The sequence below is a fragment of the Ambystoma mexicanum genome, chromosome 5q (genome assembly GCF_040938575.1).
Source record: "Ambystoma mexicanum isolate Mex_15411 chromosome 5q, UKY_AmexF1_1, whole genome shotgun sequence".
Taxonomy (NCBI): Eukaryota; Metazoa; Chordata; class Amphibia; order Caudata; family Ambystomatidae; genus Ambystoma; species Ambystoma mexicanum.
Window position 1 is genome coordinate 538,146,346 of NC_090933.1, and position 72,089 is coordinate 538,218,434.

Sequence of the window (72,089 nt, forward strand, 5' to 3'; positions counted from 1 at the left end):
GGCCTTTTAATCTGGAGGTACTTATACTAACCTTCTTGTGTTTTCTTTGGGTCAACTCCTTCTTTTAAACTAAACAGCCTGATTAACTATGGTTATATTCTTAGCTTGCTCAGACACAACTGTCAGACAAAAAGGAGAAACTGCACCCATCTCACCATTAATACAGTCAACTGTACCCACAGGTGTCACACTGGAAAAACAGTCTGTTACAGTTACTTCCCTCATAATGGATTCTGTTGCATTAATCTGGGCATATATTTCCTCCACTGCCTCCATCAATGACAACAAAGGGTACCCATGCAAGGCAATTTTGCATTAGCTGCCTTACCCTGTGAAGAACTAACTGCTTTATGTTTAGATATAGTGTATATTTCCATAAAAGGAACCCCTATGGCAGAGTCCTATAATACACCAAGCAATAGATCCATAGACCAATAATGCGTAAAAATGCATCCAAAACATGATAGAAAATTAAAGGCCCCTAGAAATGACAAATGTAGCATAGAGGAGATTTTCAAATCTCAAATTTCCATGCAAAATCCAGGAAAAAATGCTTTATAGGACTTGAAAGGTCCATATGCTATGTGTGCTAGGTCCACATTCTAGTCACATAAGAGAAGCCTACTAGCTCAATATATGGATATAGGCGACACCTGTCCCCCTTTATAAATGAGCTTTCGTAGCTAGTACACAACAAATCCATTCACTAAAATAGAAATCCAATATTCAACTACGCCTCAGTCAACACAGGACAAGGTCCCATAAGCAGTCTGTCTACCATACTGGCATGGATATGAAGGTAACCAGTGTACCAATTCCTCACTCAGTGTTCAATTAGTATACACACTGCCCATTGCAGTTCAACCTTCAAATTATACAGAATAATGTTTTAAGGGCGGCCTTGAGCATTGCAAAAAAAGAACAAATCTCTTTAGCCAGAAGAAATTCACACTGGTTGCCAATCCGAGAGTGCACTCAATTCAAAACGCTGCCGCCAAGAATTGGAATTCCCCACCACCATCCTTGAGAATGGAACACTCCTATTGGGCTTTCCGCAAGCAGCTCAAAACATTGCATTTCTCCCAAGTGTCCTAGAGATGATTGATGCACCCTCCCCTCTTATCCTGGTAAATGCCCTGCAGGACTGTGGCCCAATGCTCCTTATCTCCAACCTCTCCCCGCTTTCCTGTATCTTTCAAGTTTGTTAATGTCTGTAACCAGTACCTTGATGCTAAGGGCTTAACACGCTTTATAAATGTTCAAATAAATACATAAAATAAATAAATTGAGGGTGCCACCAAGATTCCAGTCACTGGTAGCTAGTTCCAGCTTCCTTCACTCTTAGGTGGCATACAGGGCAGGACAGGACTATCCGACCCACTTGTACTCACTTTAACTGCCACTGCAGGCTGCCAATCAAGGATGCAAAAAGGGGGCCATATTGAGTGCCTAATTACTGGAAAGAGGATACTCAGAAACTGCTCCTGAGGGAAAAGTCCTGTGGGGCAGGAAATAAAGTTTGTGTAAAGTCCAAAGAGGCTTGATAAAAAAGTGGTCATAAACCTGTAGTAAATAAATAGATAGAAAATGAGTTCAGACTCAGGGTGTTGGAACCAGTTGTAAGCACTAGATCCACTGGAACACTAACGCTTGACAAATTTCTTAAGGAATTTGGAACCGGTGACTGTGTGAAAGCACCTGAGACAGCACAGCATTGCTTTAACAGCAGCTCCATGTTGACAAATGAAGTCCTTGCATCCAGGGCCACACTGGGCGGCACTGTAAATATCAAAATGGGACACTGCAAGGTGACATTAGCCATGTGTGTGTGTGCTAGACTGAGGTGATAGCTACAAAGTCAGCTACACCATCCAGCCAGCCCAAACTTCTAAGATGACGTTCTGCTGCTGACGCGCTGTGGCTTGGCTTTATTAGATAAAGTGCTGTGCTTCCTGCTTCCTAGATGGAATCCTTCACTCCCAGGGTACTAGTATGCCACCGTTTCACTGCAAAAACTGCCAATCAGCTACTGCCACAAGCCTCACCACGGGGGCCTCACAGTCCTAATGTGGGTCCTACTCTGGAAGTCTGCCTTAATCCGGGTCAGTGCATCTGCATTGGTGTTCTGGTTTAGTCAATAGAGTGTGACTATTTGATTGTCAGTGCCCAGTGGGTAGGTCTGACAGGAGTTATTGGTGGCCTCATCATCACATATCTCCTCTGCCTTTGCCATGGCAGTGTCCATGGCGGCTAATGCACTGTATGCCTCTGCTGGTCGATGAACAGTATCAGGTTGTCGAAGTGGTAGTACAAATCTGCTATGGCTGCATGTTGCTTCAAAGTCCGTTTGGAGATGGCGTGGGCATTAAATACCAGTTTGGAGCTAACTGAATGCACCTCTCATTTAATTGTCATCACCTGGATGCATTTACCTACACATTAGTGGTGGAAGTAATTGCACTTTCTGTTAGGAAATATTACTTGGTCGCTGACATTTTTGGTGATATTTAACCTTGTAACACCGTGGATTTAAAGTTTTCATGTTGGTGCTAATTACTCCAGAGTAATCAGCAGTGTAGGAATTAACAACTGTTGGAGCTAATTATTCTTGAGCGAAATACCGAATTCTTTTGGCACTAACTCCACAGAGTAATTAACAAAAAATGACATTACTGCCTAACTTGTAATGGGATGCCTTGTGTGGGTTTTCTTTTGTCCCAAAATGCTGTTTTACAAATAGCACACACTGGGCCTCATTACAAGGTCAGTGGTAACCCGCCGTGCTACAAGCGGGTTGCCGCCAACCTGGCAACATCGCTCCGCCGCCTGAGATCCCAGTGCCACCGGGACAATACAAGTCCTGGCGGGCCGGGATGTCATACAGCAGAAACTGTAAGTCCCCATTCCCGTGGAGTCCCATGCGGACACGGAAGGACACGAAAGCACCAGCACCATTGCTAACGTTGACGATGCTTCCGTGATAAAAATGCCGGCAGGTGGCAGTGCAGAAGGGTGCAGGTAGGTTGCTACTGGCACCCTTATTTCTAGACCACCAAACTTGTAATGAGTACCATTGTGTGCATGAAAAGTCGCAGTGACTTGGCATCTGGTGTCTGGTGTTACTGACAGACATGGATTCAGTAAATGTATCCAGGCACTTATATCATAGGTTCTTGGCAATGTTACATTTCACCACAAACAGAAAATGCCCTATTATGGGTGACTAAACATGCTACTTTTGTTAACTAAGTCACCTGACATGATCTTTGGAGTTGAATGTGCACCTAGATTTGGAAATGATAGAACAGAAATAAAACACCAACTTCTTACAAACACAAATAGCTTTTGAAATCCCAAATGAAAGTCACAACACAGTTTGCTACCACGAAGTAATTACCTTTCAAACACACATAGGGACTGATTCCGAGTATGGCGGTAAGGAATAGCGGCCACCGGTAACGAGACCGGTGGCGGTGATCCCTTACCGCCATACTCCGAGTTCCCTTTGCGCCCTCGCCCTTAACGCCTGCTTTGAGCAGGTGTTAAAGTTGAGGGCGCAAAGGGGCCTCCAAGCCAATAACGGTGACCGTAATGAACGGTCACCGTTATTTGCATCTTCCCCATTCCCATTGAGCCCTATGGGGGCTCATTTGGGAATGGGGAAGAGCCTTGGTGAATGGGGAATTACCGCCCCGCCAACCTTGGAATGGGGCGGTAATTCCGCCATCCACCAAGGCGCTGCCGGTCCGGGTACGGCGTCAACCAAGGCGTTAATAGCGCCATTGGTTAGCGCCGTACTCGGAATGAGGCCCATACTTTCTAATGCAGAAAGACCTTTCAAGTCAACCATCATGTTTACAACAGTTGTGATTTTGTTAACCGGAGAAACGAATGCGGCATCACCATTAAAAAAAGATCATCTGTAAGTCATAAGGTAGCACATAAACAAAACACAAACATCCACACCATCACAGGAATTAAAACACAACATCAAATCACAATACATTAATTCCAAGTTAAAGGAAGGAACATTTAGTAGTCCAATTTGTGTCTGACAAAACAATGGCAGTGAGTCACTGCATCACCTGCTATTTGTTGTTCATTTTGTTTAGTGTTATATACTTATAACAATAGCTTTTCACACAAAAAAAGAGATGAAGAATAAGAAAATATATAAATAAAAATATAAATATACGTTATCTAGTACAATTAATCAACACACATAATACCAACTATATAAAACGATGAACAGTATATCTTATTCATTGCAAATAAATACAAAAACAGGTCTTAAACAAACATAATTGAAGTTGTCAACACAAAGTACACCACTCTATTATCCATAAATTAACCACAGAATGAGATGATTATTTGAGGGCCAGTCTGGCTTCAACCGCCTTCCATACTCTGAGCATTGCTAATACCATTGCAGGGCTGCAGCCCAATAATCTCCTTAACCAGAAGTTCTCACTCCTAATTTCCTGTACGTTTTCTACATGATTTCGAAAATAGCATGTATAAATGCTACACATAACCGGGCATTGTTTAATCACATGTCTAATTGTCTCATTTTGATTTGTTTCCCTGCATAGCCTACTCGTACGTGTACACTGTGCAAGCCTCATCCATGCCCTCATGTAGCATAAACGTTCTTCTCAGGGTGGGCGACGAAAACTGATATACGGATCTTTGTGGCTTGTTGTAGGGAAAATACATTCTAACAAATGCAGTGAGAGATTCCCATATGGCCACATGATCATGATTACCTGTCCAAGCCCATGTTTCAGCATGTGAGTTAAATGTTTTAAGCACACCACTTATACCATAATCCAAGTTTGGTGTCCAAGCAATGAGTTGAAAGAAGGGCTCATTTATCCCTTTGAATTCGAACAGAATGTTGCAAGTCTTACCAACGATCACAGTTTTCAGAATCCTTAGGTCCCTCCACTGCGCACATCATTTTAATACAGAGGTTGCTTCTGTTGATCTTTATCAAGGTGCACAGGGAAGTTAAGCCAAATAAGTGAAGCCAAGTTCCATTCTAATAGCTTCTATAGGAGTATCATTGGGTAGTCCCAAAATGTTCCTCCACTAGTCCTTCTACTTTCGTCACCCAAGAATCCATATCCATGTAGGAGGTCCCTAGGGCATACAGAATCTAGACTACAAGTTTCAGTCTATGCACACAGATAAATCCAATGAGACTGTATCCGGCAGAGCATTGTACACATTTCTTGATTGCCAGCATAATTGTTTGGGCCTTTGTTTTTGTTTTTGTTTTTTTGGTGTTAGTGCATCCTCACCTCTTGTTGTCTCCAACTTGTAGCCCAGATAATAATCCTGCACTTTCTCAATTGTTACCTCCTTACACAGGATACATTTCCTACAGTAAGTTATTGGGCATCCCCAATTTTTTAAATTTCAGCCACAGTTTAGATCTATATTTTGTATTGAATGTGGCTTAAGAGTCAACAAAATACACGTATGGTGGGGTGCCTCCTTTTCTCTTGCTTGCTTGATTAACAAATAGATATTTGGATATTGATGGAAGCATATAGCCCTTTTCTAAAGCCAGTTTGGAGATAGCTAATGATCTGATTGTTTGACACCCGACTATTTATCTCATGCAGTAGGCAAGCAGAGAAGATTTTACTAGCTCCATCTAATAAAGACAGAAGCCTATAATTCTCTGGAATATCTCTTCTGCCTTTTTTATAAACAGGAAAAATATGTGCAACTCGGCAGGAGTCAGGGACCTCGCCCCTGTTTAAAATATTCTCAAACAATGTAATACAAATTTCAGACCAACAGATGGGAATCGCCTTCAATACCGCATCTGATGCCCCGTCAGGTCCTGGTGTGTGGGACTGTTTAAGGCGAAGTATAATTTTTCTTATCTCTTCCTTCTCAAATTTCAACTTGATATCTGATTTTGCTATTTTAAATTCTTCTTTGGCATGAAATGTGTCTCTTAGGAAACTGAGCTACTCCTTGTTGGATCACAGAATCAACTAAAAAAAATAGATGACCAATTCAAATCCTTTAACATTGGCAAAATAACCATCACGGTTTCGAAAAAAGTTAAAACACTAGGCATATACCTGGACTCAGCCCTCACTCTAACTAAACAAGCAAATGCAACTGCCTCAGCGGCCACCTAAACATCAAGACTTATAAATGCCTGCAGACCCTTCCTTTTATCAGACAACTGCATTACCTTGGCTAGGGCCCTCATAGTATCCAGACTTGATTATTGTAACACACTGTACGTGGGGACTAATAGCCGTAACATCAAAAAACTACAAGTTCCACAGAATAATGCGCTAAGAGTGGCCCTCAACATCCCTAAAACTAACCATGTCTCAGTGGCCAGACGCAATGCCCACTGGCTCCAGGTTCAGGACAGGATTGTATTGAAAACACTATCACTAACCCTCACGTGCCTATCCAATGTAGCGCCAAAATATCTAACCAACACATTTTCAAAGCATACTAGCCTAAGTCCTACCCGTTCTACCCATGCTCACCTCCTAAACATACCCAGATTCAACCTAAAAAATCAGGAGGCAACAGCTTCCCAGTCCCACAAATCTCTGGAACGTCATGCCCTTGGCGTTAAGAACAGAACCTTCCTACTGGACTTTCAGGAAGAAACTAAAAACTTGGCTCTTCATGCAGAAGTGCTAAGTCTTCTAAGGTCCTCGCTCACATTAAGATCTGTACTGCTATGTAGCACCTATCACTTTATGCAACTCTGTATTGAACATGTATTGTAGCTCTGTAACTTTTTACACCTTTGTTATGGAATGACTCAATCAATCTAAATGCACCTATAACGTATTGTAAATTCTCATAGCAATGTAACTGATGATATGAAGAATGTGCCCAGATACCCTTGGGTTAGTGCGCAATATAAATAACTAAATAAATACATACATATCTATTAGTAATGTTATTTTTCTGCAGGCACTAATTTGCATATATGTTTGGTATTACTGTCAATGTGAGGGTTCTGCAAACTTTGGGTTTCCAGGTGCTTGGACTTCAACTCCTAGCAGCCCAAGTCATCAAAGGCAATGGTGAAGGATCATTGGAGTTGCAGTGCTAAAGGTCAGGAGAGCAACAGGTTGAAGCCCTCTGCTATTTGCTGCATTCTTTCCTACAAATGTAAAATGCAGTTGACAGCCACAAACACCAAACCAATTGGCTTTGCCAAGGCTTGTTTTAACATGTAGTAACTTAAACTCTTTTTTCCAATTGTTTAATAATATGCTAACACACACTCACATACACATACTTCACAACACTCATTTTGATTATATTACTGATGTAAGATACCACCTACCTAAAGTGGGTATTGTGAAGTAGTTGTGTAAGGTGAAGGGAACGTTTAGAGTGATAATTTGTAGACGACTTATCACTGGAATTCTCCACATTTGTAGACTTAGCATTTTATTGTGTTGGAGTGATCTTAACTTTGGCACTCTCAGGTTTGTAAACAATATGGTTTGTGTGTGACATGATTTGTTTGCATAGTATGGGTGCATGGGCATTGCAATGGTGTATATGCAGTGTGCCGGGTGAATAGGGATGGAGTGGGGATGTGTGAACAAGGTGTGGTTGTATGAACAGGGTTGAAAAATACGTGTAGTGTTTGCATATATGCAGTCTGAATTATATTTGTGCAGGCATATTGTTTTGATATATGCATAGCGTTTTTGTTGTTTTGTGTTAAGTGTGAGTGTGTATGTATAGTATGGGTTTGTGTTTGTGTAAGCAGTGTATAAGTGCAACGTGTAAATGTGTGGCTTCTGTAAAGGTGCACATTTTGTGTGGGTTCTTGAGCAGATTATGGGTGTGAGTGCTCACACCCTTATATATGGGGGCGGGATTAATGTGTGAGTATATGTGAAGTGCCCAGTGGGTACTGAGATTTATAACCAGTGGTCAAAGTGGGCGGGAGCGGTTGAGAGTGGTGCTCCTATACTTTTTTTAATTAAGTTTTACTGTTCCTGTACTTTTATTTTTAAAATAAATGGTTCCGGAATGGTTTCGTTTGAAAATGAAAGAGTGGGAAGCAGTTGACATGTGCCCGTGCAGTGCACTGCACTGAACGTTTCCTTAAACAGCAGGTACGTGTGTTTGGGGGTTTGTATTGTGCGTGGGAGGGGGCTTGGTGATGGGGTATGTGGGGAGCATGGCAGGCCACTAGGGACCATAATTTCACTACTTCTTTTCCTACACTTCGACCACTGTTTATAACAGTTAATGTTTACATTCCAAAAGGCAAAGTCTTCAAGACAAGTCAGCATTCTTGATATGGATGACAGGATGTTATGTGCCTGGCTTTCTAGTATTACATCATTGTTACATGCTCTCCTCCGTTCCCTTGGCTCAGAGACAGCTATCTTCCAGGCTGGTTTGAACTGGACACTGCAAGAAATAATTGGCCCGTCCATGCATAGTGGGCGGGGCAGACACTCACATGCCTGCACCCTTCTCGCGTTTCTCAAGCAGCAATTGGACGCCTGAGAGAGTGCTATAAAAGTGTGATCACAGACCGCAGACGGCAACGCAACTACAGTATAGTTTGCTTTGATAAGGTAGGCGCCGCTGCGGCCTTTGCACGGAACCCGGTCTGTTTATGGTGCAGCTTGACAGTGCCAGGCGGTGAGAGAGAAAGAGAGGCGTGGCGGCAAGCGTTCCGCCGATAATTTGCAGGTACTGGCAGAAACAATTTCTTCTTTTTGATGGTTCTCGGTTATGTCGTGGGTATTTTGTCGAAATTGGAGTACCGTTCTTCGTATTCTTTTATTTTCTGCTTTCGCTTATTTTAGCATATAACACAGCGATATCGTTCTCTACTTGTTGAGAAAGGAGACGCCTGTGCATATTACATTGCAAAAGACTGATTTCATTTGTTAAACCCACGTTACGATGTGTGCAGCCTCACCCGCAGTTCACAAGTTGAACTCTTGCTACTTGTGCTCCTTTCTCCCAGAAATCTTCACGTTTCTCGTGGGCGTGAACACGAGAACTATTCCTTAATAACTGCGGCTGATCGTTCCACGTCCTTCTGTACTTTACAGATCGTACATGTTACTAAATGTTTGCCGTTTCACAATTCCATTTTGCTGTTGACAGAGGATCGCTTCATTGCAACTGCACCCTTCTGGAGCAAGGCAATACTACCCCACCCACTAAACTGACTGCACGGACAATAATCCCTGTAGGAAACGGGCCACTGGGTCCATGTGACCAATTTATGCATTGTGGGAGTTGTAGTCTGTGATCTTCGTTTGGTAAATGTTTTTTTAGCTTCGCCCAGACCTGGGGGCCAGATTTCAGAAACTGTAATTTGTCATAACACTATGGGAATAAATACCCCAGTGCAAAGCCCTCTTCGTGCAATGCATTTTTGCTGCAGGGCAAAGTGTGCCCTAGGGCTACTACTCGATGGTATTGGCCTTAGAATTAGGGCTTTCACTTTTGTAAAAAATGTGGGGACATTGTTGCTTCGGTGCTAATACAATGCAAAACTTCACTTTCATAAGAGCAAAGTTTCCAGGTTTGGAAAAAGAAAAAACAATTGTTGGAAGCTTATTTCAGTTGGGCGTGAAGTAATGTTTCTTATTTTGTGCTGTCTACGAAAACATGTTTACCAATGTTCGAGTTTGTCTGCTTTGTCCTCACCAGGCAGCGTCTTGCCGTGTTGCCATATTGTGATAGCGTTGAAAATTCCCATTGGCTGGACCATGGCTTCTGTGCCATCAACTATCTGCCTCACGGCCAAGAATCAGTTCCATAGAAGTAAGTTGATTTGCGAAAATGTTGGTAGCCAATTCTGAAGCTGTCTTAAATGAGTAGCTCATCCAGTTCAACTTTCACTATGAATTGTGGTACTTGAAGTCCTTCATTTATGGGGGGGGATACTAACTGGAAAGTTAGGGACACATAACATAGTTGATCAGCTCACGCATGACATGGCGCAGTGAAGGTGAGATGGATGTTGCTGCCTATGGTTGACTGGATCTTTGTGGTTGAATTTACTGTGTGTGTGTGTGTGTGTGTGGGGCACACTGCTGTGTCCATGAAAATATTATACCTACCCTTTATATACACATCTTGCAAGTCTGTTAATATCTGATTGGAAGAGATCTGATGCTGCTTGTGCTTGAGAAAAGTCAGCGACACTGGCACATTGCCAGGGGTCTGCAAATATGTTTTAACATCTGTTTCAACAGGGTAATTGAAATAGGGATGGATTAGTGGTATATGGCAGCCGAGACATAGTGTAGGGAATGGGCAAGTGGGAGTGACTGTCTGTGACGCTTCCTAAGGTGATAGAAGGGGTGCAGTGGCATTCTGGGTACGCCACTGACATGAACGGGTCACTATCATGACTTTCTTCCACTGTGTGGTTTTAGTGTAGACAGCAAAACAAGAGGTGATGGCTAGAAGTGTTAGAATTGATCTTCACCTCTGGCGTTGCTCTGGGCAATCTTCCAGCCAAGCCATACCCACTACATAACGGGAAATACGCTATAAGGCTTGGTACCACCCAAAAAGGGGCAGTCCAGCCTGAACTGTTGGTCACCTCGTTGTTATTTATTGTAACGCACAACTCTCCCTCAGGCCTCTGTTCCCACATAAGACAAATAACAAAGGAGAAACTAGAGGCCGGCAAGTTCTTTAACCAGAGATCAAGATGGATTGGAGGTATAACTTTTCATTAGACTTGAAGAGATGGGTCTTTATGCTTTAGCTGCCGATGTTCATATCTGCACCAAAGATCGACTGGAAGATCTGGGGCGCAGTAGTTGAAGCTCCCCCCACCGAAGTTTTTCAATTTAATGCATGCTGTTTTTTGCAGATATGAGCACTTTAGGTGCCACTGCCTCCTGGACTGGAGTAGTGAGGTAACCAGGAGACCTCCCTGAGCGGCATTTGTGTCACTGTTAAGAGCTTGTGAGATCCTGTGTTACACTGGAAGCCGGTGGAGCTCTCTCCTGGCATTGGTAATATGTGCTATCCAAGGACCCTGGACGGCACTGCCTGCTGCATTTTGAATGGGCTGCAGCAAGTTTGTTGCTTTTTGCGGTACCAGGTAGTAGGCTATTCCAGTAGTCAATATTTGTGTTAACAAGAGCACCTGCCAGATAAAATATGCTGGAGACGAACATGATCCCTTTTGAACCCCACATGACACGGGAGACAGGAGCTGCTTTAAAATCCATAGCCACTAAATAGATGTTCTTGGCCCAAGAAAGGAACAGATCCATTACTTTGTTGACTCTGACCAGTTAGCAAGCCCAGTAAGCCTTTTTTCCAGAAGAGCGATCAAATGCTGCGGTCAAGTTATGCAATGCAAATTCCCACCGCTGCAGCTTTCGACAATCTCGGTGAAATTAGCCCTAATCATCAAGGTGGTCTCGGTACCATGAGATTTCCTATAGCCAGACTGACTTTTCCCCAAAGGGCATTGATTTTTCAATCTGTTCCTGGAGCTACAGGCAAGCTGTCATATCCATGATTTTTCAAAGAAAGGGAACATTAGTTATAGAATGGCGTTTTCCCACAACTCCAGGGTCAAGCATTGACTTTTTGAGCAGTGGAGACACCCACACCTCTTTGATGCTCATGGGTGCCCTGCAGGTGGAAAAGGAAGAATTGGCTATGCAAGTTGAGCAAGTCGGCCAATATGTTCCTTAATAATACTAACAGGGCATGCATCACCTTTACAGGTGGTGGACTGGATTTCCTCCTCAAACTGGCGAATGGGTGTTTCTTTCATTAGGGCCATTGATCCTCATACATGCCATGGAAGGTTTGTCTTGGAGCTCAGCCTGTCTCCTTTTTAATATTGTGATGGTTGGATTCGATTTTACTGATAATCCAGTCTGAATTGTTTTGCACCAGTTGTCACTCGTATGATCTTTTTTGCCCAAAGGATTAATAACCTCTAATAATCTAAGAATGGAGAACCAATCCCTGGGTCGTGACTTGGCACTGGCAATTCATCTATTGCAAGTCTTATTAGCCAAAATGATCTTTCTATATGGTGGTTAGTATGCTTAATCTCTGCCCAAGGATCCTTTTGCCATAAATGTTTCTGTGCATTATAATGCTGTTAAACCGGGTTTTGTTCTTCACTTCGGTTTTTACAGTACACAATTTTCAGTGGCAAGAGTGTCCATAATTATGGAAGTAGTCCTCTGGAATTGCATCACAATGGCATCGGAATCCCAAAAAGGTGCTCAGTGGTGTAGCAAGATTAGCAAAACCCTCATATAACCCTCTTCAAGATAGGAGTTCTTTGGGCAATTCTAGTAATTTGTTTAACTCGACATGGACCAGAAGGTAGACAGAGATAAGAAAATGGTCTGTCCAAGGATAGATGGGACGAACCGGGGTAGACCAAGATTGTGACTCTGCAAGCTGTAAGGGATTTCAATCGGGCACACACCCAGGTCTCGCCTAGCATGTAGTGCGCAATGAAACCCTTATTTATTTTTGTCTGAGTTCAATATTATGAATGATATACCACACCCATCTCAAAATGCCGCCCGGGTCACACTGAACCAGGTATCGGGGTAGTTTGTAAAGGTAAATATTTTGTTTATTCAAATCGCACATTAGAAGCAAAGCCGTTTGAAATGGGAGGGGGGAAGACACATGTAAACCTTTGAACTTTGCAAATTCACTGCAAACTTTTACTATGGGATATTGGAGGAAAACGGGTCAAATACAATATTCTGTGATGGTTTTTGGTTGTGGATGTAGCTAAGGGGGTCTTGGGTATCAGTGAGTTGAATTTTAGTTTCTATCTTTAAAACTGAAGAAGTTATGGAGGTTTTAGGGAGAGGCGTTTTTATAAAATGGGTGCGAAAATAGAAAACGGGTTTGATTTTAAAAATGACAGATGGGTTTCTTATAATATGGAAAAGAGGATGCCACGCATTAATCAATTATTCACAGCCGCTCATAACTCCTTATGCGTGACACTCTAGTTTAAGTTCGGTTTGGGAATTACTTTAATTAATCAGAATCACTAAGGAGTTATGGTTTTGCAACACAGAGAAAAATCAGCGCAAGAAGTATTATAATGACACTAGGGTTCTGAATTTAAAGATGGGATGGGTTAAGATTGGGATAATACAATACAGATATACTATGGGTCATTGTTCTTCCTGTTAATACTTACAGTCCTTTGTAATTAAATTGGACCGTCAGCTCTGGTCATTGGGGCGGATCAGGTCTACTGGCAGCCGAGCATCTCTGGACGGATTGGATCAGCGGCGTGGTTCTAGTCAATTTTGGACTGTGCCTCAGACTGGGTTTGGATGGGCCTTTCTGGTCACTGGACACTGCAGATTACAGGATGCAAGTTTCAGCGGGCAAGCCTTAATGGTAGCAAGCCAAGTTGAATCATAATTCTTAAATTTTGGATATTTGAAATTGGGTCCAGCTAGCAAGAGTTCAGCAATGCTAAAGTCTGGATTCTGCAAAGAAATCTGTATCTTGAAAGAATTCTGGAGTCCGCTACAAGAAGAAGAGTTCGGGAACAAGCTGCTGCATGGATATCTGGTTTGTGTTCTGGAAGCAGTGTGTCTTATGTGTTGTGAAGTTCCTATAGTACTGTCAAATGCCATCCCCCAGTTTATGGTGTGGACAGAATTTCAAAAACAAAGCCCCATGGCTGTGAGTGGCTGTGGGCACATGCTTTGTCCTGGTTGGCAGTCTGAACAGAGCTGTCCTCTTTATGATGCGATAGGAACTCCCACCTTGATTTTGACCACAATTTAGCTTTCCCATAAATGCACTTTTTACAATTAAGCCCTCTACTAAAATCACACATGCATTACATTTTTTATGGTTTATCCTGGCATCCATTCTATGGGATTTCATCAATTTTAATCATAACAGTTTGGATTAATAATTTCTAATTCGGTACACCTCTGGGCGCTTATCAGTGGATCATGTACATACAATCTTAGGCTTGCAACCTTAATAGTTCTGCTACCAAGTATTTTTTTCTTAACTTTGGTTCCTTAAGTGGTACAGATTTAATCAATATCTTAAAAGCAAAAGCCTAAATTTTAACATCTACGAATTTTTAGACTTATATTCCTTCAGGTACCAAGAGTTGCAGACTTCACCCCAAATACAGATTTAAACACCAAGAAGTTCAGAGTTTTTTTTTTTTTCTTTTTCTCCTTTCCACAAACAGCTGTCTGATCCCTTTGATCAGGGTGGGGTGTAGAGGGAAGCATCCTGTCCCTCCCCTTCCTGGAGATGGAAGCTCCCCTGTAGAGATCTGTTGGGCAGCTTGCCATTGTTCTCGGCTCAGCCAGAGACGAATGTCTGAGGCTCTTTGTTTTCATCATGCAGGAACCATTAAGCAGCCATTAGCCTTCCTGTAGCAATTGAGTGTCAAGCTGAAATCTTTCACAGGCTGGACTATCAGGTCAGAATTAAATAGTTGATTAGCTCCAGACTGGGTTCCTTTCATTTCACATGTAAAATACAAGCACAGTTTATAAGGGATTTGGACATTTTAAAAGAATTGGCCCTTAACAAACATGCTCTAAATAGGCAGAATTTGCAATTTTAATCAGGAAACAAACCCTTTCAAACTGGGTTGACAGCTAATTTTCTGATGCAGCTGTCAGCCAGTGAGGCTGGGATTCCTCTGACTGCACTGGAGAATCTATGATCTCGGCACTTAATTTCTTCAATAATTCACTGGGAAAATGACTGCATTTAGCGCCAAGCAGCACTTCAAAGGTTGCCATTGATTAGGAAGCTGTAGGCATTTTCGGATTTTTAGCCCACCTTTGTGGCATTGATTCATGTACTGTTACTGCACTCACTGGCCTTCTCCTGAAGGGAATTGGTGACAATCCACTTTGCCTGTGTGTGGCAAAGTGGTGCAGCCTCTTTGTGATTTCTGAACCATGCAGTTTTTGTTGATTTAGCACGCACAATGGGTTAGCGCCTCCATTTTTGGCAGTTTTCTTTCCCCCATTGGCAAAGGGGTGTAGTAGGGTGCATTGGCATGGGTTGAAATAGCTCACAACACAATCCAAGATGTTGCCGTCCATTTGTGGGAACTTTATATGCTGGTTAAGACCCATAGTAGAGAGGACAGACATTAATGTACACACTTCCAGGTCAGTAAAATCACTAAGAAACGTGATATTTGATGGTAGGTCACCAGGAACAGAAAAGTTGTTCTAAAAAACAGTGTTTTTTTCAGTGGTTTATAAAGGGCAAGGAAAGATGGAACACTGAGTTTGAGAAGTAAGCATTCACAGCCATCTAGCTCTACAATATTAGATAAGTGCAATTTCCATGCATCTCTGGCGATCTGGCCGTGCTACAATCAGACCAAGTCCGGAGGAGTGGCCAGGTCAGCTGCATGTGTGGAAGATTGCATTCAGCAAAGTCTTTGTCACAAGCAATCCAGGTTCATGGTGGATATCTGATATTTCGAGAGCATGTCAAACCAAGGATCTAGTATTGATCGAGGAAAATTTCAAAACCGTGGGACCATTTGTACAGAAATTGGACCCAAGGCTTCCCCCACCTTTCCTAATCAAAGGGAGGGCAGTATGCATAATCTGTACTGCCACTGGGGTAGAGTCTTGTGCATCTATTAATGCAGTGTCATTGGAACAGTGTACCCAATTCTTGCATTTTATGACCCCTAATCCAGAACAGTCCCTGAGGATGGGATGGACACATGATATCCAGTGGGTGAACAGAAATCCTTATAGACATGCAATTTTCTAAGAACATTAAACCAGCCTCAGATTGATATGATATAAGACTTTAATAGCGCAGGGGTCACTGGAGCAGTAGCCAGTGCCAGATACTTGGCCAGAATACTGGCAGTGTTTAGAAAGAGCCAGGGCTGAGACAGTGGCATAAGCAACAGCAGGGCGATCTGCAATGATTGCACCTGACGAGGATCCAGAGTGAAGGGATGCATTATAAAAACCTTAGCCCATAAAATGCAAGAAGCTAGCTATGGCGCATAAAGGGGAAACTAACCCACCAGGTTGGGAATCCACAAAACCCAAAAAGTAGAGCTAGTGACGTTTAGCGCATCCGCAGATGCACCATCACTGATGCGCCTGTCAATGAGGTAAGTATACGGATATTGAGGTTGCTGGGATATGTATTAAAACCCAAGCAGCCCAGTGTTTCAAAACACATTTTCCAATGCACGCACACATTTTCGTTTACAAGCCTACTTAACTATTAACTCATCCCTTCTGCACGTGAACAAGTACCCCAAATATGTTTCGGCCTTGTTGGCAGGGATGTTTTTATGGGTGGGCAAAAGGGGCACTTGCTCCGGGCCCCCACCTTGGAGGGAGGCCCACAAGACTGCTTGATCTAAGGAAGTAAGATTCCATTGATCATCAGACTTGACGTCCGTATATTTTATGGCATGCTGCTGAGGCTTTAAACCTATTGCCTGTCTGTTTTGATCACTGCATCGTGGAATGCTTTCTGTGTTCACTGAGTTTGTGTGTTCCTTACAACAACTCCTATAGTATTCTTTACTTCCTGTGGAAATTCTGTTGATCATGTGCAATCGCCAACGTTGATATATTTATTGAGTGCCATAATAGTTCAGAAGATGGCTGTGTGCTAAGCACTCATTGCAGAGGTGTGTTCATATGCAAGATTAGAATAGCACATTCCAGCAAGATTGACTGAACCTTTTCTGAGGTTTATAAACCTGCCTGCATATGTTTTGCAGCACAAGTACTATTCTCAGCAATGTACCTGCACCAGATGGCGGTTCCTGAAACACCATCCGTATGGACTAGAAATTGTTTTTTTTCAGATGCCTAGGCACTCGCCTCTAAATGAGCATAAACTGTGTTCAAGAGGTGAATAAGTATCCAAATTCAAGATTGTGGAACCAGAGTGTTCATGCTTGTATTCTGGCTTTGCCAGCAGGCCATACAATGATCCTGGTCAGATCCTCTAATATCTCTTACCTTACTGCGCTGTCTTCTGTGAAGTTTGCCTTCTTCTGTGCTGGTGGCATCCTTTAGCTCATTACCTGACATGTCTTATCATATAGGCCATTTGAGTGGAAGGGGTGGTAGACAGAAGAGCAGACCAGATGTTGTAGACCTCGGGCAAGCATATTTTAAAGTCTGCTCGTTTGACACATAGGTATTCATTTTTGTAAAATTCAAATGTTTTATTTATGACAACTTTACAAGCCAGTGTTTTGGAAGCATTTAAAGCTTTAAGACAAACCCAGATTAAATCTGTTAAATCGCATCGACGGGTATGCTGGTACTTTAAACACTTGCCTTGATGAGAGAGAGAATGAAGCTGAAACTATTCCCATTTTGCATACAGACTTTTTATATATATATATATATATATATATATATATATATATATATATATATATATATATAAAAAAAATTTGTTTTTTTAATTGTCATGTTCGGTAATGTGACTTGTATACTTAACAAGTCCGTTTTATAAAATTAGGCTATTTTAGTTCACAGGAAAGTATTCAAATGCAGAAATTACACAGTTGGCACACATCTCAGCTTAACATCTGTGATGCTGGCCATCTCATATTTAATCTTGTATTGCCCAACCTCTCAAATGTCAAACCCTATGCCTTTCAAAACAGTCAGCCCTTCAGAGTGATGTCCTTCTCCGAGTATGATCTTCAAAAAAGCTTCACTAATGGTTTCACTGGCTATAGTGTTGATTCCACTATAATAGTGAGTGTTGATATATTGCACACCACAGGCACTTGTTCCTTTTCATCCCTGATGGCAACACTATTTGATAAACCTGTCCCACTTCTAATCTGTCTGGATACAGACACCCTCCTGGTAGCTTCTAATCTGCACCCCTTAACCATGCCTTGCTATTTGTAGCTTTCTCCTGCCTCCCATTTGGTTTCCTTTATCCATGCTTGAGCATGTTTGCATTGTGTGAGGCAGCTAATGTGAATTCTGGCTTACTTTTACGTTTTACATATGGTCCTGCATTAATACTACAGGCTGCATACCGTCCTGAATGCTAAATTATCCAGTTTCTATACTACAACAGACTAATGGTCGCCTTCAAATGCTACCTATTATTCTGATTACAGCAAGAATGAAGAGGGTAAGGGACAAGGCAGCATATTAACCTATGGGTTGTGATCAGGACAAGGGGGGGGGAGTTGGTGGGTGGATTGACCAGATATTCTTCATCACTTATTCTTTTGGTTTGGTGGAGGGGGGGGCAAAGATGTCTGTCCACAGGGCCCCAAAAGTGCTTAGGATGGCCCTGCTCATTGGACCTCATAAGTTAGGAGTTGCTTGTGTCTCTAGGCCCAGCAGGTACGGAACCCATGTCTAGGTATACCCGTTCCACTTGTTGAGGGGGCGGTGGGGTGTGACTACATGTTAAGATGGATTTCTGAACTCTGACCTGGAAGGGCAGAGGTTCAGAAGGCCAACCTAGTTTCTTGGAACAGGGTAACCTCTGGAGAAGCCAGACCAATCAGGGTAGCTATGGCAGACGGTCAAGACTAAGTCTCAAGAGGGGTGAGGGTGACTGAAAGACCTCAATGATCACACAAAGCAAGGACACTTACAAATTACTCCAGACAAGTGTTATATTAAAAATATAGACACATTACAAGGCCTATGTAATATAGACTATAGCAAAGAATCACAATAATACTGAAGTGAACCAACGCATCACAATCAACAGGATATATATACAAGATCAGAGGGGTCTAACGGATTAAAGAAGCACAAAATATGTAGACCACCTAGATGGGGAGGAAAACGGATGGGGAGGAAAACGGGCAGTCAAGTAATCTTTAGACCCAGTTCCACATCAAGACTACACCGAACTAAGGGGCAGTCCAAGCCCTACGAAGAGAGGAGCCTTATGCTCAATAGTACATGCACACGCTTGTGCCACTGGACAAAATAGGGTCTCTTCAAGGGTCACTAGCAGCTCAGGAAGGTGGATAAGGTCGACAAGTCCCCACTATTCAAGCAGAACCTCCACTTGCGGGCAGAGGCAGGTTGAGAGTGCGGGATAGAGTTGCTATTTCGCAACAGTGGGGGAAAAGAAATGGGCTCCTGCACTAGGGGCCACCGGTTGGGGTATGGACTACTCACTGGTCCCCGACGCAGGCAGACCCAGACTTTGCCAGTTCAGTCCACTTTGCTGGCAGGTTCGAATGCAAAAATCGGGACGTCTCGACACAGTGTACTTTCCGCCGTAGCAGGCTTCAGGGTCAAGAGGGTCACAAGTGCAGCGAACCTGCACAGCAGGGCAACACAGTAACTGCGTTTATTCCGGTCCGGGTGCACTCATCTCACTTCAGACCTGGGAATGCCAAGTGTATGAAATTCGGTGTGAGGGTGCCTTGAACACAGAGCAAGCAGTATACCAACTTTTGAGGACTTCCTCGATGACGGAGCAAACGTCCTGCGTAAGCTGGTCAGCCCACTGGTGGCCCAGGGACACTTACTTGCAGGATTTGATGAAGGTGCTGAGAATAGTTGGTCCCACTAATGGGTTGAAGTGCCTTCGCAGACCTTCTAGGACGATCAGATGCCGAGGGGTCTCGCAGGACGACAGCGGGCCCTGGGTGCCAAACCTTCCAGCGGTTCCTCAACTCGGCTTCTTGTTGCAGGATACTTGGCTCCTTATCCTTTGTTTGTGTGAACTCTGAAGATCGACATGGTAGTGGTGTTTTCAGCCTCCTCTTATTCAAAGTTACCTTCACGCCAAAACAGAGAGGGCCCAAGGAGAGATCTGCTCACAATCACTCACTCCATACGTGGACCAATCGCGGACTATGGTGGTCCTCGGCATTCAGGACACTCCAGACTCTCTGGCACCCAGGATGTGTATTGGGAACAGACATCCCAGCCCACATCCTGGAGGCACACACAAGGCATGCAGAAGCCTGCGAAAGCTTTGGGTTTCGCGTGAATAAGGACTGACCTGGGTCGGCTCGACCTGGGGAAGATGAAGGGGCAAGATGGACAAAGAACCTAGTGGCATGGCCATTTTGGAGCCAGGCCACCTTATTTGTGCCAAGCGTGGATAACATGGCAAAAAAGGGTTCAAAACATAAGATAAACGATAGCTGGCACCAGTCCTGCCCGTGACACATCTGCACAGTTCATAAGTCCAGTGAGAGTTTCTAGGGCCTTTGGAATGACTAGAGACCCAAGGGTGCGGTACGTTACATTGCACTCTTGTTACACGTTGCACAAACGCTGTAACATGAGGAAAGGACTAAGAGAAACCAAGTCTCCCAGTACTGACTGTCTTAAGGGCATGTCAGTTTCCCCATAAGAAGTTAGCGAAAGCGCAGAGAGTGCAGCTGAGGGCTGTGCTTCTCTGGCAAAGGTTAGATCAGGGTGTAAAACAGCAGCAAAAATTTTGGGGGGGTTGACACATGGAGGGAAATTACATTCACATATGAAATATTTGCTAACACTACAGCAAAACAAAAGGGGTAGAAGGGTTGTGACCCAGCAGTTCGAGCTAGAGTGCCCTTTGGGTGGGACCCAAGCCTGAGTTGTAGATATCTTTTCCCCCTTCTGTAATGGCTTGGCAGGCTGAAAAACAATGGTCTGGAGTGTTGCCCAGAGCTGTGGCAGTTTGCCTTTTTAAGCAGTAGGGTAGAGCAATGTTTTCAGATATAGGTAACATGAAGTTACTGCAAATGAGAGGGCTGTTTTAGGAAAATGGGTCCATTATGGATACTGAGGTTGCCTTACATCCATCCATGGGGTATTGTTAATTTGCACACATTTGTGTTATTTTGTGTGGGTGTTTGTTACAAGCTCTCGTGTTCTAATGAATTATTTGTGACTGTTGACGTGCACACAACATCCCTGCCTGATGGCATCCCTCTTTACTCTTAGCTCGTCTGATTTCTGAATCCAGTACTAGTTCCAGCTGCTCGTCCAGTTTCTCTGACGCGGGACACCCGGGAGACCAAGAGAAAGCCAATCACGGTATGAACCCCATAGTCCAATGACCACAGCCACAGCCACAGCCAGTGTATGTGCAGTTCATTGTATTGAACTTGGTTTCTGAACTGTTATTGCTCCTTCCAGGCCTGCCTGAAATGTTTGAGAAATGCTGGTGGCTGAAAAACTTCTTTCACTGTGAACAAGTGCCTGCAACCACATCGAGGATAGATCTTTCTGCTGACAGGTGAGGGGGTGTGTATGCGTGTGTTGCTTGAAGCTTTACATGTTGTTGCCACTTTCATACACTGCTACTAGATGGGTTTAAAACCTGATGAAGAATAATTGTGAGAAACGTGGGGTGGGGGTTCGAGGGTATTGGAAACCAGGGACAGACTGTGCAATTGGAGCCTAAACAAAGCATGTATCAATATTTGACACAGTCCCTTAATTGGAATCTCCGTTCTGCTGCTGCTTTGTATGGTTTTATAGGTAAATCCTGCTGCCCGTTTGGATCGCTGATTTGATCCATGTGAGGTGCAATGCGATTCTCCATTGTTTTGCGTAAATGCTTCTCTTTCAGACTCGCGCTCCAAGCTATTGGGATGTCTCTGGTTACTACTGTATCTTGGCTTTCCTATAACATGTCTGGGAGACCCAAATGAAGTGTCTTGACTAGAGAACATATGTTACTCCGCTTCTTGTAATGCACCTTGAGGTGCCTTGCTTTGTTTGGGTTTGTTTTGGCCTGCGAGTTGGGAGTTGCCCAGGTCTCCTGGGTCGCTGTTCTCAATTTGTTTCACACCATGAAGGCTTCTATTCGACTATTTGTCATTTGCAAGTACAATCATAAAATACATGAAAACGCAACAATAGTTTGACAGACGTAGGATGCTTTTAAGAATTGCATATATAATGCAATTATTCGACAATAAAACCACGTACATCTGCATTTACATGTACACTACAAAGAATGGCCCAGAGGCCGAGGTGCAAAATAGGCCAGGATGTAACAGGCAAGGATGTCAAATGTTCAATATGTGCAAACTATACAAAAGCTGCAAATAACGCATATCGTGATTCATTGTGGGACCCCTGTGCACAAACCTCATTGCCCTAGTTCTTTGGAATATAACTAGCTACAGAGTATATCATGTCACTAATCGATTTGCCTTCCTTACCAGGGGTAAGGCTTGATTGCCATAGCATGATGCGCATTAAAAGATGGGTTTAGTGTTCTATAACCCTCACAGAAAATGACATGCTTCTCTTGTTAACCTGCACAGTCCCTTCCATCACCTCTCCAGGCGCAGGTATGACGCGCTGCATTCAGTATCTCATTTTCAAATACAGACCTTGTGCCAGAGGAGGGCATAACATTCAAGATGGGTTATTTGTGTAGGGCACTGCAGGCATCGATGAGTTTGACAGTCTGCCAGTTAATGTCCCATTATGTTAACCACTTCCATGTTTTTTTGTAATCCTGGAGGTATCACTCATAGGTCGCTTTAGGGTAAACTTGTGCAAACCATGGGAGTGACTTTACACCCTCCAGGCATAGGACATGCTCCACTGCATCACAGTAATGTGCAAGTCCTGGAATTGCCCGTACTCTCAACCAATATAGAACTGGGCAGAGGGCCTCATCTCCATCTATGGGCCTCAATCCCAGCTCCAAGAAAAGCGAGGACTGGGTCAAGCGGAGGGCATACGCTTAGGAAAGGCACGTTCTGCCAAGCAGAGGTTTATTTGCATAGCCCCATATTTCTGACCCCCTAGGGCAGCTGACTTTGCTTGTGCTGTGTACATTTTAACAGCAGGGGTTATGGCACCTCTTCCATGGGTATGAAGTATCTCAATATTGCCCCGCTGTATATTTGCTATTGCCCAATTTGTTTAAAGGTAATTGTTTGCATAGTAAATCTGGCCAAGTTCACCATTTTGCTCGACTTCAATGCCGAACATGGGGAGCAGGGGTTGCGGGTGTGCCCTCACCATGTTTGGTAGTGATTGCCTTGGGGGTAGCAGGGCTGACCCCGCTTCCTGAGGACTGGAGACCGGGGATGGGGGGGGTGACACTAGCAGATCCTGCAGCATTGGATCTGATTCCGCAGGGTCAGAAGCAAATATGGGGGGGGGGAGGGGGGATGGGGGAATAGACTTGTCCGGGCAAAGTTGTATTCACGGCAACATTGACCATGGTCCATTCCGTCACGAACAATTCTGCCTTGGTATCGCGTATATCTGTATGACTGGAGCATCTAGGTTGTCCACTGACCATAATCATTCAATCTTAACATTCGTAGTCATAATAGGAGACTTCGTCCTGAGCTAGGCTATTAACATTCAATGTAAACTTTTACTGAATTTAGGTTGAAAGACCAAGTTTTGGTTTTCCCCTGCATTAACTTCAAATTGAAGTTGGGAACATGTATCCATGATAGAAAGTCACTTTGCTACTTGCAAAAAATGCCATGCCATCAGGCCGACAGTTGTTTCAAAACCTTTTTGATGTGGCCAGAAGCATCGGCGAAAAGCAATGCAGGAATCCATTTTCACACCAATGTTGGCAGGTCCAAGCAATTCATCTGTATCTCACTGGTCACTTCATCTATGTATATTAACAGTAGAGGGGTGAAGCACAACCTTCTCACTCCTGTAGTCAAAGGGAAGGGATCAATGAGTTTGCCCCCTACTCCCCCAATGCACAGATGGTTTGTTGTCTGAAGTTTTTACAAAAATGTAGCAGATTTCGATGGGCCCCTCTTCTAGCCAGTACTGACCATAACTGCTTCCGCAGGACCCCATCAAGAGTGGGCCGACTAAAATACATAGCGGGCATGAGTCACAGAACCTTTTCCTATGGGATTGGACAATTTTTAAAACACTTCCGTGAGGCCCAGTTTCATTTTCCTCAGTACAGTATATTTTTGCGCTGTCAGTAAACACAATCCCTGGTCCACAGTACTAATCTTGGGCTGAAAATCCACCTGTAGATGTTCCATTATGCCCTTTTCCACCATCCAAGCCTGGAGATGTTAAATTACCCTGGCGAAACGTTCCCAATGCTATCCAAAAGGGAGATGGGCCCATAATTCCCCAGTTCCCTCCCTACTTTCTTGTAGATGGGACAATAATAGCATTTTGCCACAACTTTATTACACCCAAGACCACATTTTAAAATAACTCCATAGGGTAGGGGTTCATATGATCAATTCATCTTGGTAAAGATGTGGTCCGGGCCGGGATCTCCCCCCCCCCCCCCCCCCCCCCCCATTGCGACTGTATACAGTTCTCAACTTTCAAATAACAAAGTTGGATAGGAATGATGTTCAATTCAGTTGCAGGAAGAATTATTTTGGGGTCCAGAGGAAAAGATGTATTTCTCATACATTTTGAAATAAATGGTTTCTCACACATTTTCCCATCCTATTCCCCCCCCCCTGCATTTCGCTGTCAAGTTCCCAGAATGCCTGTAGATTCTCACACTTAGGCCTAGGGTATTTGTGTGCGTTTTTATTTATTTTTTAATTAAGGATTTGTACTTTGAGACTCTTCGAAGGTTAAGGGCCGGGCTGCCTATTGAGCCTTGCCATTTACATACTTCATACCACTTATCTGTTCTAATAGCACGCTTTATGAGGCAGCTAGGTTTGGTGATGACTGGTTGGATATTAATAACCAGGTTCTTAAATATGTCATAAATATCATTATCCAGAAGGTCCATATTGAAAAGGCGTTCGAGATCTGGCAACAATGAATGTTAAATGTCAATTTTGACTTTGGGTTAATTAAGGGTAGCCCATTTAATTGCCTTCCATACCTGTCTATGATTTTAATTTCAGAGCTGGAGTCACCAGACGTAACTAATGGCTCCCGCTCTGAAGGAAAATGAAATATTATAGCATTGTATTATGATCACTTGCTCCTTTCCAGGACCACAAAATCTAAGGTGAGCCCCAGATCAGATCCTGACTGAAGTATCTATGTGGGATACACATTCAATCCCAAAATGGGTTTTGCAGGCTGATCTTTCATGAAATGCCCAGTACATGCCCTCAGTTCCTGCCCATCCAAGGCAAAGGGATGGTTCCTTCTGTGGAGCAGCGATAATAGGCATATCTGCCAACGCAACTATTAAGGCCTTGATTCTATTAGGCTGATTGTGGATATTAATACATTTTTCATTTGATGGATCAAGTTTCTTGATATGGAAACTCTGGGGAACCGGTTTCATACACTGTGCTAGTCAAGGGCAACATTAACCCATGCCCCATACAGCTTTTGGGCCCCAGAGGGTGTCTGAAATATTTTCTAACCCTGGAAATACATTCTCAGGACCCATGTTTCCTGGAAGAAAACTAAATCATACCCCAGTGTTTTATTTTTTTGTCTGCGATTGTTCCATGAGAAGATCTTCAAGGACGTACTGGGCTTCATTACGAGGGTCGGGCGACATCCGTCCACCTAATTGAAAATATTATTCTCCAAGCAGCCAGGGGTCCTGAATTCTGTGGTACTTTCTATACTGAGTCCTTTATTTAGGACCATCCTTGTTCCCTTGCCTGTTTGATCCAATTGGAGTTAGATCTGGGCAAAAATATTCCTCTCCCAAAACTTATTTGAACCAGGTCTACTTCAATGGGAGTTGTGTTCTTGGTAGAATTACCACCCCACCCGATCGGACTTGGGGATTTAACTTCAAAATTTCCATCTGGAATAGAGGGTCTCAACACTGGGAGTTCAATGCTAATTCACCAGTTGTAGTTTCTGGCCATGGAATTATCCAAGGGATCTTACGTTTCCCCAAACTTGGAACAAAGTTAGTTTGGTGTGTCAGCTGATGTAATCCCATCAACCTCTGCCACAATCGCTGCTTGGGGGGAGGGGGGCACCATTTATGGTTCTCATTGGGCCCATCTATATCACTGAAGCAGACCCCTAATCTGTTATTAGAACATTAACATCCCTGTTCTAAATAATGTATAGACCAGTTTGGCAAAATGGATAGATTCCAGTCACAATGGTCGCAAAAGTAACTATAAAAACTGAAGCTGGGAAAAACTGTTGTAGGATTTGTGTTGCAGATGACCTAGCAATCTATTGCCAGCCTGTTCTGTAATTTAAGAGATTGTTGAATTATTTGTGAACAACGCAACATCAGGGGGCAACCTAAAAGATTGAATCCCAATACAAAGAAACAATGACAGTAATGGGAATCCCATGATGATTAATTAAAAAAGATGAACTCCTCCATAAAAAGTGAAGACGCCTCACTGTTTCGAGGGCACACATAGTTGTGGGGGGGGGGGTGTGCCCTCATGCACGCGCAACGGTGAAGACTCTTTCAAAATAAAATGCCTTGGTTCAAGGCGGACAGAATAAGCAGCATGGTCTGCGGCTCAGCAAGTCACTGTACACCTTCAAACCCACAGAATCCAGTATCCCAGTCCAGGTGCAATAATCCAGCAACAAACTCCCCACTCGACAATAAGTCGATATTCAAGGGAAAGTAGGCTAAGCCGTCGGTTTCAGTCGAACGAAGCACACCAGATTAGTGGCGTGGTATGCTAGCACATCAGGTCACATTGTGCCTTCAGCTCCATAGTACCAATGCGTTGGGGGGGTGGCCTGTTGCAATAAAGCATGGTATGAAGGACTGTACACTTGGTTGTGAATCCGTAAATATGTTAAAGGCACCAGAATGATCCAAGTGAGCAGAGAAATGTCCTCCTGTTCTTGCGCAATCAAGCTTGCTGAGTTAGATCACACGGTTTCCCAAAAGGAAGTAGATCAAGTGCCTGCTGACACTTCGCCACAGGCGCACCCTTTTTTTAGTTGGGAGAGAGGTGGGCCAATTAGGGTTGTTTACCCACTCATTGACTGCCCATGGCCATGCTAATCGCTATTGACCTTCCTACCCCCTTGCTCCACAAAACCATCCTCCTAGCGGTAACCTCAAACCTAGTTATGCATCTGTCTGTGTTATTACAAAACAGTCTTCTGAGAGTTAATGGCATAATTGTATTTGTAAATGCGGTAGCTGTGCAATAAACGAGTTTCAACCAAATGTGCCTTCATCCACTTGATTTTTATACACTTGTCCTTGCACTGAAGTTGTTTAAAACCAACCTTGATAAAGCCAACAGTTGTGACTTTTGTGTAGTCCTTAGTTAGACACTGTAATAATATGCCCATTTACCCGCACCGAGTTCCAGTTTTTACCATCGTACAGCCAAAGGATACCATATATGGAGGTGCCTCTCAAATGCCCCCCATGCCTACCCACAAGCCAAAACTGTTGTCTTTGTTCAAGATTGCTTTGCTTTATACACTTACCTGCTTCAAGATAACCCGACTGCCCTTACCTTTCTTGTGCCAGCATGTATAGCACCTATGCACTGGGGCCTGTCTGTGTTAGTCTAGCTCAGGATTTGCCTTCTCTACCATTTTGAGGTTCCAGCTCCTCTTGTAGACCTACATGTAACATTACACACACCTACAAATCAAAAGTGGTCACGTTTGTAACAGTAAAACAGGTAGTTGAGAGAACACTATTGTGGGTCAAAAATGCTATACACTCTGAAGGGGTGGGAGTAGGATCCAGTAGCAACCCAAAGAGCAAAGTACAACAGTCAAAATTGCCATCAAGGTTCTATAAATATATAATTCAACAAACCAATGAACTAGTAAAACACCCCTGTAAAGGAAAGACTGAGAAAGTATAATGGCGCTGCACTATCAAAACTGACAAAGGCAATAGGCATTCAAAAGGATGGGTCTTTCAGTGAAAAATGTCGGTCTCTAGGGCTCCAAAATCTGCAACATGGTCTTTTCAAAGTATTAATCCAGTGTTAAGCAGTTTAAATATTGGATTAAATGCTGTATATCTGTGGCAAGACGTATATCTGTGGCATGCTGAGGTGCATTAAGGTACTTTGCATGTATAGATCTCTACGCCGAGTTTGACAACATTATCGGTGTAAAGTTTACTTAGAGATCCTTGAGATGGGTGTGGAACCAAGTAGTTAGTAAGCAGGGAGATGTAAGCGATATTCAATCAACACTACAGCCAAGTCAATGCCTAGTCTGAGATGCTGAGGAAAACCCTTATTAATGTATTTTTATGTCTAGTTCAGTACTCTGGGTGACCACCCTTGTATAACACCCCCTTTTAGAATCCCCATGACCCCACTGAGCCAAGAAGTAGGTTTGTTTTGCAAATTAAAAGGTTTATTTCAGAATTTAAACTATATATATATATATATATATATCTCTCACACTTTATAATAAATTAATATCTGATAGTACACTTAGACATATGATGTTGATCAACAATGGGTAATCTGGCACTAGCACACTTCTTTACAATCAATGAGGAGTTAGTATAGGATGGATAAAGTAGCAAAAATACTTTTTATGATTGCAAGGGAAAAGCAATGAGGAATAAAATGCAGTACAGAAATACTTGATATGATTTTAGCAAAAGATAAGATAATCACTTTTTTTCTGGCAATTCACCCCCCTCCCCTATGCAATGTAAGAAATGGAAGGAGATGGAAAGAGGACCCCACAGTTCTCAGGAATGCAATCAAATGCAATACGAAATTCAGTTCCCCCCCCCAGCAAGCTTAGAGGACACAGGCTTAGAGGAAACAGGTAGGAGTTTGAAACACAGGCCCAAAATGCTTTTTAAATGTGATGGCACATTTTCCCATCCATTGCCAACTGATTTTAATTCCCTCTAGAGGTTCAGGGTGAGTGGGAGATGCGTGTTGGTATTAGTTCAGGCTCACTTTAGCGATGCTCTATGAGTTATTACCAAGTTGCAAAACGGATCTTAACAAAAGAAAGAATGGAGCTGCTATTTTGACAAGTGGAGAAATTGAGCCAAAATCGCAAATCGCGGTAAATTTCACGAGTGCGTGAATCGTGATTGCGGAAAAAGTATAAGGAGTAGGAAGTGGGTTCCTAGCCCAAACGGTTCCAGAGCTACGGATGATTAAATAAAGGTAGTTTTTGGGATTTAAAGTAAAACTCAAAATGACAGGTGACAGTTGTGCAGCTTTACAGATGACACGATTTCTAGGAGGCTGTTCTACTTAGGTTAAAATAGTTTGGATTAGATTATTTTAACCAATACTGGTTGGATATATAAATATTAAAGAGATGGGATAGACGAGCCCCTGTGGGGTGCCGCACAGGATTGCTTCAGAATCGGAGGAAGCATATCCCCAATGGATACTGAGTTTCGGCCACAGGAAGGGTTCCGTCCATGTCACGGCTTCCCATAAGAAACCACCAATATCAATGAAACTACAGCAGCCTTTTATGGTCCACGAGGTTGAAAGCTTCTGATCCGTCTAAAATAAGCAGTCCTGAGCCACTACTTTCCAAGGCCGAAATCATATGGGTTTGGAGGTCTAATAAGGCACTCAGTCCCATGAGCACACCGCTAACTCGGGAGTTTCTTGTGGAGAAGGCCCATAGCGTCCCCATGAAATTGCATTTGCATAGTGGACACTTTGTCGATGTTACCTTAAGAAGAAAAGGGCTATTAATTAGAAGGGTCCTTGGGATCCAGACCTTGTTTCTTCAGAAGAGGGGTGACCACCAAATCTTTAATAATCGCAGGGACCAACTAGGCACGAAGGAAGCAGTAATAAATGGAGAAAATGTGCAAATAGATCTTGATGCTCAAGAATGTAGTTGGATAACCTCTCCTTGACAGCTGGTGGGGGTGCATAGCACTCAGTAGTTCGAGAGCCTCTTTGTCCATAACGGCAGAGAAATAAATCTGGGATAAGAAGTCTTGCATTATTTTTCTTTCCTCCCGCAATGTCTTAATTGGTCCAGATCTGTACGTATTCAAGCACGTGCTTAGCTGTTTTTTAGATTTTTTTTTTTTGTCTGTGAATGCTTTTTGATCACTATGCAAAAGCAAACATTTATCCGGATTAATATGCTTTGTCATTGGGTTTTTCCCAAGTCTTGAAAAGCTGTCTGGTTTCATTACCTGATTGTGTAATGTGTTCATTTAGCCTCCATCTATCCTTTATTCGTATGTACTTTATCTTTGGACCAGTTATGTTCAGCCATTCTTTTCCTTTGTTTAAGCAAGATAAGTTCTAAACCACTTTTGGGACGTTCCTGACGCTTCTAAGTTTGATCGGAGCAATCCTATTTAGCAAAGATTGAAACTCTTTGCAGGAGAGTATTGGTCCGTAGTAAAATTACTCATACATCCAGATAAGTCTGAAGGCTTTACAAGGTACCTCATGTTTATGATGGAATTCCGGATGTTTCACAAAACTTGGAAGGAGTGATCTGACCACACACAAGGCTGGCAAGCCAATCTAAAATGTTACCCTTTATGTGAGGGATCGGAGTTATGTACAAATAGAACAATCATTAAATTAAATAATAAGTCAATAGCTCTCGGGTCTCCTTAAGTCACCCAAAAAAAAGAATTGTAGAATAGTTAGGGGGATAGCGCATGCATGGTATTTTCATTGAACAAGGGCATCTCTCCAGGAGGTCTGTAATCAGGATAAGATTGACACTGTTATAATTGGGGGTGATTTTAGTGTGTAGGATTTCACATCCATCACAAACCACTTTGACCTCATACATGCCAATGTGATTTACAGATAATAGCAATGCTGCCCCCATATCCAAGTACCCGGTACTTGCCAAAAAAAGACATTACCTGCTCTATTATGGGTCCAGGAGAGTCAAAAAGCCAGGTTTCTGTGAGACACACAGGCCCTGATTCAGAGCATTGTTGTGCCATAAAATGCTTCTGTGAATCAGGCCCATAATGTAAATTATTTTCTACAATGTAATCGTACACATCAATGGTATATTTGACAAGGGACCTTGTGTTTAGAAGGGCCAATTTAAGAGATCCCGGCCTGGCATAGTCTCCTACTGATCGTGGCCCAGTGATCACATGCAGTTACTTTTGCTTGTAAACCCGGGTGTCCTTGACCACCTGGGTGAACCTCTTACACAACGCCTCCTCCCCCCCACCCCCCCTTCCAGCACCCCTTCTGCCCATCTCCTGTCGCTCACAAGGTCTGTGTGGAGAACAACTGGACATAGCTTCTGGGCTAGGTGTAGGGGCTAATGATATTACTGAGGGAGAAGGCCCCTGGTAGGACAGGCATGGGATCTGGGATGCCTTGATTCGGGACTATCTGGAAAATTATTTTGAGAACACTGCACTATAACCTTAACCTGGCATAAAAGGCGTTCTATACCTTCATGGGGAGCCTCCATGTTCGCTATTATGTCCATGAGGTGAGGAGTGCAGTAAGTGTCGGTAGACAGTAAAGGTGTTTGACCCTGATGCACTGACGCTCCTGATAATTAACTAAGAAGGTGCGAAGACTACAAAACCATAGGGGGTTGTAGTTCTGAGCACAAAACAGTTGTGGGGGAGAACGGATAAGTAATTGGACACAAGCAGCATCTGGAAAGTACAAGAGTAACTTAATGTCGGCGCAATAGAATGCACACAATGAGGTTCTATTTAATTAAGCTAAAACAGTAAGTTTGAACAATTAATACAAACGACAGAGTACTAAAAATGCTAATTCATTGACGTTGCAAACTGGCAGTTATTGTGCAAATAAGTGCAATAATATGAAGAAGGCTCAATCCAACACAAGAACTAGTAATCATTTAGCCTTTTCAAGTCATTTTATTGTGCCTTTTTTGATGGATTTGCCTGATCAATGGGTAATTGCAGAGGCTAGTATGTTGGGTCCGCTCCCTCCAAGGGCAATTCTCACAGCGACAAACAAGTCATGTAATAAATCACCTTTGACGGTTTTTCTGAGAGACGTGGAGACAGGCTCATGAATTGTTGGGCTCGGTTGCTTCAAGGACCATTAACTCATCCATTTGGTTGAACCCATTGATTGCTATCGGGGGCAGGTCTTTATTCTGGCCGGATTGGTTTCTAGGCGGGGTGCTCTGGATTGATGATCTGGTGGATTGGGGAATGTGAGTTACAAGCAAAGTTTCACATTGATAATTTCAGAACTGAAGACTTCAGGAAATTGAAAAGATGTATCGGTGATGTGGCGGAGCTAGGAAGTTCAATGGTGAATCTCTATCTTTTGGAAAGGGAGCCAGGTGGTTGTTCTATTGCTAGCAGGATACATAATTGTATTGTGTCTGCTTATAAGGAAAATTCTGATTTGAGAGATGAATGGGGAAGGAGGTTGGGGTGTGAGATTTCACCTGATATGTGTGCGAATGTTAAACTCTGTGCAATTGATATGGTGGAACGGTCAAGCCAGATAGAGATCCTCAATAGAGTGTTTTGGAGCCCAGAGCGGATGTTTAAGAGGGGGCTGATGGACTCGGATGAATGCTGGTGTTGTGGGAATGGACAGGGAAGTCTGGAACATCTACTGTGGGAATGTGTGCGTGTACAGGGATTTTGGCACGATGTTTGTGGTGCCTGTCTGCGTGTTTTGAATTTGGATGTTGAATTGGATTTTATGACAATGATTTTGGGAGGTGGAGATTTGCTGGATGATCTCTCTGTCACGGAAAAAGTTTTTACTCCGTGGAGCATGTCTGGGTAAAAAGTTGGTCCTCAGGGGCTGGAAGTCGCGGAATGCGCCTTCTCTTGATGATTGGGTGGAGGGCATGTCTGCCCTTGCATCCGTGGAAAGGGTGGTTTACAAGAGGCAAGGGAAGTTGAGGTTGTACGGAAAGGTGTGGGACGACTTTCTGAGTATTTACTGATTTATTGCAAGTTATGTATATATAATCTGTTATTTTATATATTTTTGCTGAGTATTTATTGTTCTGATTGATTATATATGTGTAAACTTTATAAATAAACAAAAACAAAAAAAAACAAGAACTAGTAAGAAGAACACTGAGTGCAACAGGCAGAGGACTAAGATGGAGGAAATTATTTGAAATCCAAGTTGGGATGGCTAAGCGGCGGTAGGTACTGGTATTGGGAATAGCTCAGGTGAAAGCGGAAAAGGATGGGGGGGGGGGGGAGTGAATCCTCGGCATAAAATGGTGAGCTAGATCAAAATATGTGATGCGAGCAGACCCAGAGCTGAGCCCTTAGGGACACCATGACGAAAGAGATGTAGGGTAAGACCCAAAAATCAATCGACCAAATCGAAGTGCACAAGAGCAAGAAACTATTCCTTCCAACCACAGCCGGTAATGGCAAAATCCAACAAAAATACACAATGGTGGCTTTATAGTAGAAAGTGGAGTGACCTCACAAAACATGGTTTCAGTTTACATCAGGATGCCTAGCCCATTGGCCTATCCTTATGACTGTTCTGTTTGCTACCTCATGACTACACAGTGGCTGTCCTCTTAGTTTCCCAGACTTATGATTGGATAATCTACATTTTATTTTGTTTCATATCCTTTTCGTTTGATTTGTGGAGCTGCTTTGGCCTTTCTGGGGTGAGCTGTTTCCATCACTTTTGACCAAATTAAATTGCGAGGTGTGACGTTTTTGGAAAATCCTATTAATTGCATCCTTGTCTCACGGCAATTAACCGTTGGCACCATCTTTCTGTTCTGACCCCTCCAGCTGCGTCAACTGGCAGCACATTATTGCGACTTCATACAATGTACTCGTAGGCCCTCTGTTCTGGGACCATGCATCTGTCTGAATTATGTGCAGATTACCTCTGCATGGATGTGTGGTCTGGGGGCAAAACCATTCCTGTAATTCTTTGGTGTGCTCAATCAATGTACAACCTCTGCACCTTTTGTGTTGGGCTATGGCCTTTCGATCTTCCTGTATACTGAGATCTCACTGGGCATGAGATCTTAATGGTGAGTGTCTCTACTTCTGAGCAGAGGTTTTCCTACTAGGAGTGATGGGTTTCTGCTATTTGAATTATTGTCCTGTGCATGTCTCTGCACATGTTCTTGTTCTTACTAGGGCTCTGGACTTGTTTGGTAGTTTTAGGAAAAAGGGCATCTTTCACTTGCTGAATGTGTGGGACCGGGTTGAGCCTTCCCTTTTGTAGCCACTCCCTTTGTGGCATTCTACCCCTTCCCCCCCCCCCTCATGGAACCTGCTTCTGATAGCAGCATCTAATTAACTTTACAGCATGCCCAAGACTGCTGGCCTTGCCAGCACATTCCTCACGTGCTGACTTGAACTGACTGCCCTTTTGCTGTATGAAACTATCTCTGCCTGCTTTTCAAATGGCCCCTTTGTTGCCTTCAATTTGAAGCCTTCTAAATTTTAGGTACCTAATTAAGCGTTAATGCAATTTGTTGTATTCTCTGCACCTTAGTGTGTCTTCTCCATTCGCGTTTCTAGTCTTTGACATGTGTGTTTGGCTAAAGCTAACCTCTGTCTCTATCATTGCCGATCCTTCCATGGCTAAATGCACCCATTTTGTGTTTTGCAAGCTGCTATCTATCTCATGTCAAAAAGGGAACATTAACCACCGCTAGTATCTCGTGTATGTTGCCAGGATCTGTTTAATATTTACTTTATCTACCGAATGCGTATATCGCCTATCGTGCGCCCTGTCTCTTGGACCTATGCGCTTGCATCTATCTGTGTGCCAAATTGACTCTTGGCATACAAATGATGGTTGCTAGTTTCTGGCATCTTTCTGCACTTCTAAACACAATGTGTGTGTTGCTGTTCACTTTCTCTCAGTGAAGGGATGTGGTGGGAATGACGGGGTGATCTACTTGTCAACTAGACCTTTAGCCTTGCAAGTGTAGTTCCCCTCACGTGTGAGATGTAAAATATTTAGAATGCAACAAAGGCCTACTAAGATCCCTTGTCTTGTTGCGCCAACACTTGTGTACAGGCGCGTTATAAATGACACATCATATCCCAACGGTGAAGAATTAATGAAGTGTCCATCTTTGAGTATAATTTTTGAAAGGTCGGGACGAAGCCAGTGAAAAAACAGTGTCTGAAAAGTAAAGGCAAGGAGTGGTCCACATTGTCAAAAGCTGCAGACCATTTCACGAGTGCCAATAGAAATGAATGTTTGTCGTATAGAGCCGATGGACTGCCTTTTATGTTTTTTTTCCCGGATTTGCTTCATAGTTAAAATGACCAGGAAAAAAAGCCAGAGGGGTAGAAGGAGATGGCCAGAAGCCTATAGAAGCCTATGCGCTAGAGGAGATTGGAAAGGTGGGAAGAATAGGTCTAAAATTGCAGAGAAGCACCGGATCGTGGCAGGGCTTTTTGAGAATAGGAGGAACAGCCTGCTTTGGGAAGATGTACAGCTCGTGTCAGTGGGCGCACAATGGCCACGTCTGTGCTTGTAAATTGTGCCACAGCGCTGATTCACCAATTTCATATTCGTACACCATCTGATGTACCTGGACCCCTGATACCTGTACATGAAATGAGATGGAAAATAATATGCATAATTATATAAAATGGTATTTCCCCGGTGTGGCAACTGTAATTGAGATCATATTTGCTCGGACTGTTGAATTTCCACATTACCTCCCCCAAATTGAGAACGGGAGCTTTGAACAGTCAACTTGCAGCAGCTCAGGTACATGGTTCCATGCGAGTTCCAAGGGAGCGGGAGCACTGACACAACTCTACTTCACACTCGCCAAATCATGCCTGCTACAATAGCAGCTCACCATTGCAATCTTTTGTTTTCACTCGTCTCCACTGTTTCAAAACAAAGGGTTGGGGCACAGCAGTTCTGTAAATCTGAGATGCTGCTTTTGCTCTTACGGACATGCTGGTTGTCCTCTGGGAATGGGGAGGCGAGAACATATGTTCAGTCTAGCAATGGTCAATGTAAGCCAAAAGCCCTTTTATCCATATGTCAATCCTGGTTTGCAACACATGTTTGTACTCCTAATAAAACTCACCAGGCAGGTCTTGACGATATATACCAGCAGTGTCATTGTAAGAAACATTTTCATGCTACTACTGCGGAAGGATGGTCCTATTACAGCCATATATACATGTGCTGACCCTAACTATGCTGTTTTTGGCTGTCTTAACACAAAAATATATTCTAACCCTAGCATGGTTCGAGATCCCACAGAATATCATTAGGCCCACCACAACAAAGGAGAAAAGCATGAGAAAATAGCACTTTATATGCCTGCATTTCCACTTGTCTGTGCCGTTCGAATGGCCTCTGGGTACTTCTAAGGTGACAAGAGCAGATCCCTTTTTCTGCTAATCCAGTTTCAAATTGGCATAATGAAACCATATATTGAATGCCTTCTCTGCATTATACTGTAACTGGCCCTGTCTGGGTGAAGTGGTCTGACATTCCTTTTCACAATATAGAACAGTAGTGTGCTTGAACGAAACTGGATGAATAAAAAGTCAAGAGGATCAGAAGTGGGATGAGCTTTAGAATGCATAATAGCAGTGTCTTCATCAGCATGGGTGGAAAGGAGAAGAGGAAGATTGGGGGAGGGGAGGCTGGAGAAGAGGAGGAGGTGGTAATGGAAGAGCAACCTTAGTGGGGAGACTAGGTCAGAGGCTGGAAAGTGAGGAGGTTGTGGAAAGGTCAGGAGAGGGATTACATGGAATGATAGACTATGGAAGAGCAGTTGTGTATGGGATGAGAGGGAATCTAGCAGATCAGTGTCCATTGTTTGGCAGTGCAGAATTAAAAGTTGTGGTCAAGAGATGTGAGTCAGAGAGGAATGTGACTTTTGCCAATGACACTCCGCCACGGTGGAGTGTATGATGCAGTGAGCAAAGTGATGAGGCCATCCAGAGTTAGTTTTACATTGAGTGAAAGAAGCGTGGTAAAAGGGGAAAGGGTATTAGAAATGGATGAAGAACTGGGAACATGGTAGGGGCAATCGCCAATGTGCAAGCAGCAACATCAACCGTGCTTAAATCTCGACTAGGAAGCATAATAAGAGTTGAAGTAGAGGAGATGAAATTGGAGGAGTGATGGAGGCCCCTAGTGTTCTTGAGAAGAACTCTGTACTTTTCTTTCCTATTCACTTGGTTGCATTTGTCAGACGGTCAATTCCTGCTAAACAACGTAGGCGAAGCATGCGTGTCGTACAGTTGAGCATTACAATTCCTTGATTATTGTTCACACTACCTGTGCCAACATTGATTGTAGAACTAGTGGTGATCTAAACCATGTCGTGTATGCCTGCTGCTGGCGACCTTTCTCGCATTTAGTATGTGCTTACCTTGGTTTACAAAAAACTGTCGGCGTTTGTAGTATCACCCTTTTCAATGTGCTCCACAAAGGGACCCAGAGTTCACGAATTCTGCTTAATTGTCACAGCATGTTTTGAACTCTTATTTTTTGTTTGTTTTCAGGGCCCACAGCTGACCATGACTGATGAAGGAAGTCAAGCCACGCTTTGGTTTTATGCGCACGTTGAGCAGCTCGGTGTCTCGGACTAAATGGCAGCATAAGAACATATAATACACTGCAAGGCAATCCTTCAAAGAAAACCTGTGCTTAAATGTGATGAGAGCACAGATCTTATCTGGATGGGCTAATGCTGCTTTGTGAGCCAAAAGCTTTGATTGGGGCCTGCGCCATCTGAATTTGAATGTGCAACAGGCATTGCTTCTTTCCAGACTAAATAATTGTTGGCTGTAATGAAATTGTGGAGAGCAATTGGTCATCTATCGGATGTGGCACACCTGGGCATGTCTTTTCAAAGCTAGCCGTTTTGCCAGCTCAAGCTATGTGCAGACTGCACGACCAGTGTCTCAATGCAGTGCTGTTTGCAGAAACGCCAAGCCTGGAGTAGGGCGTCTCATCTGACATGAGATTTCTTGGTAGCCGTACTGCAAGTCAAATTAGAGAATCGGGTTTTAATTCCGAACTGCTGTAATACTTAAGGGAATGCAAGTCTGGAAGCACCAACTAATTTTCTGTGGTACCTGTCACGCGTCCCTTGAAAATCTAAATAGGAACTAATTAATGTTGTATCTACATTTCATACATGATTACGAGTATCAAGTATCCGGTTATTCTTGCTCTAAATACGTTTTCTAGTAGCACGGATTGTACGGAAAATTAATTTCTGAAGTACGTCCTTCTCTTATGCCATTTCTCAAACCTTCATGACTAGCTGTCTTTCCTCAGCCAATCACGGCCTGTCGTTGAGGTAGATGGTAACGAAGTATGCGTTTCTTCTTTTGTTGCCACTAAAACCAAACTACTTCCTCTTTCAGTAACTGTTTTTTTTGGTGGCAAATCGACGTGGCCCTTCATTTGTAAAAGGGGCCACATTTATGTTGTGTACACTGTCCAGATATTGTTGTACTTGTACCCAGATATTGTTGTGCGTGTTCCCTAATGTAAGCTATGTACTTTGTCTGCACTTGTAAAGATTACCTTTCTTAAATCGTGTTTTCAGCATTTATTTTTTTTACTTTTTATACAAATAAATTTTAATTGAAGAAAACATGTCCTTGTTACTTTGTTCGCCATAAAAGGGGTGTGTAGGCTCTCCATTTGGGGTAAACTAAACCACAGCACAAGGCATTCCCCTCTACCCCCCCCCTACCAGCCCCCCAACACATGAGCTCTGTTGGTGTAGGAGTGGCAGGCGGAGGTGCCCTTTTTCTAGCAGAGGAGGTAGCTAAACCCAAATTAGCCCAAACGTGTAAGCTGCAACACACCGCAAGTATTTAACCCTGATGGGGGAAGACATGCACACTTAGACGTGTCTGACCTCTTTGATCCCAAGAGCTGGAGTGAGAGGCAGCAGGATGTTGAGTGCTAGCAGGAGAAGTGGGAACACAGATCCATTATTCATTACTGCTTTCAAATGTCAGTTGTGGTAACTGTTCAAATAATGGATTCATTTGTTACATCTCCTTCACCTTATTTTGAAGAGGTAATTGATTTTGGCACTTTTTTGAGGTGCAAACCACACATTTGCTGAAGCCATTGTCAAGAAAAAAAAGCGGGCAATGGGGTTCTTAACTCAGATTATCTAGCAGGCATAGCAACCAGTAATGCCACGGCATGAAATGGCCAACTCGCTAAAATGTATTTTCCCAAACTCCTCCAATAATACCCACTAAGGAACTAACGAGATTTGCTTGCTTCAATCGGCAGCTTTGTAAGAAGCAAGACGGCCAGGCTTTCCATTTCCCAGCTACATAGTCATGTGCCTTGTTGGGCTATTTCGTGCGCTGCTGGGCTGTATTTGGTCTACTTGTTAGTGGCTTGGAAAAACCTTTCTACCACCATCCACCCCATGCCGACTCCCTGTAACCACTCAATCTGCCCCCACCACACGTGCTGGTTGGTTTATGTTCAGGCTATTTTGGGCTACATTTTCATATATCTGAGCAGATATTAACAGGGGTTACACACTAGGTTATGGGCTGTGCACATCCGGTCACTCCACTTGCGTCCGATATGGCGTAAAAGTTAAAGAACGTTTTGGCAGCCCAGAAACGGCAATTGTGTTGAGAGCTAGAAACTTGATACATGCTTTCAAAATGGTTTATGCAGTTCCTTTTCCCATCTGAAAGCATCACTGCAGACAGAGCGTTGAAACCACAGTCTGCCAGTGACAGTGGGATGGCACAGCTAAAACGACCACAAGACACGATCTTTTCTGACGCATTTAAACAAGGCTGCGTCAACTAGCAGGCAGACGCTGCCCCATTGGACTCAGCCTCTGGACAGTGTACATCTTCGGATTGCACGCTGCAGCTAGAAAGTAACCCGGTACCACGACCCTATATAGACCCCTTTCAGGACTTCCCATACTTAACCAATACTCACCATGTCTGATATCCGGCATTCTCCTTGGGGGGGGGGGGGGTGGGAGGGATCCATGTTAGTAATCCTTATTGCATATCTGTTATCTGCTCCTCCAAGCAACCTTTATGAACACCACATTAGGTAGCCCTTCCTTCTCCTGAATACGACACTTCAGTGATCTTTTAACTTTAGACTAAAACAGATGCCACTGTTCCTTTTTAGGCAACCCCTGCCATACTTTAAAATGTAAGGATGTTCGTCCTGATACCGTTTACTCAATATCTATGGGAGACCGTGGAGATGGCAATGGGTAAGATTCTGGTTCACAAAACACTGTAAAAATTCTGTAACAAATGGGTATTCCGAATACAACCGGATGCTTTGCCACCCTCTAGAATAAACAGACCCACCCAATACTGCACGCCTGATACCACGGACGTTTACCATAGATTTCACCACAACAATTGAGGACCCCAAGAGGCTACCTTCGTTCAGGACTTTGTTTCCATTGGCATGCTAGGCAAGGTTGACTCATTTATTTTTGTATTCCTTATGAGGACATTTGAGTTATAACCATACCTGAAACGCAGATTAATAGGGTAATTCTTTTTTTTTTTTTTTAATTGGGTGTCTATTAAATAACAGAGGACGAGTAACGGAATAATGTCGAAGCAGCACATGCTGCACTGTTCGATCCATTATGTTAAACTGCAAGGACATGCACCATTGGGTTGACATGTATGCGATTATGTGTCATGCACCAGCCCTGGAAAATTGCTAGTCGTTGGAGATACTACTAAGATGGCGGCCTGTTCCATTCTATCGGTCTAGTGTATTCCAACATGGCCGACATATTCTATAACTAGCGGCCCATAGCAACGCTCTGCGCGTTGTATCGTTTCCGTTACGTGCCCAGCAAGTCGCCCTCAGCGTCTAGCTTTTCAACATTGCCTTTGCGTTCAAGTCCTTTACTTACCCACCTATTCTTTCCCTACACTGGAGGTGATTTCAGATTTTCAGGTAAGGTGATTAGGGTCTTATCTTCTGTCCTTTCTTGCACAACGCGCTCTACCCAGCGTTTTCCATGTAAGCATTTTTCCTGTCTTTTTCACTCAGCCGGCGCTTCAGCGTTAGTATTTTCGCTGTGAGCGTTTTCGACTGTTCATACTTTCCTGTCCTTTTCCTTACCTCTTTCTTTCCTCCTTCCTTTCTTCTGTTGTTCCGTTCGTAACGCCTCTTCGGTGTTCCGACGGACCGAGACCTCCCCCCTATCACAACTCCGATACGACAGTTGAGCAAGGTGTGGACATTCATACTACGTGTCCGGAGCTCTGCGACTACAGGAATCAAGATCTCCATGTAATTGCCAGACATCAGTATTCCACGGACACCTGAATACTGATCTGGTTTTTTTGCCAGGAGGATTTTCCCCCATTCTTTAGGGCGTGCTCCTCGGGTATTCCCTCGGTCTGTTATCAGCCAGATCACGGAGGCTACCGTGGGAGCGCGTCCATACCTTCGACAAAAGGAGAAGAAACCCGCCGAAGGAGAAAAGGTTAAGAAGAAGGCTGTAATAAAGACGGAAGAAGTACAGGAGAAGACAGGTGAGGAGGAGTTGGGGAAGGCTGAGACGATACGTGACAGTATACAATGCCCAGAAGACACAATGGCGTCACCAGAACAAATTCAAGATGTGTAATGCCATTCAGAGCCTCAGAGTCGATATGCAATCACTGCACGCCGAGAACCTTCTTCTACGACAACAAGCAGCCTCTAGGGAAGCTGGTAGAGATGATTTACCTCCAATGCCATTCACATTTGGTAAATACGATGGAAACCCTAGGTATATCAAAGAATTCCTCGATGCTTGTACAGTCTATTTTTCCTTCCGACTTCGGGCATTCGAGTCTGGAAGGGCCAGAGTTGGGTTCCTCATAGCCAACTTGACAGGAAGCGCCCTAGCATGGGCTACCCCTTTGGTAACCAACCAAGACCCTTTGGTTAACGATTATGCCCAGTTTATACAAGGTTTCAAGAACCGGTTTGAGCGTTCCGTACAGTATTCTAAATATGATGCCTATCTTGATGTCAGACAAGGAAACCAAGATTTACAGGGTTATGTTGCACAATTCCAAACACTGGCGGTATCGGCTGGATGGCCGGATATGGCACAACAAACTATTTTCCGGAGAGGGCTAAATGAGGAACTGAAGGAGGAACTGGCTAGAGCAGTACGTCCCAACACCTTTAAGAGCTGGTTACGCTAGTCCTACAGATCGACTACCGTCTACAGGAAAGACGGGCAGAGAAGAGAAGAGGAAGAGGATCAGCGCCACGCTACAGCCCGCCTTCAGGAAGGAGGGAAAGACCTATGTCGGAAGAACCTATGCAAATAGGGGCAACCAGGGGACCGCTAACCAAGACTGAAAGGAGAAGAAGGCAGGAGCTCAACCTTTGCATGTACTGTGGTTCATCAACTCACATGCTTAAGGATTGTCCAGATATCCCCTCTAAGAGACAGGGAAACGCCAGACCCCAGGTTTTTGCAAGGGAACCCATGGGGACCACCGTACAAACCCTTGCAACCTCACAAGACCCATTAATGAAGGAATAGAGGACAATCATCTGATGGTATTCCAGCTGTCCATTTCCTACAGTCTGACAGTCTGAGACAGAACCTATCGGTTTTGACAATGCTTGACTGCGGAGCAGCAGGAAACTTTTTATAGACGTAACATGGGCTCAGGAAAATCAGATTCCACTGAGGAAGAAGGACAGACCGATACCGGTCGAGGGAGTAGATGGCCGTCCACTCTCATCTGGACTCATTACCATGGAAACGGAACCTATAACAGTAAAGATGGATCATCCTGTCGAAACCCTCACATTTGATGTTATCAGAGCAGCTCATTTTCCGTTGATATTAGGTATTTCATGGTTAAGAAGACACAACCCCAAGATTGATTGGACTAATAACAAGTTAAGCTTCGACTCCGAATACTGCCGGGAACACTGCATGAATGCTATGGAATTCCAGAAGGAGATACATTCCAGTCTCCCTACGACTCCGTGCAATCTCTCGATATCCTCTATACCTAGGCAGTATCTGGCTTTCGCTAGAGTGTTTGAAGACATTAATCCAAGACTCCTCCCACCTCACCGCCACGAGGACTGTAACATAGATCTAAAGGAAGAGACCTCCTTACCCTTCGGCCGAATGTATCCACTATCCTTATCTGAAAAGGAAGCATTGAAGGAGTACCTCAACTCCAACTTAATGAATGGGCTTATTCGATCATCAAAGCCCTCAGGAGGGGCATCATTGTTCTTCATATCAAAGAAGGACTCCAAAGAATTATATGCCCCTGTATCGATTACAGGGGCTTGAACAGCATTACCATCCGCGACAGGTACCCAATGCCGCTTATCAGAGACATACTGGAAGCTGTCAGAGATTCAAAGGTATTCACCAAGCTCGATCTCCGTGGTGCATATCATCTGTTAAGAATAAAGAAAGGAGACGAGTGGAAAACCGCTTTCAGGACGCCGCTGGGGTTGTTTGAGTACTGTGTTATGCCATTCGGACTGGTAAACGCCCCAGCGGTATTTCAGAGATTTGTAGACCAGATCTTTGCCAATATGTTATACATATCGGTAGTCGTATACTTTGATGACATTCTGATTTTCTCTCCATCCTTGGAGGAACACCGGCTACATGTGTGCGAAGTACTTCGTAGGTTATTGGAAAATCAACTTTTCGCCAAGCCCGAGAAGTGTCTCTTTGAGACCACAGAAGTACCTTATCTGGGATTTATATTATCAGAGAAAGGTATCCGTATGGACCCCAAGAAGGTGTTGGCCATAGACAGATGGCCAGAGCCCTCGTCAGTCAAGGAGATTCAACGTTTCCTAGGTCTGGCGAACTTTTACCGCCGGTTTATACCCAACTTCTCTGATATGGGATTACCCATCACAGCACTTCTCAAAAAGGGTATAGTATTCCAGTGGGGTTCGGCGGCTCAAGCAGCATTCGAGACACTAAAAAGACGATTCATCACTGCCCCGGTTTTGGTTCAGCCCGAGCAGAATAAACCATTTATCTTGGAGACCGATGCCTCGGGGGGTGCTTTAGGGGCAGTCTTGTTACAAGAAGGAAGCAATGGAGAAGAACACCCTATCGCCTATTACTCTCGCACCCTAACTGGAAGCGAAAGAAACTACTCAGTTCTGGAAAGAGAATTATTAGCAATGCAGGCAGTCTGTCAGGAATGGAGACATTTGCTACAGGGAGCCTCTCACCAATTTGTGATTCGTACTGATCATAGGAATCTCAAGGTTCTCCAACAAATGGAATGCAGGAATTCCAGCCATGCCCATGGGGCCTATTATTTTTCAAGCTTTGATTTCCTGATCACCTACATACCAGGATCCCAGAATAGTGTAGCAGACGCGTTATCCCGAAGTTGGTTGGAGGAAGATCTATCGGAGGTTAAAAAGGAGAAGATTCTGCTTGAGAACCACTTTCATACAATTGCTAACCTATTCCTTGAGAAGGTTCAAGGTGAACTCAAAGGATTATGCTCAGGAAGAGAAACAGTCATACAAATTGCAGGAACGCGAAGGATTGTGGTTTCATCATTCAGCATTGTTCTTACCCACCACTGATCTTCGCAGACAGGCCATCAGCTTTTGCCACGATCTACCCTTGGCTGGACATAAGGGGGAGAAGGCAACGTTCGAGTTGGTGTCCAGGAGTTTCTGGTGGCCGTCGATGCGAAGAGACATCACCTCTTATGTGTCGACTTGTCCCATCTGTGCCATCAATAAGACCCCTAGCCACAGACCACTCGGACTCCTACATCAAGCCAAGACTCCCACACGCCCCTGGGAGGACCTCTCATTGGACTTCATAGTAGAACTCCCAGTTTCCCAGGAAAAGAAGGTGATTCTAGTGACGATTGATTCTTTCACCAAGTTAGCTCATTTCGTAGCTCTCGCAGGAGTTCCTTCAGCCTCCGAGACGGCTACAGTCTTCCTTCGCGAGATAGTAAGGTTACACGGTTTACCACAGTCCATAATTTTGGACAGAGGAACGCAATTTACTTTAAATTTTGGAACTCGCTATGTAACCAGTTGGTTATACAGAAAGCGTTATCCTCGGGATTTCACCCCCAGTCCAATGGACAGACCGAAAGACTGAACGCTAGTTTAGAACAATACCTTCGCTGTTTTTGTAACAGGGAACAGGACAACTGGGCTGCTCTGTTACCAATGGCAGAGTTCGCTTACAACAACACTTTTCATACAGCGATTAAGATGAGTCCTTTCAGGTGCACCCATGGTTATGACCCGCATCATCTAGGAGCCTTATCTTTCAGCAGCCAGACCACAACTCCCGCCTTGGAGAGGATGCTGATAGATCTCAAGCGTACACACAAGGAAGCCCTACAAACCTTAGAGGAAAGCCGCAAGAGGTATAAGACCTATGCGGACACCAAACGTAATCCGGTTCCTCTTTGGAAGACAGGAGATTTGGTTTGGTTATCTACGCGATATCTACCTCGCTGGACTCATAAGGGGAAATTCACAGAACGATACATAGGGCCCTACCCAATCCTGGCCCAGATCAATCCTGTAGCCTTCAAACTAAAATTACCTCACTCTCTGCGGAGGGTACATCCGGTCTTTCACTCCTCTTTACTCAAGACTCATCAAAGAGATCTGTACAAGAGACCTTTGAGAAGGACGGTGATCACTCCGCCCGAAGAACCTGAGGAATATGAGGTGGCCAGAATTGTAGATTCCCGCTACAGGAGAGGAACCCTTCAATATTTGGTCCATTGGAAGGGATTTCCCATGGCCGAAAGATCTTGGGAACCAAGATCCCATATGCACGCTCCCAAACTTGTACAGCGAGTACAAGGCTGTACCCAGGAAAACCTGGAGGAGGCAGGTATCGAAGGGGGCATACTGTCATGCACCAGCCCTGGAGAATTGCTAGTCGTTGGAGATACTTCTAAGATGGCGGCCTGTTCCATTCTATCTAGTGTATTCCAACATGGCCGACATATTCTATAACTAGCGGCCCATAGCAACGCTCTGCGCATTGTATCGTTTCCGTTACGTGCCCAGCAAGTCGCTCTCAGCGTCTAGCTTTTCAACATTGCCTTTGCGTTCAAGTCCTTTACTTACCCACCTATTCTTTCCCTACACTGGAGGTGATTTCAGGTTTTCAGGTAAGGTGATTAGGGTCTTATCCTCTGTCCTTTCTTGCACAACGCGCTCTACCCAGCGTTTTCCATGTAAGTATTTTTCCTGTCTTTTTCACTCAGCCGGCGCTTCAGCGTTAGTATTTTCGCTGTGAGCGTTTTCGACTGTTCATACTTTCCTGTCCTTTTCCTTACCTCTTTCTTTCCTCCTTCCTTTCTTCTGTTGTTCCGTTCGTAACGCCTCTTCGGTGTTCCGACGGACCGAGACCTCCCTCCTATCACAACTCTGATACGACAGTTGAGCAAGGTGTGGGCATTCATACTACGTGTCCGGAGCTCTGCGACTACAGGAATCAAGATCTCCATGTAATTGCCGGACATCAGTATTCCACGGACACCTGAATACTGATCAGGGTTTTTTGCCAGGAGGCTTTTTCCCCATTCTTTAGGGCGTGCTCCTCGGGTATTCCCTTGGTCTGTTATCAGCCAGATCACGGAGGCTAGCGAGGGAGCGCGTCCATACCTTCGACAAAAGAAAAAGGAGAAGAAACCCGCCGAAGGAGAAAAGGTTAAGAAGAAGGCTGTAATAAAGATGGAAGAAGTACAGGAGAAGACAGGTGAGGAGGAGTTGGGGAAGGCTGAGACGATACGTGACATTATGTCTAGAACACATGGACTCTAAAGCCATCAAGCTTTAGAACATGTTATTTAACACTATCTAAAGCTTCTGATTCAGAGTAAGTTCAAGGAATATGGACTAACATTTATTTTGTAAATCATTTTTTCCTTTTAGATACTGTGTGAAATGAATCTTGCCCCTGATGAAGAGTGATGCACTACTCGAAACGCCTTGGACTCTTTTTCTGTAAATTAAAGTATTATATATTGTAACCTAACTATCCAATTGTATTGATTATTTATGGATAAATGTATTGCTTTGTTTACATGCTGAATGACAAATACACAAAGTAACACCATAGAATTTCTCTAGAACTCACTACAGTCTATTGTGGCTTTCCGTTCCTCTTATTTCAAGGGAGAACGGAAGCCATTGTATACTGTGTAAATACTCTTTAGGCTCAGGTCACCAGCAGTGTGCAGGGGGTGCGGGTTTCATAGTTGGAAACCTTTTTTTTTCCTTTTTGCCCCCCCCTTCTATATACCACAAATTGCTCTAGACGACTGACACTTAAAATGTTCACTACTAACTAGGTGTGCTGCATTTTTTTTTTGTTTTATTTATTTTCATTGGTGCTTTGTTTATTTCCTGGGCCAACTACCACCATTCATCCTCCCCATTCCTCAGTTTCTCCACCCCAAACCCCTACTGTCTCCACACCAGTCACCACCCTACCCCGCCCACACTACCTAATCGTCTCTACCCGATTCCATGCTCTGTACCTCACCCTCTCTATCCCCACCCTCCCAACCTACTCCTGCTCTGCCCCATCCACCTGCTTTACCACCCTCTTTATCCTCACCCACTTTACCCCTCTCTACCCTCACCCATCATACCCCCTCTTTCTCTACTCAAACCTACCCGTCTCTAGCAATACCCTTCCTATACCCCCTTCATCCTTCTCAATCTCACTTTATTTCCTACCCTTTCTTGCCTATATTTCCTCTTGCATATCATCAATGGAACCCTTTTTAATAGCTTCAGTTCTTGCTCTGTTCATTCTATTACACCAATCACATCCTCCTTTGTAACTGCACTCTCTGCCTTGCACCCTGGTGCTTGTAAATGCAAATAATGGCAGTAAACGAAAAAACTATTGGCATTGTCAATGCTTTTTTTTTTTTAAATAATGGCTGAAGATTAGTTGCATTGCACCTATACCAAGCATGCTTAAAGTTGCTTAGTGAGGTTTATCACTCCAAAAAAGTGGGCCTCTTGCCCAGGAGCAGTGTTCAATGGCATACGTTATAGATTTTTTATAACCTCTCACTGATTTCCAAGCATACAACTTTTAGAATGACTATCAAAAACGAGCATTGTCTTTTGTTTTTACAATGTACTGGACTATAGATGGGCGAGTGTATAGATGGAGGCTGGGTAGCATGTGTAAAGCCTATTTGGGTGAATTGGAAGTGTAGGTTAGATGAGTGATTGCACGGATACATGTTTCTATTGGTTAGTCGGTGGTTAGTTGAAGAGAATTCAAAAGGACCACCTGAACAGGTTCGGGGAAAAAAGATCGATCATGCAATCCCTACATGTGCTTTTAGATATGACGTGTAAGCAGCATCTATGGTTCCTGTGGGACAACTGCACTCGTGTACACGAGGGGTACATCAATATCCCTGAGCAGGCCTTCTGCTTCTACACGAAGCGGAGCACTGACGCCAGCATCGCAAATGTCATGGCACACACAGGCCGGGTGCAGAATGTGTCGCAATAATGCATGCAAATTAAAAGCTAGTCACAAGCCGCAGGAGTGCAAGCCACCTTGTGGACATACCACATTCCTGACAAGGATCAGGGCAACACCAATGTCAATCACACAACATTTTGTGGATATTAGTCTGTTCAATAATGGTTAGTGCTACATTCTCATGTACATTCCGGACGCTTCTCAAGACAATCCTGCCCCCCTTCCTCCCCCTGCTTCTGTCTAGTGGCCTCATGAGCCTTATTGGGGTAGGCCCTCCTTCGACCAGTACCCCCGCCCTTACCCTTTCAGCACTTTCCCTTGGGCACACTTCCCCGACTATCCCACTGAGTCTGGTCCACCTCCCCTCCCTTGCACTAGTTGACCCTTCTTCCCCTTGCTTGAGCACTGCCCTCCTGGGCCCCCCTTAGCACTTGCCCAGCCCTCCTACCAGCCACCTTGCACGTCTCCCTCTTACCCCTCCCTGTACTTTATTGCACTTGCACAATTCGAGTGTCACAAGGCTTAGTACAACTTTTTGTCTCCCCTATTACCCTCAGCCCTTGTCTTGTGGCACCTGGAAACACTTGTTTATGTATAGGCGCCATACAAGTGCTCAATAAATAAAATGTGTGCATGTGACTAATCAACTTCCGGGACACCAGTGGTCCAGGGATGAGTATTTGGTTTCTAAACCATCAATTTTTTGGTAACGTGGATGGAACGGAACGTCAGGCTTATCTCTGCAAGGATGTGAATTGCTGGGAAGTTGCAACACAGCGAAAATGAAAATGCAATTACCCATGATAAAGGGTACTGTCAAGTTTGTATAAAAATATCTAGTTTATTATTACTACAACAGACCGTTCTGGCACACTACAAAATGTGACCTGCCCTGTAAAGGCACACAGAGGACAGACCGTTTCATGAAGGAAAGGGGGTGCACTCTGGATACTGAGTGGAGGGTAGTTGGTAATCAGTCTTACTGTTCAAGGTTATTTAGTTTGAGCACCAAGGGGGCAAAGAGTCATACCTGTCTCTAGGGGCCATCAGAGAATGACCAGGGGGCAGAACCACAATGTACCTGGTGCTGAAGTTCTTGGCTCTCAACGGCGTCGAGGTGGATCCAGGGTGCTAAGCAGCCCTTGAAATGGAGAAAGATGCAGGTACCAGGTGGTAGGCAGTTCAGCAAGCAAGGCTGGACGGGCGTCTGCAGGCTGTCCTGCGCGGCAGCTGGGGGCCAAGAATTGTTCTCTGTGCTGGTTGGTGGATCTGGACTGCTGGTCGAGGTGTCTCGGATGGCTCTGATTAGTGCGGCGTGACAACAGTCGGCGGTGCAGCCGGATGCGGTTCGGGGACTCTACTGCCTCAAATGTACTTGAAAGATTGACCCTTGATGCTTGTGTGGCACCCTCCTATCTTCTTTGCAGTGCTCATTTCCTTTCAAGGCGGACAGCCCAAAGCTCAGGAGAGTGATTGCAGGCAACAGCCTCGTTCTTAGTTCAGATACTGGCTGCCACTTCCCACCTAGGAAGCTTGCTGGCAGAACCTAGCAGGGCATGCTGTATGCTGGCTACCGGTTCTGGAGCTACTGGACAGGTCCTCTGTCTGGTATCTCCCTCTGTTCCCTGGGAGATGTTTAGGGGAGGGATCTTGCTTCCATCTTGATCTTGCTGTAGTTCTTGGAACTCCTGGCCTTCCATCACTGGTGGAAGATGTAAGGTAGATTTGATCTGCTAAATGAGGATTTCAGCCCTCTTTTAAAGCCAAATGTGCCCCACTGATTGGTGCAGGCTAAACCCACCTTAATGAACCAATCCTGGGTCCCCACCAACCATCTTCTGTTCTGCATGTGGCCAGGACCAGAGTGCTCTGCAACAGGACAGACAAGGGGGTGACAACATATATCTAAGTCCCTCACATCTCCCTGTCTGTTGTAGATCAAAGTCTCTCTCTGGTTAACTGAGCTCTCTGTGACTCTTGGTTAAAGCTCAGGGTTCCCTTGAAGTTTGTGCTGGGAACAGTCTTCCGGTCTCCCCTAAACTTCTCTGAAAGGGGACAACTCTCCAGGGGTTTGCCTACAGTAAATGGTGGACCCAGACATGCCTTCCATACAGAGGGGTGGGAACTAGATTCAAGTTGACACATTGCATACCAAAAGGGCACTTGCCTGCCTTTCCTTTTGTCTATTCCAGCAACCAAGCACCTTCAGGTTTTCTTCAATTATCCCTCATTAGTATGCACTGCCACCAGCTGGAGGACACAAGGAATGCAGATCCATGGAGCCTTTAATATTTAAATTAGGCTGCCCATGCTGGAGGAGGGTGGCCTTCCCCCCTCCTTGAGCTGCTTCGATGTACCTGGGGCTGTCACATTCCAGATCAATAATACAGGGGAAGACTGTGCCTGTAGGCTGTCTTTTCCCAGAGTACATCTGACTGTGTTTTGTGCAGTAAGCAGATTGACTGTGTGGAATCGCCTCACACGGTCCTCCAAGGTTGGTTTCCCATCATTCCTTTTCATTTTTAAAAAATCAAAAAAGCCCGGATGAGGGCACACTCCGTGCAGATGGTTGAACTCCTCACATGCCCCCCAGCCTCATCATGTGAACCCCCAACCCTACTGAGGATCTGGTTCATCAAGCCAGAGGAACCTGCTGAGGCCATCTGCATTTCCATGCTGGGAGCCTCGCTTGTGCTGTACGTCTATCTATAATCCCTATAGGGATATGGCCCGACACAGACGCTTATGGTTTTCCCCTTGCATGGCCATTTACCATCAGAGGGCTGTGGGCCGCCTGGATCTTAAATTGAGACCCAAAGTTGTAGGGTTTCAGCTTCTTTACAGCGCATACAACCACATATGCCTCTTTTTCTACGACGGCCCAGTTCATTTCCCTTTTTGTCAACCGCCTGCTAATGTAGGTGACAGGTTTCAGAGTTCAGCTGTGCTAACACTGCTCCAATCCCAACATCGCAGACGTCTGTCTGGATAATTAATTTCTGACCAGAGTTTGGCACTTTCAGAACTGGGGCCATGCACAATCCATCCTTTAAATCCTGAAAGGAGGTCTGACAGGTGATGGTCCAAGTTACCTTGTTTGGCATCTTTTAGGACATTACATCATTCAGGGGCATGACAATGGTCCCATACCATCTGATGAACGACCGGTACTACCCGGTGAGACCTCGAAAGGCTCTCACCTGTCATTGTGGTGGGGATGCCCCACTCTTTCACAGCCTGTACCTTTGCTTCGAGAGCCTCCACCCACCATGTGGCCTGCGTTAAGTCATGGTACCTGCACTTTGTGGCCTTGATAGTCAGGCCTTCATTCTGCAGTAGCACTTGTTTCGGGTGGGATACATGATCCTCAGGTGAACACAGCAATGTCATCTAGATAGGTGACACTGATGTTTTTCATTCCAGACAAAACCTGGATAACCATCTCTGAAAAGTGGCAGGGGCATTCTTCAATCTGAAGGGCATCATAGTGAACTGATAAGTCCTTCCGCGGTGCAGAATGCCGACCTCTTTCGCTCCATCTGTCAAGCCGACCTGCCGTGAAGTCAAAAGTACTCATGTACTTTGCAGCGCCAAGCTTGTCAACGAGCTCATGTGCCAGAGGAATGTTGTGAGCATCTGACTTCGTGACAGAATTGAGCACCCTGTAGCACACACAAAATCAAACTTCAGGTTTCCCACTACTGATCCTTTTAGTGACCGGTACCACTGGGCTAGCCCAGGGGCTGTGGGATGGCTATCACTGCTAGGGACAATATCTTGGTAAATTCCTCCTTGATGGGGTCTTGGACATTATCGGACATTCAGTGAATTATACTCTTCGTCGGCTTACCGTCTCCAGTGTCCACATCATGGGTGCACCAATCTGCGTGACCAGGAGTCGGAGAAAATAGACCTGCAAACTGTCCCAGTAAACAGTGACCGTCTGTCAGTGGCTGTTCTGGCACGTCTGTTGCAAGGTTGACACCTTCAACTAACCCATCTGTGGCTTCAGTGTGCAGGAGGTCTGGGAGAGGATCGCTCTCCTCCTCAGTCTCTCCGCCAGTCACTAACGCCATGGCCAAGTCATCCCGGATAAAATGGGGTTTTAGCCGGTCGATGTGAAAGATCCTGTACTTCTGTTTAGATCCTGTACTTCTGTTTAGGTCCTTTCACGTCAATGAGAGAATTCACCTCACTGACCTTTTCCAGCACACAGTTCAGCCCAGTCCACTTGTCCTGAATGGCACTGAGTTTGACAGGCTCCATAATCCACACCCAGTGGCCTGAAGAATAGACTGTCCCTGTGGCCTTCTTGTCATACCAGTGCTTTATCAGATCCTGACTGGCCTTTAGATTCTTTGTTGACTGTTCCATGTACTTTGCCATTCTAGACCAAATGCCAAGTACATAGTCCACCACGTTTGCTTTCCATCCCTCCTTCACTAGAATGAGGGGACCTCATACAGGGTGTCCAAACAGAAGCTCAAAGGGGCTAAAACCTACTCAGTTCTGAGACACCTCTTTGTAGGCGAACAGAAGGCCTGGCATGAGAATATCCCATTTTCTCCTCTGGTGCTTTTCCAAGCCACCTATCATGCCTTTCAGGGTCTTGTTGAACTTCTCAAAAAGTCCATTGGTTTGCGGATGGAAGGAGGTAGAGAACCGATAGGCGGCTCCACACTCTTCCCACATAGCCTTCATATATACTCATATGAAGTTTGATCCCATGTCAAAATGGACTTCCTTGGGGAATCCAACATGTTAAAAATCCCAATCCGAGCATTTGCAACCATGGGGTCTTCTTTGATGCTCCTCTGAGTAACGGCCTCAGGGGATCTATTGGCATGGTCCACCACCACCAAGATATATGTTCCCTGAGCTGGTTTGACGATCCAAAGGACCCATCCTACCATGCGTATTCTCTCGAAATGCCTTCCAACCACTGGTAGTGAAATTAAGGGGGCCTCTGGGGCACCAACCTGCTTGCAGAAGCTTGACAAGTCGGACAGGAAGTGTGCAAACAACCGTCTGCTGTCTTAGTCACTCCCAAGTGACCCGCTAAAGGAATTTGGTGAGACAAATCCAAAATGAATTTTCTGTGGCATTGGGGAAAACAACCTTCTGGTGTCCTCATCCTTAGAATCCTTTAGCTCATTGTACAGGCGTCCATCCTCCCAGAACACTTTGAACAGTCCAGGGGCCTCGCCCTTAGCCTGCCTCCACAGACCCGGCAGAGGGACACTCTTTCTGGGCTGTGTGGAAGTCAGTCTGTACTGAACCGCCAGCTGATGCAAACTCATCCAGCTTGGGAAGACCCTTCAGATCTGTGCCCACCTGGTCCTCCACCTCAGGTTCCTGCGCTGCGCCAGGAAACTCTGAAGTCACGTGGTCCCTTGCTAATGAAGTAGGGTTCTCTGTGGCTACTAGCCCTTCTCCCGCAGGACTAGGCGACTCAGTAGTCTGTGAAACTGGACTAGCGGTTACCGGCCATGCCGGCCCTTCCAAGAAGCCCTCTGGAAGCACGCCATGCCCTAAGGCTTTCGGGGCGTTCCGTCTGGTGGTCTCTTTGGCCAACGATTGTGTAGTCACTGACTATTTCGGGATCAGGAAGATCATTAACCAACAGACATAGGACAGAGATGGAGTCTTTCACCACTACACAGCGCTGGGTCATTACACCTCACAAGCTGAACTCTACTATCGCCAAGGGGCACTTAGTCTTACCATCAAATCCACTTGCGCAAAACACATGCCCATCAATATACTGGCCTGGGCTGTACCCACTGCCGGGTGATAGAGGTGACGCTAGCTGCGGTGTTTCGGACAGCATCCTCTAGAAAGAGTTAAGTATTATTGGGAACTGGGGTCTCTTCTGGAGATCTGGTACCATTCCCACTCAGTGCAACCTATCCACATTCGACTACTCCCTAGCCTAGTGGGAAATCCTCCTCTGAGAGGCCCACACTAATGATGGCCTCCTCCTTGGGACCAACATTCACTATGGCTTGCTTGGGTAAGCCCTTGCAAGCAGGATCCCCTTCACTATGGCCCAGCTCCTTACACATGAAACAACCTTTGGATGGTGAGAAGCAGCTGTCCCAGTGTAATGTGTGCCTGTGCTCTTCTTTTCGATGTGCATGGCATAACTAGAGTTTGGGGGTTTCCCTTCATTCTTTTGGGGACTTGACTTTGAAGAGGATTGGGTTGGACCTTTGTCCTTCCCATCCATGTTTACCTTTTTGTCTGGTGATTTTTTCTTCCAACTTGGGTGTGCTCGCTCGAGTCTTTTTCTGGACTCGAGTACTCACAATCCAGCTGGCAGCCTTCGCAAGCTCCCTAGGGTCTGTGATAGTCTTGTCCACAAGATGCTGGTGTAGGTCAACCTCACACTGTTTCAACACATGCTCACATGCAATCAAATTGTACATCCCTTTAAATGTGTCAACTTTTTTACCAGTCACCCACCTGCACAGATATTTCAACGACAAATAGGTGAACTCTTCAAATGTCTGCCACTTTTCTTTCTAAGCTCTCGGAAGCTCTTTAGTTACTGTTCTGGGGTGTTGCATAACTTCCTGAGGGCTTCCTTCATCATAAACAGGCCTTTCCTCGGAAGTTAACTGAAGAATTGCATCAGTCCCTGGTGTTGGTAAGCAACTCATCAGGGCTGCTCCCCACAGTACCTCATCCAATTCCTGTAGCTGGAATGCCAGCTTGAGCGCTTCAAACCAGTTGAAAATATCCTTCCCCACTTCATAAGCCTTTACTAAGTCTTTGGGGTTGTGCAGTTGGGGCTTCCTGGGCACTCTCTGGTTTGAGCCACTACTGCTGTTCTCGCAAGAGGTGGACCTGTTTGCCTCTTTCTTCTCTTCAAGCACCAGTTTGCGCATCTCTATGGTGATCTTCTCCCCAATCACCCTGGCTTCTACCAAAGCTTAGACGCTGGTCAGCAACTCAGGTTTATTAACCTTAGTGCTGTGGGGAAGTCCCCTCTCTTGACCTAAGACGCGCAGGACAACCTTGGTTATGCCTTTTACAGTCTCCATGTCAAGGTCCATGACTATTACAATTACCTAGCAGTGACTAAATGTTGCCTACAACAGTACTTTTATCGTTGGGTGACTAAGCTGTGCGCAAGGTCCCAACTGATCTGACTGCTTGCCACCAATGTGACGATTCAACTTCCGGGGCACCGGTGGTCCAGGGATGAATATCGGTTTCTAAACCATCATATCAACCCGACACCTCTAGTACACTAGAACGGATCCAAACAGATTGGAATACAAGTAAATTATAAGACCTCCTTGTCCAATTTTGGTAACGTGGACGGAACGGCGGGCTTATCTCTTCAAGGTCGTGGATCGTTGGTTAGCTGCAACACAGCAAAAATACAATTATTGCCCAATGATGAAAGGGACTGTCCAGTCAAGGTTGTATAAGAATATCAACTTTATTATTACTACAACAGACAGTTCTAGTAAACTACAAAATATGAACCACCCTGTAAAGGAGCACAGAGGACAGATAGTTTCATGAAGGAAAAGGATGCACTCTGGATACTGACAGGATAGTTGGTAAAGTAATCACTGTTACTGTTCAAAGTTATTTTGTTTTAGAACCAATGGGACAAAAGTTTGTAAATGTGTCTAGGGACCTTCGGCGAAGGAACAGGGGTGCAGAACCACAAAGTACCTGGTGCTGAAGAAGTTCTTGGTGCTCAACCGTGTCGAGGTTGTTCCAGGGTGCTTTGCAGCCCTTGAGACAGAGTTAGTGGCGGGAGACAGCTGAGGGTACCAGGCGGTAGGCATTTTGTCAAGCAAGGCTGGATAGATATCTGCAGGATGACTGGTGCAGCGGCTCAGGGCCAAGAATTATTGTCTCTGTGCTGGTTGGCGGATCTGGAATGCTGGTCGAGGCACTTTGAACGGCTCTGGTGACTGCAGCGTGACAACAGTCAGCAGTGCAGCCGGATGCGGTTCAAGGACTCGACTGTCTCGAATGTCCTTAAAAGATGGCCACCGGATGATGCTTGCGTGGCACTCCAAGCTTCATCGCAGGGATTGTGTCCTTTCAAGGCAGATGCCCCAAAGCTCAGCATTGTGATAGAAGGCTACGGCCTAGTCCTTAGTTCAGATACTCTCTGGCACGGCCCACCTAGGAAGCTTGCTGTCGGAACCTAGCAGGGCATGCTGTGTGCTGGCTGGGTACAGGTTCCGGAGCTTCTGGATGGGTCCTCTGAGTCCGGTATCTCCCTATGCTGCCTGGTAGATGTTTAAGACAGGGATCTTTCTTCCCTCTTGGAACTCCTGGTCTTCCTTAACTAGTGGAAGATATAAGGTAGACTGTACCTTCAGCTCTGGTCCAAATGAGTCCTTCTTACTCCGTTCAAATTCTTCAGATGATCTGGTATGTGAGGGGTTCAGCCCTCTATTAAAGCCAAATGGGCCCAGTGATTGGTGCAGGCTAAGCCCACCTTAATGAACCAATACTGGGTCCGCACCAAAAATCTTTTGTTATGCATGAGGCCAGGACTAGAGTGCTCTGCAACAGGACAGACAAGGGGGTGACAACATAAATCTAAGTCCCTCCCATCTCCCTGTCTGTTGTAGATCAAAGTCTCTCTCTGGTTAACTGAGCCCTCTGTGAATCTTGATTAAAGTGCAGGGTTCCCTTGAAGTCTCTGCTGGGAGCAGATTTCCTGTCTCCACCAAAACACAATCTTGTTCTAAAACATGGATATGGGGCAGTCCGGTTGGATTAAACACTCTTCTATCAATTTCTCATACAAACATTTATTCAAAACTTGAATCACCAGTTATAAATACAAACAACATGGATACAGTACAGAGAGACATATCCACTTGTATCATCACGTTCAATCTTTCACCAATGTTTCTGTTGTACAAGAGAAGACAGTCACAATAAAATCTCTCTTGGCAACTATATCACATACTATGTTCTTCGTATGGCACCCTTCTTCCATTTGTGGTGTGCCTCTAGATCAGTACAGTTTTCTTGTGGACTCTGTCTACATATGTTTCGGTCGATTCAGGGCAACCCAATATCATTCAATTTTTTTTGCAACCTTCTTCAGGACAAAACACATGAGCCACCCAATTTTCGCTCTCGCCAAAATATTGGTGGAAGATGTCTTCGACAGTTTTACAGTTTCATTTCATCTAAAACCAAACATATATACAAATATTTTTAATCCAACCTTATTTCCTGACAACGGCATAGCCAAATTATGCATCACAACCGAAGATATATTGTTGTGTAAACACTCACTAATCTCAAATACGTCAATGATGGGGGTAGTGCAAGCACTGGGAACACATCCCAAATGTTCGAGAGAGCAGAGTAACACAACTCAAACACGCTGTCTCCTATTTATTAGGAGCAGTCCAGGAAGAAACCTACAAAGCAAAAGCCTAGAGTCCACCTTTATTTCCACATGAATGGATAACCTAGCCAAATATACCCATATATGGGACAACATGACTTACTTCATCCTGTCTATATCTGTTTCCCATTTGCTTTTGTGTCACTATTCAAAGTAGCATCGTACAGATTTATACAGTGTCTAAAGCATACTATCCATCTGCAAGATAATTTTAGACCAATCTAGATATAGAGAACCGTTCCAGACTGTCTCAATAGGTCCCACTCGGGGTCCAAAGCCAGTATAATTTAATCATAAAAACACTCGCCATGATGAAGTTACCAATGGGTCAACAATCAATGAAAGATGACAATATAGTCGCAAAATTTCTCTTTTGGCCGTATGAAACACTCTGGCTCCACACTGCATCTGTATTCTAGATATAACCACATTGCAGTAAACACATTTACTTACAAATCTCCATCTAATGCAAAAAGCTAACTGCATGTCAATCATTCCCCACTTTTCATCCAAAGTGTATGTCTATTTCTGCACTCGAGCACGAACGCTAGAAAAATGTAGAGTGCTCGCCACACTATGCCCATAGCTTATCTCTGGCTGCACAATGCGCCTCGGTACGACCCTGCCCGTATGGTTGCTTGTGCCGGCCCATCTTGTCTTCCACAAGCCTCCGGAGCCTACCCCTGCCGCTTCGTACGTCAACGCTTCACTTACCAACTGTTCGCAATGCTTCTGGCTGGAAACTTTCCAAACCGAACACTGTCTTGACGCCTCCCATATATGTTGACTGTTAAAGATCCTCATCATAGAAAGAGGACTATTTATCGAGTTGCATCGTAACGTTCAATGACAAGCATTTACTGCCATATTCCGTCCATCTGGTCACACTCACTGGGGCCCCAATATACAAACTTGTAATGTTAATTCTCATTTGGAGAAAAACTATTATAGGCTATATTGAAAGTATTTGTGTTGATTTTTCTTTTTTCTTTATGAACAATTCCAAACCCAGATCATGGCATCTTAATTGAAGATTACACAGTAACAGCCATCCATGCCTGATGTTACCCAATCCAGTGGCTCACGCCATAGCCATGATTGAATCTATTGTCATATATGACATACACCTCCCAGGACACTTAGCTTGCTGGTGTAGACAATCCAATCAGATTAGTCTATTTCACTTGATGCCGATATTCATGCCGTTCTTAAAAGAACCTAGGGCATAAGTCCACCATTGTTCTACCTTGTGTAGCATCATACTCATGTCTCCTCCACGTAAAGGGGACCTAATGGTCTGCAACACAAACGATCCTGTGTTGTTTTCCGTATGTTTAGCCCTCACAAAGTGTTCCACTAGTGGCTTATGCTTCACCTTGTTTCTCACTCAGGATCTGTGTTCTGAGATCCTCATGCACATCTGTCTCAGTCTTCCCTATATCTATATATATATATATAGGGACATGGGCATAGAATAATGTATACCGCATTTTTAGTAAGGCAGTTCGTATTGCCCCTTAGTGTGCATTTGCGCATTTGATGTTCCCGTGCTCAAATGTGTGTCTTGTCTCGGTGTATGGGCAGGCAGCACAGTGAACACACCTATAGTGGGCCGTAATAGGTGGTAATCCCCATTGAGTTATGACTGTCTGTTCACTTTGTTTTTCCAAGTACGTATGTACCAATTTTTGCCACAGGTTGAAATTTCTTTTAAAGACGAACATTGGCTTTTTTTCCCAGACTCCCCGGTTGCTTCACCAGCTGCCAGTTCTTAGTTATGTTCTTTTTAATAGCATTACTAATTGGCGAAAATGTCAAAACACAAATCAGACCATTCTTCTGTCTTTTCTCTTTTTGAGTGGCATACGTCACAATGTGTGTTTAACGCCCGCTTCATGTTCTGTCTCACCAGCCGCTTCGGATACCCTTGGTCAACGAGACTGTCCTTCAAGTTAGTAGCATATTGCATATAATCAACTTTATTAGTACAGTTCCTCCATTATCCTGAGGAATTGCCCATAGAGCAAATTTTGTTTGAGGCCAACTGGATGAAAGCTTTGGTAGTTGGTTTTTAGTTTGTAGTTTCTATTCTATCACCTGATTTGACAATTAATAGATCAAGAAAACTAACCTTTTCATTGTTCGACTCCATAGTGAACCTGATGTTAGGATCAGACATATTTTCCCAATCACGGAAACACGTAAGTGATCCGATGTCTCCCCTCCAAATCAGGAAGACATTGTCTATATATCGCTTCCACATTACCAGACATGGTGCAAGCTGTTGTTGTTTCAATGTGCTGTTGGCTCCTACAATGTATAGGTCTTCAAAATTAGCTATATACAGATTGTAGTGTCCTTTTTTTCGGACGAGTACTACAAAAAACTGTTAGATACACCTGCGTTGTTCACAGGTAATAAACCCACAGAAACGAGCACAGAGGTGGGTGAAAAAAAAGAATAAGATAATTCAAAAGAAAAAGAAATTTATGAGGACTCAACTGCATGGGAGCTTTATGCTTGAGTATCTGAAGGGTGGGATTATCCCGAAAGGCCTTCAGGTGAAGAATATCCTGTGGTTGTTCATCGACAACATAAAATTCCAGAAGAAATTTAGTGGAGTTGAAAACAAGTGTTCGAGGGACTGGATAATACCATTATAGAAACCGCAGAGGAGGAAGCAAAGGACCAGAGTGAACAGATTGAGATCCTAGAGAGGGAGTTTGAAACAAGCTCCATGATCAAAGATGCAAAGGAACAACTTGAGAAAATAGAGGTAGATTTGAAAAAGTTCTGTGAGCTGAATCTAGATCTGAAAATTAACAAATTACAAAAATATCTCTATTATAAAGAAGAACGCACATACGCATATTTGAGAGTGGGATTCTATACGGAAGTAACAAGTGGTCCACAAAATCAAAGACCTAACAGATATGTGAATTTTTCTAACTCCTCCGGCTCGTCGAGTGACTTGGATCACATTTCTATCCAACAACACACGTGTGTCCTCTGGAAATTCAAGTATTTGAGAGAACAGTCATCAAACAGATGCATGAAGTATTAAAACTTAAGAACTTCCACAAAGACAATTTAAACAAAATAGAAAGACAGTTTGAAATGTGTATGTGAGAATGTGAATATTAAAATAAAGCTGGCAGATAAAGGTGGTGGCATTGTTGTTTTGGACACTGTAAAATACGAAGAAGAATGTCTTGAGATTGTTGTCAGACCAGAGACCTATAAGAGACTGGACTGGGACCCTACGCCCAGACTGTGAGAAGAGATTGTGAGTCTCATGAGACGCGCAGTAGAAGAAAACTGGTTGAGCAAAGAAGAAGTATATTCCTTGTAAAAGATCATCCTAACTTGGGGGCATTTTATATACTGACTAAGGTTCACAAGAATCTCGAAAAGACCACCGGGAAGGCCGATTGTGTCGGCTTTTGATTCAATGTTGGAGCCATTGCCAATCTACAGTGAATTTTATTTGAAACGTTTTGTACAAGCTATGCCGACCTATGTCAAGGATACCACAGAGTGTCATGGCCACTGGGCCGAAAATATAGACCCTGCACCATCAGGCGACGAGGGCAAGGGGTAATGCAACTTTTAATTGTCCCTTTGGGACAATAAAGCATAGAGGGCCCAGCTGGACTCAGTCTTGGCACCTTTGGCGCCAGGCTCATGAACAAGTGTAAGCTGACACACTTTATTTGGTGCAAAAGTACTTTATTTCACCTGAAGGAACTTCCACATGCATTTATTCGGGTGTGGCTGCTAGGAAAAGTTGTATAGTACGTGCATCATCCTGTAGGAGTGGCAGGTGGGGCCGGTAAGCCAAGGCTAATGGGCATGGCCAGAGCTAGAATATATAAGTCTGCCCAATCTTCATGCAAGCGCTTTGCGTTATTCCGCACTGATGGCAGCGTAACGGTCACTGCCGCCTGAGCGCATCTTACCTTTGATTCCAGCTACCAGCCTTAGCACTTACCTTGGGACCTGTTCTTGTCGACACACATCGCCGCTGACTCTGGCATTCGTCATCCATCTCCAGACCTCTGGAAAGCAGCACTTCAACCCTGACATCGCGGCACGGTGAACAGTTCATCCAAAGACGGCAACTGCAAGAGAAAAAGATAAAGACAAGGTTAGAAATTACAAAGACATTACGTTTAAGGTAGCGCTTTTGATAAATCTTCGCGCTCAACCTTAAACCAACACTCACCTGCTGTCGGAGTATCGTGGGCTCCTTTTTCTTCCATTTTGGTCTCGCTTCATGCACCGCAACTACCGCAAGGCTGAAATTTCACCTGTTGGGAGAAAGCAGAAGAGACAACATGAAAAGACACGGACAATAATCAGGAACAAACATCACAATATTTTAAAGCCATAAGACACTGAACATCAGGAGTGGATAAGCCAGAGCTGGTCTGGGCTGCCACGTACAATGGGCCAGTGAAGGAACTCGGCCCATCAAGAAGCACCCCTGCAGTGAGAAGCAGGACGGAGAGCTCATCATCATTAATCAACAGGTAAGCCTATAGGGGTTGGCGTATGCTCACCACACTTTGGGAAGAAGGGTTCAAGAGAGACAACAGCATTCTCACGATTTCTCATATCCACACAGGAGCAGTGTCACCAATCTTTGCAGCCAACAGCATATGTGCAGAGGAAGAAGTCTGACAAGGGTGATCCACTTCCAGGGAGGGCTGCAACCGTGCCCCAAATGTCCCTGCAGAGACCAGGTGAGTTTAACACAGAGATAACCAAGATACTGGAACTACTTACCATCGAGAGAGGGGACATCCTGTTAACCATGGATGTAGAATCGTTGTTTACATCAATTCCCCAATTATAGTGCCTAGCGGTGCTTTGCATGTATTTGGATCAAAGACCTGATCCACGGATACCGCCCACTGGGTTTGTGCTTGAATGTGCTCACCTAGCTATGTGTGAGAACTTCATTCTGTTTAAAAAACAGTTTAACAAACAATTAAAAGGGGTCAGAATGGGTGGAACTTTTACGCCAGACGTGGCCAATCTGTTTGTGGCCAATTTTGAAGACCTATACATTGTAGGGGCCAACAGCACATTGAAACAACAACAGTTTGCACCATGTCTGATAATGTGGAAGCGATATATAGACGTCTTCCAGATTTGGAGGGGAGACATTGGATCACTTATGTGTTTCTGTGATTGGGTAAATATGTTTGATCCTAACTTCAGGTTCACTATGGAGTCGAACAATGAAAAAGTGAGTTTTCTTGACCTATTAATTGTCAAATCAGGTGATAGAATATAAACTACACTTTTTAGAAAACCAACGGATAAGAACTCACTGTTGCACTACCAAAGCTTTCATCCAGTTGGCCTCAAACAAAATTTGCCCTATGTGCAATTCCACAGGATACAGAGGAACTGTACTAATAAAGTTGATTATATGCAACATGCTACTAACCTGAAGGACAGATTCATTGACTGAGGGTATCCGAAGTGGCTGGTGAAACAGAACACGAAGCGGGCGTTAAACACACATCGTGACGTATGCCTCTCAAAAAGAGAAAAGACAGAGAAGAATCATCTGATTTGCGTTTTGACATTTTCGCCAATTAGTAATGCTATTAAAAAGAGCATAACTAAGAACTGGCACCTGGTATAACAAACGAGGAGTCTGGAAAAAAGCCAATGTTCGCCTTTAAAAGAAATTATAACCTGAGGCAAAAATTGGTACATACACACTTGGAAAAACAAAGTGAACAGACAGTCATAAATCAATGGGGCTTACCACCTATTATGGGCCACTATAGGTGTGGCCACTGTGCTGCCTGCCCATACACCGAAACAAGACACACATTTGAGCATGGGAACATCAAATGGACCCTAAGGGGGGCATACAAACTGCCTTACCAAAAATGCGGTATACATTATTCTATGCCCATGCTCCTATATATATAAGTAGTGAAGACTATGAGGCAGATGCTCATGAGGATCCCAGAACACAGATCCTGTGTGAGAAACAAGGTGAAGGACAAGCTGCTAGTGGAACAATTTGTGAGGGCTGAACATACGGAAAACGACATATGAAGGTTTTTGTTGCAGACCATGAGGGCCCATGACGTGGGGGAGACATGAGTATGATGCTACACAAGGTGGAACAATGGTGGATTTATGCCCTAGATTCTGTTAAGAATGGCATGAACATCGCCGTTGAGTGGAATAAACTAATCTGATTGGATTGTCTACACCAGCAGCTAAGTGTCCTGGGAGATATATGTCATATATGACAATAGATTCAATCATGGCTATGGCGTGAGCCACTGGATTGGGTAACATCAGGAATGGATGGCTGTTACTATGTAACGCTTCCATTAGATGCCATGATTTGGGTTTGGAATTGTTCATAAAGAAAAAAGAAAAATCAACACAAATACTTTCAATATATTCTATAATTGTTTTTCTCCAAATGGTAATTAACATCACAAGTTCGTATATTGATTGGGGCCCCAGTGAGTGTGACCAGATGGGTGGAATATGGCAGTAAATGCTTGTCATTGAACGGTATGATTGAACTTGATAAATAATAGTCCTCTTTCTATGATGAGGATCTTTGATGGTCACCATATATTGGAGGCGTTGAGACGGCGTTCGGTTTGGAAAGTTTCCAGCCGGACGTATTGCGAACAGTTGGGAAGTGAAGCGTCGATTTAGGAAGCGGCAGGAGTAGGCTCCGGAGTCTTGTGGAAGGCAAGATGGGCCGGCACAAGCAACCATATGGGCAGGGTTCTGCCGGGGCACACTGTGTAGCCAGAGTTAAGCTACGGGCATAGTGTGGTGAGCACGCTACATTTTTCTAGCGTTCCTGCTTGAGTGCAGAAATATACGTACACTTTGTATGAAACACGGAACGATTGACCTATAGTTACCTGCTTGCATTAGATGGAGATTTGTAAGTAAATGTGTTTACTGCAATGTGGTTATATCTAGAATACGGATGTAGTGTGGAGCCAGATTGATTCATATGGCCAAAAGAAAAACTTAGTGACTATATTGTCATCTTTCACGGATTGTTGACCCATTGGAAACTTCATCAAGGGTGATTGTTTTTGTGATTAAATTATATTGGCTTTGACCCTGAGTGGGACCTATTTAGACAGTCTGCAAAGGTTCTTCATATCTAGATTGATTGGTCTCATATTATCTTGCAGATGGATAGCATGCTGGAGACACTGTATAAAACTGTACAATGCTACTTTGAATAGTGACCCAAAAGCGAATGAGAACCAGATACACACAGGGCGAAGTAAGTTGTGTTGTCCCATATATGGGTATGGTTGGACAGGTTATCCATTCATGTGGAAATAGAAGTTGACTCTGGGCTTTGTAGGTTTCTTCCTGGACTGCTTATAATAAATAGGAGACAACGTGTTTTAGTTGTGTTACTCTGCTCTCTCGAACATTTGGGATGTGTTCTCAGTTCTTGCCCTACTCCCATCATTGACATATTGGAGGTTATTGTGAGTTTACACAACAATATATCTTTGGTTGTGATGCATAATTTGGTTATGCCATTGTCAAGAAATGAGGTTGGATATATGTTTGGTTTTAGGTGAAATGGAACTTCAAAACTGTCGAAGACATCTCCCACCAATATTTTGGCGAGAGCAATTATTGGGTCGCTGTTCTGTCTTATGTCCGGAAGAAGGTCGGGAAAAAAAACTGTGGGTGATATTGGGTTGCCCTGAATCGACCGAAACATATGTAGACAGAGTCCACAAGAAAAATGTACTGGACTTAGAGGCACACCACGAAAGGAAGAAGGGTGCCATACGAAGAACATAGTATGTGATATAGGTGGCAATAGAGATTGTACTGTGAACTGTCTTCTCTGGTACAACAGAAACATTGGTGAACAATTGAACGTGATGGTACGAGTGTGTATGAAAAGTGGCAAATGGTAGGTGTTGTAGACAAAAATTACTCTTTGTACAGTATCCATGTATTTTAATTGTAACTGGTGATACAAGTTTTGAATGCATTTTTGTATGAGAAATGGATATGAGTGTTTAATTCAACCTCACTGCTCCAGATCCATTTTTTTTTTAATATGCTTATATTGTTAACCTGAGGGATTGCTGGGAGTACAGGTACCCTTTTCTTTTGTTTGTTTCCACTAAAAAACATACTTTTCGCCTCTGAAGGGGGTCAGCTCTCCAGGGGTTTGCCTATGGTAAATACTGGACCCAGACATGCCTTTCACTGCATTTCATACAGATGGGTGGGAACTAGCTTCAATTTGACACATTGCATACCAAAGGGGTGTTAGCCCTGCATTTCCTGTTGTCTATTCTGGAAAATAAGGCTCTTTAGGCTTGCTTCAATTATCTCTCATTAGAATGCACTGCAACCAGCAAGAGGATTAAAGGAATGCAGATCCATGGAGCCTTTGATATTTAAATTAGGCTGCCCATGCTGGAGGAGGGTGGGCCTTCCCCCTCCTTGAGGTGCTGTGATGTACCCAGGGCTGTGACATTCCAGCTGAATATGACAGGGGAAGACGGCGCCTGTAGGCTGTGTCTTCCCAGAGTACATGTGACTATGCTTTTTATGCTGGAAGCGGATGGACTGTATGTGGAATGGCCCCACACAGTCCTCAGAGGTTTGTCTCCCATCATTCCTTTTCATTATTAAAAAATCAAAAATGATGAGCGCACTCTCCCTGTGGCGATTGTTGAATTCCTCACATAGCTGCTGTCATTAACTGCTGGAGTGGGCAGAGCCTCCAATTATTCTTTATGGCAATTTAGGATAAAGGGCACTTAAATGAACTGCTGATATACACATCATATTCTGTGAGCAACCGGACTGAGCTTCTCATTTAATCCATATTCCACTTATCTGCCATTAAAAATTAGATGATCCAGAACTGCCATGTGTATTTTAAATTGTGTTGGAGCCAGTTGCGTTGTGTCACCACCTGCTAATGTGGATTCTGCAAGTATCCTCCAAGGCTCATGCATTCTAAGTAGAGTTCTGGTTGGTTTGGAGTTTGAGACAGAAGAGCTACACAGACACATACTTACAAGCGTTATATATGGCTGACCAACACTTGTTACAGTCCTTGCATCACATTTTCAATGCCATGGTATGGTGAGCTTTGTGCCCATAGACTTGGGTGTATGCAGTAGGATTCAGGGGAAATTGTGAATTCTGCTCCTATTGCATATGAGGCTTAGACATTGTTTGTGACAGAATGCCATCTGGCAAGGGTGTAAAAGTCCTAGCCTTTTTGATTTGTATTAATATAATTTGTGTGGATAATTCTGTTTATGAAAGAAGAGTGCTAATCAGACTCTCAATGTTCCATGCCAAAAACCTAGTGCATAAATGTGCCCTTTAAAGTTCCTTGCCAAAATCCTAGTGCATACATGTGCCCTTGCTGCCCCAGTTATTTGCAAACTGCAGCACCTCCAGAAACTGGCCAAGCTCACGCCTGTGCTACTCCTACCAGTGCAAACTCAATGAAATTCTACAATCCCCTCAAAAAAGAAATTAAACCCTGGACAGGATGTGCTAGATACTCGATGGGACAAACCTCCATTGTAATCCAAAGAAAAGATAAACCTTTATACACTATTTTATATCAAGCCAGGGCAATAAGAGGCCACGGCCAACCCTGTATTTTTGGCTAGATTAGACACACCACCCACCCTTAATCACTGCCCAGGTACTCAGGGCCATCTTAAGCATTTTTGGGGCTCTGGGCATCTTTGGGGCCCCCCTCCACCAAACCAAAGGAATTAAGTGATCAAGAATATCTGGTGGCAACCCCCCCACCATGATCATAACCTATATGCATGTTTACTCCCTTTTATGTCCCCTTACCCTCTCTATACTTGCTCTAATCAGAATGATAAACAAATAGCATTTGAAGGCCAACATTAGCAATCTGCGAAGAGGTTACTTCTCTTCTAGTATAGAAACAGGATACTTTTGATCAATAGCATCCAGGAAGGTATGCCGCATGTAGTATTAATGCAGGACTGTATGTAAAAGGTATATTTAACCCAGAATCGGCAGAGAACTTACATTAGTTGCCTCATAGAATGCAAAAGTGCTCAAGCACGGATAGAGTAGACCGATTGTATGGAAGGAGAAAGCTACACATAGCATAGCATGGGTGGTGAATGCAGATTAGAAGCTACCAGGAAGGTTTCTCTATCCAGACAGCCTGAGATTAGAGTGGAACATGGTTTTCAAATATTGTTGCCATTGGAGATCAAGGGAACAAGTGCCTGTAGTGTGCAGTATATCAATTCTCACTATTATAGTGGTAGCAACCCTATAGCCAGTGAAACCATGAGTGAGGCTTTTATGAAGATCATACCCTGAGAAGGAAATCACTCTGAAGGGCTAACAATTTTAAAACGATTAGGCACTGGCAATTCTGAGAGGTTAGGCAATACAAGATTAAATGAGATGCCCAGGATCACACATTGCTTATGGGGTGAAGCTGGGATTTGTGCCAACTCTGCAATGTCTGCATTTGAACTCCTTCTTTTCCAGCTCTTACCATGTACTAAAACAATCTCATTTTTATAAAACTGATTTGCAAAGTACAGAAATCACGTTTCTAAACCTGACCATTTTTAAAACCAAAATACGACAGAAGGGTGTTACGCAAAATGGGAATTATTTTAGCTTCCTTCTCTCCATCATCAAGGGAAGTATATAAGTACCAGCATACTAATCAATGTGATTTAACAGATTCAATCTATGTATGTCTTTTGTACTTTTAAGCTTAAAATACTTCCAAAACAATGGCTTGTGAAATTATCATTCATAAACGTGCAGAAAAACCTTTTACTTATACAAAAAGCAAAACTTTTTTGTCTCAAATGAGCAGACCTTAAAATATGCTTCCCCAAGTCCTACAACATCTGTTCCGCTCTCTCCTGTCTACCACCCCTTCCACTCAAATGGCCTACATAGGAAGAAAGATCAAGTAATGAGCTAAGCAATGCCACCAGCATGCAAGAACGCAAACCTCACAGAAGACAGCACAGTACTGCAAGAGATATTATATGATTTGACCAGGATTACTGTATCGTCTGCTGGTAAAGCCAGGATACCAGCATGAGCACTTTGGTTACACAGTCTTAAATTTGGATACGTATTCACCTCTTGGACTAATAGTTTAAGCTCATCTTTGGAGGGGATTGCCTAGGTTTTAGAACGCCCCATCTGAACAAACCAATTTCTAGACTTCACCATATGAATTACATGTTAGTTTTGATAGCAACCCCTATCTGATGCAGGAATATTGGTGATAATAGCACCTCTTATGCAGCAAATCCAAGTACATATAGGTTTATAAACTTCCGACATAGGAAAGGTTCAGCCAGCCTTGCTGGAATGTGCTCTTCTGATCTTTCATATGAACACATATCTCTGCAATGAGTGCTTAACACACCGAGGTGGCACTCAATTTATCAATATGATTTTAACTTTGGCGATTGAAATGATCAACATAATTCCCACAGGAAGGAAATAATGCTACAGAAGTTGTGCCAGACAAACTATGTATTCCACAGTGAACACAGAAAGCATTACATGATTAATTGATCAAGGAAAAATGTACTTGTCAAAACAGACAGGCAATGGGTTTAGCGCCTCAGCAGCATGCCATCTAATCTCCTGGTGTGTGCTATTTAAGTCTGGTGAACAATGGAATCTTACTTTAGATCAGGCAGCCTTGTAGGGGCCCCCTCCAAGGTGGGGGCCCTGGGCAAGTGCCCCTTTTGCCCTCCAATAAAAACGTATCCACAGGTAGTGCTAATTTATATTAGCAGTCACCACAATTTGTGGGTTATTGATGGCTCGTTGCATGTTGGATTATAATGTGGCAAACTACATCTGACATTTAATATGGCCTGAGTGCCACACCATGGGGAAGCAAACATTTGTCAGACCATGTATAATGCTGCTGGGAGAAAGGAGGCTTAGTAGCAATTAGTGGAGTGGGAAGGCAAGGTTGAGTCCTGGTGGTCAGTGCTGGGGTCTGGAGGGAAGTAGGGCAGAAGTGGGTGAAAGTATTGGTGATGTTTAGACAACACTGCCCGGATGAATTTTCCTTGTGATTATGGAATTGCGGCTAGTGTAGGATCGGGAATGGGTGATGTGAAATCTGAGCCAAGGGGAAAGGACTGTGGGAGACTTAGAGATGGGAGGGCGGTTGCTTGGATCAGCGGAAGAGAAAGACTATGATTGGTCAGATATGGTGGGTGAATGATGGTGCTGTCTATAGGAGTAGGACAAGCAACAAAGTAGGGATCAGGACGAAACATATGTCAACCATTTATTTAAATGATGACTTGGCAACCCTACTTCACCCCTTCACACCCAAGGAATCCTGCAGCATATAAACCCAACCAACACACAACTCTTTTTAACACCTGAAATTCTTTAACTCAGTCTCGGAAGGATAGCTCAGGGGCAATGTGCTCGCCTTGGAAGCAAGAAGATACAGAGCAACACAGGTTCGATCCTCGGGTCCGCACTTAGCGCGCTATAAATAAAGTATCATATCTCAATCCAGCCGGTTACTTCCGCATGCTATTACATGACCCTCCAACCACTTGTTTAAACTGCTGTATTTCCGTCTCTGTTGTTCTACTATGCTTTACAAAATCTCCCTCCCATACCTCTGCTGGCTCTCATGGCATTCTCTGTTTCATTGTATAGAAACTAGAACTCCCTGTCCATGGATTTTATTCAGCCCGGAAACTGATGTTGAGTGCTGCTGCAATCCCACCATTGAATCTATGCTACGATTGGCAGTCTTTTTTGCTTTCCTTCCAGTTTACAAGCAGTCAGTGCGCCCTACTGTCCGATTCTCACCCTTGGATTCCTCTGCATCTCTCTCACGGGCGTAATGGGTCAAAGGACTAGCATGATGCACAAACAGATAGATATCGGGATAGACGCCCATATTTGAATTATTAGCAATGACAGTGAAAGCACATTGAGACAAGGCCACACGGGTGTTGCTGGAGCCCTCTACACATTTTGTCAGAGTAGCCTGCTCTATGTCACCAAAAATGGTGCACAATGGTTCCATTGTATGCTTACACCCTTGCATGGCACTCCACAGCAAACAGGTGTAACCCGGCGTGTGTGTGTTTGTGTGTTTTTAGGTCACGATAGCTTTTGAAGAAAGCTGAGGTTCTCAATAGCCATGCCAACACTACTGAAAGCAATAGAGTGCTGGTGCATGGAATCCTTTAATTTTACAAAGGTTCGGTAATAATCAGCTTAACTAAAAGGTAGGTAGTCACAAGATTTGTAATTACACTTCTATGCGATCTGCAATACGTTACATGCATTATGCAATCTACAATAATTTACACATCATGCAAAAAAAGTTCTAAGGGAAACAAAGTCATACAGTTAGTTTAAACCTCAACAGCTGTTATGAAATATATTGCAAGTTATGTATATAATTCGCTTTATGGACCCTCATTTTTCTTGTTTTATGTTCTTTTCACTTGGTTTAATTAGTGTGGTGTAACTGAAATGCCATCCTGTTGGTGTATGCGTTAAGGGAAAGAAAGGGAGTGGGTATTAACCACAGAAGCCACAACAACATCCACAATAGGGTTGGTCAGCATTTATTTTAATACATGCTCATTTCTCCTCACACCTACGTCTCAATCTTAAATCAACCTCTTCACTTGACAGCCTTCATTCGTATACCTAAAGTCTTGCTATTCTAAGTGGAAGGCCTTATGAATAAGAAAGAAGTTTGAAGAGTGAGGAGGATGGTCAAAGGGGAGGAGAAGAAATGAGACTGTCCTAAAATGGACACAACAAAACTGTGCTCATTTTTGGACTTCCTAATTTATTTTCCCCTCCTCAGACACCCTCTTCAGACATCCTCCTTAGTCATTAGTTTGTATATATAATGTTTACATGTGGGAAGGAGTAAGGGGTTAGGAATAAGAATTAGCACGCAGGGAGGGGGACGCAGCCAATCGGGTTCCACAGACTGCATGCTGAAATCTCTGATCTCAGTCCGCATTCCACGGAACCTGCAGCTGCCTCCCTTGCTGTGGGCTGCCATCTTCCACCCACCATCCCATTTCCTTTTTTATTTAATTTTTAAAACTATTCTCCCAACCCCCCCCCATCCCATGCCCCAGTTACTTGATTGTTGCGGAAGTGTCCCATGCTAATGTAAGAGGGGCCCTGTATGATAGAGCCCTGCCTTCCACAACCATGGCGGCCATCTTAGCAAAGGAACTTCATTCATTGAATGGGACACGTGCAGTGTCCGAGTCATTAAATTCAATTCCTTTTTTTAGCACCACGGTTTACCAGTTTGGTAACCT

General features: G+C 44.0%; 1 protein-coding gene across 1 annotated transcript; it reads left to right on the forward strand.

The window, feature by feature from the left end:
• Positions 1–8,493: 8,493 nt before the first annotated feature.
• On the forward strand, positions 8,494–38,399 carry PPDPFL (pancreatic progenitor cell differentiation and proliferation factor like). Its single transcript, XM_069621031.1, has 5 exons — positions 8,494–8,721; positions 9,697–9,810; positions 20,943–21,035; positions 21,138–21,237; positions 37,297–38,399. Exons 2-5 carry the CDS (start codon positions 9,756–9,758, stop codon positions 37,307–37,309), a joined length of 261 nt encoding a protein of 86 aa, XP_069477132.1. The 5' UTR covers positions 8,494–8,721; positions 9,697–9,755; the 3' UTR covers positions 37,310–38,399.
• The last annotated feature ends 33,690 nt before the right edge of the window (positions 38,400–72,089 follow it).

Excerpts from the sequence above, each read along its gene's own strand:
- PPDPFL (XM_069621031.1), top strand. The coding sequence starts at position 9,756 with ATGGCTTCTGTGCCATCAACTATCTGCCTCACGGCCAAGAATCAGTTC. Across the intron at positions 9,811-20,942 it reads CAAGAATCAGTTCCATAGAA|CTCGTCTGATTTCTGAATCC; the intron begins GTAAGTTGATTT and ends CTTTACTCTTAG. Across the intron at positions 21,036-21,137 it reads CCAAGAGAAAGCCAATCACG|GCCTGCCTGAAATGTTTGAG; the intron begins GTATGAACCCCA and ends TGCTCCTTCCAG.